Source organism: Ptychodera flava, chromosome 3 (genome assembly GCF_041260155.1).
Source record: "Ptychodera flava strain L36383 chromosome 3, AS_Pfla_20210202, whole genome shotgun sequence".
NCBI classification, from domain to species: Eukaryota; Metazoa; Hemichordata; class Enteropneusta; family Ptychoderidae; genus Ptychodera; species Ptychodera flava.
In genome coordinates, this window is record NC_091930.1 from 19035326 (window position 1) to 19107414 (window position 72089).

Here is a 72089-nt window from a genome sequence, read left to right on the forward strand (position 1 = left end):
GTATCCAAGGCCCTTCTGTGCTACCTGTCCGCCTTTCTTTCCGGTGTAGGGGTCCAGACTCAGGCAGTATCCGGTACGGGGACAAGCAAGCATCCACACCTTGAAACCCCATTTGACTGGCTTGGCTGGCATATACTGGATCATGTAGCTATGGCCTTTGAATTTGACCATAGCCTCATCGATCGACAGCTCGCGAAATGGCACATAGCTGGCAGCAAAAGAAAAATGAACCAGGTCAAGGAGAGGTCGAACCTTGAACATGCGATCACGGTTGGGGTCACCGGCGGGCAGATCGAGTTCGTTGTTATTGATGTGAAAATACTGCGACAGCTTCTTGTACCGGTTCTTCGGCAGTACTTTTGCGATCCCCGGTACTTGCAATCTGTCATCAGTTGACCAGTAGTCGTTTACGTCTGGGAGGGTGTGGATTCCCATCAAAATATTCACGGCGATGAAAGCCCGCATTTCATCTACCTTCGTCTCATACCAGTACGGGTCGGCGCCATTGATGCGTTGACTCTGAGTTGCGTAGCGGTTGGTCTCATCGACAACCAGTTGAAGAAAAGAAGGCGGAATTAACAGAAAAAAATAATCTAACGGCTGAGCTCCGACACCTAAACGATGATTTGGACCAGATTCAGCGACCACAAAATTCGGAAGATCGAAATTTTCAAGATCGGCCGACCAAGGAATCTCACGCAAGTTATCAGGCGCTTCCGGTTGTAGCTCGCCGTCCTCAAACTCCAGTACTTGCCGTAGTGCCGCATCAATTTCTCCTACGTCGATGTCACTCGCCGTTTCTACGTCTGGGAAGCCTAAAAATTCCTCCTCATCGTCGTCTTCCATGAAAATTCTCATGACTTCGGCATTTGCCCGACCAGGATCCATGATTTTTCATAGACGGTAAACGCCACGGAAAGACGTAAACAAGAATTTAAAATTCAACTTGGCGACGCGTCCCAGGAAACGCAGATCGATTTTATTCAAAATCTTTTAATGGCAACCTGAATATTTATGAGCGGGAAAATATAGCCTCACATTTGCTTAGTACGTCACCAGAAACTGATGATACGTATCTCACGGAAAACCGTTACGTTTCCCGCATTTTCAAATCAACCCGGAAGTGTGGAATGTTCGGGCGCTTTCGGGCGCTTTGGCCGCACCCCCATAGGGCGTTTGAGGCGCTCTGGACTGCAAAGGGTTTATACGGTAAAAGAATTACATACAATGTAAGTCAAATTTTGATCAAAAATGACAAAAAAATTCCTTACAAATACAGATTTGCATATTTCATCACAATTTGAACAAATCTAAGTTGGGTTGTCCCTAGGGACCTGTATACCAAATAACAAAGCTATCTGACCAGCGGTTATGAAGAAGAAGATTTTTTACCAAAAACGCTTTTTTGGCATTAATTTGCCTATTTTCAACAATATCAAAAAATTAAAAAAAATGGTTTCTCAAAATCATATTTTTCATCTACACAACAAATATCAAATCAGTAAGTACTGCGGTTCTCAAGATATTTGAGTGGACGGACGCCTCACAAACGGACATACATACATACATACAGACTGACGACGGACGCCGGACGGATACCCATCCCAATAGCTTCTATAGACTATAGTCTATAGTAGCTAACAAGAAACAATAATAGCTGTGAGGCTCACCTAAGCTAGCTTTCTTTGTACATCATGTTAGCAAACTCAAATGACTAAAAATTTGGATATAAGTTCAGGAAACTTTCAAAGAAACTTCCTGACCAAAATATAACATCAACATGCAAGTTAGGTACAGGAAAGCAGTAACTCTCTGGATGTTCCTATTCAAATCAATGCACTTATTTGCACTAACGTCGAGGCATGTGATAATACACTTGAAGCAACATGACCAATGGCACTCTTTGAAATAAATCACAAAAAATAATCCTCAACTGATTGTGATAAGGTACAATACAAGCAGTACTATAAACAGTATAAGCTTTGCCATGACTGAATATTTTTCATCTCCTTGCAAGATTTACGGCAAAAACACTTGTTTCTCACTCAATAATGTTATTAATTACCCAGGAAATTTGCTTGGTGTTCTGCAATATGCCTGGACATTGTGCTGAATAAAACTTCACTTACAGAAGCATTGGCTTTGTGAGACCGCTCAGAGTGATGATGAAAACTGATACACATACAGACCGCCTGGATCAAACCATTTTATATTAGGAAATCTGAGTGGGAACAGAATTGGGAATAAAATTAACCCACCCTGACCAATAGTTATACAATAAGTTCAAGAAAAGGGGGAAAGTAAAATACAGCAAACACTACTGATCATGGCTTGGTTTTGTAAGATATATATTCTATTTCCTCTTTCTCTCCCTTTCAGATTTCCTGATATAAAAAGTTTAATCCCATGTGTAATGTGTGTATATAGGTTTTTGCCATCATGCTGAGAGCACTATCACAGAGCTCAAGCTCAATGTTTACACTGACATAAATGAAGTTTCAATCAGCAGAATGTCAAGGCACGTTAAAGAACACTCAAAGACTTTTATGGGTAATTAACAACATTGCTGAGCTGGAAATCTGTTCTTTCACAGTAATGGGGAAAATGCTACTCCGGTAAATGTACCTGTGATCCGATGACAAAATTATTATTTCAGATTATTGTATATTGAATGCACTCAACTTATGTTTGTGAAATGCTGATGCCAGAAGACTTTCATACTTACATCCTTCTGCAGAGTGACCCACGTTATGCTGATCAGCTATCACTTCTCTCAACTCTTCTTCTAAACTCTCCTGCTGTACCTCTCCTGTTCTGTCATCATCTTGAGTCACTGTGGTGTTCTGGCTTACCACTGGCACCTCCTCTTCATTTTCATCACGATCATCTATCACAACTGAAACCAGTGTAAACAGTACAGATATTGAACTAAAAGTAGGAAGGAATCTGTAAATAAGCCCTGAAGCATATGATAAACTGATGCAAGGCATCTTTTACAATAATGTATACAGCAAATATTCAGCGATGCAAATTTCTCCAAAATTCGACATTCTGTTGTTGAGATCACTCACAGGAACCTGCGTGTCAAATTTGAAGTAACAAGACAAGCAGTTTCAGAGAAGAGTTTTGACTGAAAATTGCAACCACATACAAATATGCAATTGTTGTCACATTTTGTACAAATCTGACTGAAGTCACATAGAAGCATGCATACCAAATTTCAAAGCCATTGGACAATGTTTTTTAGAGAAAAAGATTTTGACAAAATGGCAAAAATTGCCCCAAATATTAATATGAAGATTGTGCAACAATATCAATCAGTCTGACTCAGGTTCCCCGCATACTAATTTAAAGAGCAATGCAACTAGTGTTACCACATAAATAGATTTCTTTCTGAACTATTGACAGACAGACTGATAGACGAAGTTGGATAATCAACGTATGTGATAAGCTCTGCGCCACTGACATTGGAGCTGAAAATACATCTGAAATTAGGGGCAATAGATTTTGCACTATTTTTTTAAATTCAGAGTTCAGACTAGAATTCATTTGTCTATAATGGCTATGGTCATAACACATACAGGTTGTGTCAACAAATAGAATACTGGACACTTCAGTATGATATGGGGATTTTGATACCAAACTCTGGTTTATAGACAAGACCAAAATACTGAAAAAATAGTTAAATTACAGCTTATGTCCCTTTACTTGGATCTAAAAATTTTCAGGTCAGCAGGTAAAATCAGAGTAGAGACGTTGGGTATTGGAATCACAAAATATTTTTTTCATTTAATCAGCATATAATAAGTGACTAAATCAATTTGACCAGAATTTCCATGAATAAAGTGTAGGGACTTTAAAGAAGCGATTTCAAATTCAGGACTTTCAAGCATCATGGGAACCCTGCTAAACAATGTAACACTGCATGTGATAAGTTAAGTTCAAATTATCGCCGAAACACGAGTGACTGGCTAAGTCTTTGAACCAGTACAGCACAGGATATTACCTCTGAGTCATTTAATCAAGATGGCAACCTAATATTAGTGTCAAGGTTACTGAGTATTTGACATCACTTTTCATTTGAAAAAAGAAGTTTCTCATCCCCTGTTATTTACCCAGTGTATGCATTGTGACTTGGTATCACTCACATATCCATTGTACTGATATGCCACAAAAGAAACTTACCCTCTGTTTCTATTTCCTCAAGAGTTTTGCCTCTGAAGACATCAGTGTCTCCTCTTTCCAGTGACATCAATAGGCGACTTATTTTGCATACCTGCAGTGTTGCTTGGGGTAGCCTATAGTAGTTTCGATGCACATTAATATCGTGTCCAAGGAAACCTGCGAGAACATCAAGTTCATTATTACTCAGATTCATGAACTGTGAGACTGTCGCCACATGCTTTCTGAGGTTTATTGATGTCAGTCTTTCTGGATCTGATGCACCACAACTATGAGCATAAAGTCTGAGGCACTTATCTCCGCGCTGGCATTCTTTTGAGTTGTACTGTCGTGCAAAGACATACGGGTTCTCAGGATGCACACTGGCCTCCTCTCTCATATCACAGAGCAGATTTACAGAGTCTTTGAGTCTTGGAGGCAATAAAACTGGCACATTTCTTCCCCACTTTCCTGGAATTTCAATCCTTGTCAGTTGACAACATAGTGACTTTTCAAGAGGTGTGAGACTCTGATTTACTTCGTCATCTTCTCCAACGCTGTTCTTGTCTTTGTAGTCTTCATATGTTTTCAACTGCATTCTTGAAACTTCTCCTTCCCGACGTCGATTAAATAAAATGACTTGAGCCAATGTAGCTTTACACAGTGATGCCCATGATGTTTCAACTAATATCTTCTCTTTCAAATTCCTAACGGTGTTGTCCATTATGTCACTCAACCTATTGTTCAACTTCATGACATCTTTCGTTAATGCAGAAGTCTTGATTTGTTTGACCTTCTTGACTGAAGTGTGTGGACTGCACTGCCTGAGATTTGGTTTTCCCATTCAAGGTTATGAAGCTCAATGTACCTGTTAGCTTGTTCTTCATTTTCTTGGACTCTGTTTGTATAGATTGACTGACGGCAATCTGAGCACATGATTTCAAGTAGCTGCCTAGCTTCAAGGCAAGAGATGGGGTTGTGTAAGTTCCATTTTCTTCATCATACCCTGCAAGACACTGCACTGCCTGTACAACTGTACTGAACTTCGATGGGTTTATTACGTCTTGTAGGTGTACTATTGAATTATCTAATTCTCGTAACTTTATCAGCAAACGTCCAAGTGCTCTGATGCGCACTGATACTTGAAACTTTATATTTCTCAAGTGGGCATTACCATCATAGGCTCTTGTAGCACATTTCATTATCAAAGGGTCATTTCTTGCGACTTTGATTACATCATCTTGCATCATATGAGGCAACACATTTCTTTGATTATTTTGCTAGTACCATGTGCAACTGGCATTAGATATGATGCTGCTTTCTGGTATCTTCTTTCACTCCTTTCTGTGCTTTGGTCAGTTTTCCTTTCCGCCAACGGACACTTATTTACATGTTTCCCCATTACATTCTTTGAGAAAAATGCAAGGCAATGCAGACAGGGCAAGTAATCACCACCAGTTTTCGTAGTTTCACAACCTGGTCTTCTGTATGGGACTACATTTCCAATACCAGTTTTGGTTACTTGATAATTATGGTCATAGTTACCCCTGTTCTTCAGTTTCTTCAAAAGTTTTAATCTCTCTTTTGAACTCTTCTGAAAGCTGAATGCTTGAGCAACTGCTGCTTCTGCTTTATGTCTTCTTTCGAAATGTCGATACAAATGACCAATTTCTTTCTTACAGTACACACAAAAATGCTTCCTGTCGTATATCTTTTTGCCAGACACATAGGCTTTCGCTTGTTTCACACCAACGGTCCGCCTTCCTAATTGACGGAATTTTCTTGATACTTGAGCTTGAGTTGACTGAACTGTTTTCCTTGTATTGCTATGCCCACTTGTCGATGATGTGGTAGAACTCAGATTAGTATGTGGCTGGGTATCTGAATCAAGTGTCTCAGACTCTGATTGTGAAGGCTGATGGTCTGGATCAGCAATACTATCTTGGTCATGGTTGTTGTCAGTGTCAATAACACTGTATGGTTGAACAACTGCCACTGGAGTTGCTGGCTGGTCATAAGTCACACTATACTTCTCCACATTAGCACTTTCAATACTTTTAGAAACATCAGAGACAGAGTTTGGCATGTAAGCACTTTCAAAAATGTTTGGCACAGCCTGGCACGACTTCACAGTGCTATCAGAAGTGACAGATACAGGGTTCAACACTATAGTGTCTTCAGGAGGGCTGGATACAAGGTTTGACTTGACAAGGCTTTCAGAACCACAGGATAGATGGTTAGGCATGACAGTACCTTCAGGAACATTGGATACAGGACGTGACTTGACAAAGCTTTCAGGAATACTGGGTGCAAGGTTTGGCATAACATTGCCATCAGGAATGCTGGATTCAAGGTTTGACTTGACAAGGCTTTCAGACCCACCAGATACAGGGTTTGGCTTGACAGTACCTTCAGGAACGTTGGATACAGGGTGTGACTTGACAAAGCTTTCAGGAATGTTTGATTCAGGACCAGACTTGACACTAATTTTTTAGGAATGCTGAATACAGAATTTGATGCAAGGCTCTTTTCATGGGTGCCAACTCCAGGTTCTGACTTAGCACTGCTTTCTGCACGACTGAGTAGGTGGTCTGATATGACACTGCTTTTAGGCTGCAGAGATACAGGGTTTGATTGAATTGGTATCATACCGGTAGTAATGTCAGTAACTCTTTTGGCAGAAACCCTTGGAATAACAGCAGGCATGCACTGCTTCATTTTCATAGTTGGATGTGGCGCATCACTTGTAAGGCCTGTATCTATTCTGATAGGTGTAGATGACATATTAGCTGCCAAGGAGTCCATGCCACCTTGTCTGCCCAGAGAGACTTCAGAACTCTGCAGAAAGAATGAATTAGGGACCGTGGATAATTAAAACACGTGCACTGGAAACGCAACTTCTGTGTTAAGGGGGGGAGGGGGTTTGGCTGTATTTCGATTACAGTGCGCAAAAATCGCACTAAAAGTTTTCATGTCGCAACATCTCGCTACACGTTTTTATGTATCATAAAATATCGCGCTATATTGTTTGGCATGTACCAGGCCAGGCCAGTACGGCACTGGCCCTACACCAGCATTCCTTTGACATACATGTCAATCAGTGCACGAGTAAAATAACATAACAATCATTTTGGATACACTGTTTCAATTCATTGTATTGGTAGCATCATTATTGAGTTGGCGCTGAACAGAGATTGGTTTTAGAGGAGTTATTGGGGGCGGGTGTATACGTGATTTCATAGCGACGTAATTACCAATTGTTGGTATGCAGATACAGAATGAGGCTTGGTTGGATTTTCGCACTTCCAAACTTTCGTTTAGGGGAGGGGGGGGGGGGGGTTTGAGGCCAAACGCACTCAGTTTCGTTTACCGTGCGCGTGTTTTAATTATCCACGGCCCCTTATGAGGTCAGCTTACGAAATTATAATGTTCACATGCCCTGACTGAAGGGGATGGATTATTTTCAATCTTCCTAGTATTAGTAACTACTTGAAATGAATTGAAATTTCCAGATGTCAACTTAACTCTTTTCCTGCCAGACAGTGTCAATTCCCCATCAGCCAAGTTAGTAAAAATACCGCAATTATACAGTGTCGCTCAAATTTGATCAGAATTGGTACATACCAGAGATCAACAATAAGTGTTGTTTCTATCTGTTCAGTGCAGGAAAATTATACGTTGATGTTATGACAATTTCTGCACAGTACAACCAGAAAAAACAACAAAAAATATTTAAACCAGAAAAACAAGAATGACAAAAGTAAATAAGGTCTGAAACTTTAGGTACTGAAGGTCAACTTAGCAACATGCATAGCAGAGAATCTTTCAACCATGCCAGGATGTACAAAAATAGACATCCATGGTTTCAGCAGATCTGTTAATATGTCACAGTTCATAAACAATGACAGGAAATGACCAATTAGCTGTTTCAGTTACTGCTACCACTCCCAAAGATAATAGGTACCCAGCATACAAATAGGTTAAAAGTCAAAATCCTCTTCTTCAGATGTGTGGGCTGATTCAGTTACTGCAACCACCCTGCACATTTGCAGGATTTCCCTTTTTCTTACCTCATTTGCACATTTTTGACACTGACGTGTTCATTTGAACAAATTCACATCTCAACCCCTGCATCTACCTGTACACCAAATACTGAGATGGTAGCTTGGTGGTATGGGAGCCTTTGTGTGTGACGGACATACATCCGAACATACATACCCACATACATACATACATACAGACATATAGACACCACCGACTCATCATATAAGCTCTTTTTGGTATTTATATATAAAACCAAATATGAGCTAAAAAGCGGTATTGAGCCAAACATGACGTATTTTCGATCACCCACTTGGCTTGGTCTGTTATACCATCTTTTGTCCAAAAAATCAAGTTTACAGTATTTATGATTTCAACAGCTTTCAAATGTACAGTATTGTGTTGAAATACACCATAAGAAATATGTTGTGTTTCATTAATTTTAACTATCTTGACCTGGTGGTGAAATATGGACTTGGCAGGCAAACGGTTAATGTATAATGGCAGCTTCTTAAATATAAATATAATGCCAATTTATGGTACAAAGCCAATGGGAAATTGGCTGGGGGGCTTTCCTTATTGTTTTCTACTGTTTGGAAATAGGGCAAGAATAAACTGTAAAGTAGTGCTATTCAACAGAAGTATCAAATGATAGGCTGTTTGTTTGACAGAGACTAGAAATGGCACTATATATCAGGCCTGCAAATCCAAACAACTTAAAAACTGCCAGTGAAGTTGAAGAGTAAAAGTAACAGCTCTAAAAGGCTGTTTTGGCATATTTGAAACTTTTTGGATAAGTGTCAGGGGTTTTTTTGCACATTTTTTACTATTGTGGTCAGTTTAGTTTGACATATGCAATGACTCACAGTAGTAATAGACACAACAGGTTTTGTGACAGTGGCTTTTTTGATTAAACATATTTCAATTTTTATGACATTCATCACCTAATATGAATTCAAAGAGATTCATTTTCATTATCAAATTCCACTTTTTCACAAAAAAGATCATGTTAACCCTTTTAATGCTGTAATTTTTTCCACCAAAATTTTACTGCAACATTTTACTGATTTTCTTGATATTTTCTGTAATTTTTTTTATAATTTTTGGACTAAATGGACATATTTCATTGGCTACAGTTTTTTATCAAATTTTACGAAACACCTGGGAAAAATTTAATGGGCTATATTTTATAAAAGCGATAAAAACTGACCTTGGCGCTCAAAGGGTTAATATAGGATGAGTCTTGCCTCAAAAAAATTATTTTGAAAATGCTGTCCATCTTCAAATGATTCAGTTAGTTTTAAAATGATATACATAATATATTTAATGCATTGTGAATCACTTTCTCAAGTTAAAGGAGAAGTTCACCAAGGCTGATTTTCACATATGTGCCAGCTTTGGGGTCAGTTATTCAAGAAATGCCACTTTTGCCATTTATAACTTGTGGTTTTTAACAACACCTGCCACAAATAGTAGCGTAAGTTGCACTCTACGGTTTCACCAATTCATGGATTTTGATTCATTGGAAAAAGTGTCAAGCTTAGTGCTTTCATCATGTGATATGGCAGAGACCATTTTCCGATGGACATTGTTCATCATTCACATACACGCCAGATTGTACGTATATTTGTGCATGAATGAAGAACAATGGCATACCCATGGTCCCTGACGTATCATATGATGAAAGCACCAAGCTTGGTGCTTTTTTCCCAGGAATCAATATCCATGAAGTTGACGAAGCCCTAGAATGCAACTTCTGCCACTACGGTATTTGCAGAGTTAATTCTAGGACAAACCATTGCGCAATTTGCGCAATGAAATCTCAAATGGCCCTCATTTCAGCATTTGATGGGCCACTGAGGGTGCAACATTTTCTGAATGGTTCGGTCACACAGAGTTCACCCGCTCCCTATACATTTGCTCAGTGAAGTTGGGCTCCCGTAAAGTTATCACCTCAGTCATAGAGTGACATGTACCCTGGCCCATTGTCCTTTGTAATTTCAATACCCAACGCAGCATATAAGGTGGTGCATAGGAAGCTGGGTGAAAGGACAGCTGTATGGGCAATGGTGCATTGGAGCCGTGTTCATGTGCCATGGCCGATGAATATAAACAACAGTGTAGCTGCCACATAATAACGAAAGGCTAGTTGCCACTCAAATTTTTAACGCCAGTAGTTGATGAACCCCTGATTTTGACAAAGATGGTGGGGCAGGCCCTTTAAATTGAAGCACCTGTGACGTCTACCATCCATGCAAACGTTGAACACTGCAAGAAAAGTATCCATGCAGGTCCAGATGATCATTTAGAACAGCAACATTTTTGGTCGGACAAATCTTATTTCCATAGTAGCCAGCTCTATGCATGGAACAACACCACTTTGTAAAACCCTTTGGTCAGAAACTTGTTCATAATTTGCTTATACATACAAGTTATGTTTAAAAGTTGATGTATCGATCACTTTACATATTAAAATATTTTGTGTTTAGATTACAAGGGTTATTCTCTTGTGCTGTATCAGTGTATTAGTAATTGTCAATGCATGCAAACTGAGGGCCTCTCTCAAAGAAATCCTACCGATACGTTAAGCTATGATCGTCACCACAGCCAAAATCACAGTCCTCAGCAATTTGTACAGTTGTTCAAGTCCGGCATATATATCAATAATTCAGTTATGTAACCGACTGAATAAAAAAAAAATAGGTTAGTTTGCTGTTGTTGCCATTGTTGGGACTAGCTGTTGCGTACGTACGGGAGAAAACATTGCAGTGGGGTTTCGTTGCAAGGGGCGCAATCGCAATCTCTTTTCTTCTCCTTTTCTTGACTTGATAGACTATAGAATTTTCTGCAGAAATTCAAGGGTTTTACATGTGTGGTGATGATGGCCCCAATTTTCTAAAATGGCCCCCTTGGGACAGGAGTTGGGGTCCACAGCTAGTGACCCCTGTTTATGTCATTGTTTGTTCACTCTCTCACAAATACGCACAACGTGGTGTGAATGTGAATGATGAACAATGCCATATTCATCAGAAAATGGTCTCTCATGTCTGCCATATCACGTGCCCATAAATCAAAATCAGAAAAGTTGATGAAGCCCTAGAATGCAACTTCCGGTATTATTTCTTGGCCGTTTTTGTTAAAAATATGCGAGTTATGAACAGCAAAAGTGGTGTATATTGAATAACTGGCCCAAAAGCTAACACATAATGTAAAAATCAGCTTTGATGAACTTCTCCACTAAAAGGGAGGAAAGTGCTCGATTTAAATAATTTAATATTGTTCCATCAAGTACATTGATTAAACTTTTTATAGACACAGGTATCATTTGTACAACTTTCAAGATGATTATTGGCCATACCATACAGAATAGACATAAATACACGAACCGCATAGAGGTCAAGAACGGAGTATCAAATTGGATACTATCAGCAAGTTCACTATCTGTTTATTATTGTTGAACAAATTTGATGATTTTCAACCTGAGCTAGCAAAGGAGGATGAAATTCGGGCCCAACTAATGCAGAGATTAAAACAAGTGCAGGAAGTGAGGAGACGTGTGGAAGCTGCCAGAATTTTGGCTCTTAGCAAAACACAAAAGAAAGGCGTCAGACGGGCATGCATGACTCATGATGGATCATTAACCAGTGTGGTGACCCTGTTAATGGCCTGTAGGCACACAATGTGTATTAAATGTGTAAGAAAACTGATTATGAACAGATACCAGATTCGATCTGTAGACTTGGCCGAAAGGAAAATTGTTCTAATTGTCAAAATTGGTAAGCATATATCTAATAGCTTGGGGGTGGGGGTGGGGTAGGTACCCAGCAATACAGTGGAGAAGTTCACCAAGGCTGATTTTACATACTGGAGGTCATCTTCTATAGCAATGGCACTAGCAGATCCTACATACATTTGAAAATGTCAATAAAAAAAATCAGCCAGAGAAGGCTTGACAAATAGAAAAGGTGGGAGAGTGGGGAAATAATAATGTACGAAGGATCTCGTAAAAAAATAATGCTACCTCATCAGTCTCTACCTCGTCAATCTTCCAGACCCCCCTCATAATCAAATGTTCCACCCCTTCCTATCAACCATGTTAGAGCTACAATGGGCCAGATGGCAAGAAACCTAAACCTTGGGGATTTCCCCACAGGTCGGTGCTATTATTCGAAGTTACACAGCACTTAGCACGCAAGTTAGTTACTGATAGTGAAATGCCTTCCACTCTGGTGGGGTGTGATTATGGCATCTGGAATTATCCTGGATCCAAATTTCTCATCAGTTCTTGTGTTTTACATGAAAAAGTTGCAAACATTGGTCTGCAATGAATTAATTAACCTGAAGCTTTCATCCATGGATCAGATTTTACTGCCAATTGATACCAAACATGACAAAATTATGTCCACAGCCTTCAAAACTGTCTAACAACATATCCAGGGTCGGCATAGGTCATTTAAGGTCACAGACTGAGAAAAAGTCAAGTTTGGGGTTTCCTGACACTTCGAAGATCTGTGGCTGGAGGATACTCCCTACGCTACCCTCCTCTTACAAGTTGGTCTTTCATATGCAGTGGACAGATGAAAGAAATTTAGTCATGCCTACAGCCGTTTCTGGTTGCTAAAATGTCACATTTATGCCATTCATGGCCTTCATGACCACAAGCCCACAAGTGCAGGGTGAGCAGATAAGTTTTTGAGTCCCTAGCCCATTATGGGCTAGTATCCCTCAAATAATCACTAGCCATCGAGCACTTTTGTGGAGTGACTGCGACTCACCCAGCCTCAGTATATGAAGGTCATGGTTTCACTATGTGCTGTCCAAGTGCATAACGTGAGAAAAAATTGCCATTGACATAAAATTTTTGCCTAAATTAACAAAAGTGATGAACCAAAAATATAAGATACCGATAATCTCTTTACAGTGCAATGCATGCATGGGAGGGGTACATGACTATCGGGAAGATGTACAAATTCATTACGCTTGATAACATTACCTTTTGATGAAAGAAAGCAACAAAGAATACCAAAACGATGTTCTCTATTTCATTTGATGCCGATTGATTTTGCTACTCGTCTAATTTTGCTAACCAATCGACTAGTTAGGCACCAAAAGTACTTGCCTGGCGGTAAAAATGCTATATACATGAGCTTGGAATAGTTATTGGAGCTACCAAAAGCTCCAATGGCAAGTGGATTCGCTGCACGAGGTTAAAGGGTGATACCAACAAAGAAGAGAACGTCCTCTCAAGAAACTTTCTAGGGCCTGCCCTTACTGTATGTTCAGTACAATTCTAAGTTCTTCCTAAGACTTTCTCACCGCCTTGTGATACAAAGAACTTCAAATTCACGATCGTTGCTTGGAAGGGCTATTGTTTCACTGTGCATAGCATACTTCAGGTAATTACAATGTTTTGTCTGCCTGTTGTTGACATTACCAGGTACAGCCAACTAAGTTGTTTGTGCAAAAAGGTGTTTGTGTGAAGTTTTCAGAGGGCGGGCAAATTTCAAAACTAATCAGTGGGCGGGGAGGAAATTTTGACAGTGGGTACCAGAAAATACGTAGAGGGAGGGAAAAGCCGTGGTTGATGATAGAACTTGACGGGAGTTAGTGTCTAACTCATGGGGGAGCAATGTTCCAAGGTACACTGCTAACTGCTGGCACGGTTTTGTGTTGATCTGGGTTGCCTAGTGGGCATCCAGTTGGAAAGGGGGAGTTTCGATAGTGGGAAGAGGGCAGTGGGGAGCTTGAACTGTTGTGGAGGGGAGCGGAGTGGGCAGACCATAGATACTGGAGGGCAGTAGGCATCGAAATTCAGTGGGAAGGCACATTTTCCGTGTGTGCCAGTGGGGAGGCAGTTATGAACAGCTCTACTTTCCCCTCCAAATTTTAGGTCAAGGTCAAAAATAAGTAAAATTGGTATATCAGCCTTCAAAACCTATTTTGTGATGATTTTGCGAAAATTCATTAAGTTTACCAGTTGGTGGTACCTGCATTACAGGAAATAGGCGGAGTCATGTGATATGTACTTCGTTGGCTGCATGGGTGTAACATAGACCTCAAAACTGCCGATAAATTTTGGCGAAATCTGATTGGTGGCAACAAAATTCTGTTGCCCGACAGGAATCTTACAGACTGCGTCCAATCGTAAGAGGAGGGAGCGTAAAGAGTGCCCCCGCAACACTTTCAGCAGAAGATTTATCTAATAACATCCCTCAGGATTTTTATAACAGATTAAAAAGCTATCAGACAAGTAGGTTTTGAGAACAAGTTTTCTTGACCAAATTGGACAAAATTGTCATAAAAATACAAATTTACATATTTCAGGATAATTTCATATTGGATATGAGTCATATAGTGTTAATTATGGCCAACTAAGATGTGTCATAATGACTAAAGAAGATAACTTTGTAGGGACAAAACAAAATGACATTGCGTCCAATGTCGCAATGCCGCAGGCTGGATGAAACACTCAAGTTCATCTGCCAACCTAAATTTGCAAATTTTTATTTCACCATACACAACAGCACAAAATAGACAGGCACTGACAGCATACTATGCATAAGCTGCTAAGTAAGTGTGAAATCAGATGAGCAGTTTCTATCACGAGAAAACGATCAAACAGCCACAAATAGTACACTATTAGTATATACTGCCTTTAGTGTCATCTTTAACTATCCGTTGTTAGCATACGTACCAGCTACATTATCTAACACCGTAGGTGAAGTGGTTTCTTAAATCTGCAGTTGACTTCTGAAATATCAGATACTGCTTAAATGAAGTTCAGAAAGTCATTACTAGCCAACTGGCTACAAGAATGTTGAGTGTTAATGTGGACAGTACAGATGAAAACTGTAAACAAGGTCTAACTGTGCCAATTATAACAGATTCAATAAGACTTCCATTTCAATTTTTCTTTTACTGCCATATCATTAAAATGATGTGTTATTCATACCTCGATTACTATACACACGCAATGAAAGCAAAAGCAATGTATATCCTTACAAGTTACTGTACAAAGGCCACAAAAGCAGAAACAATATCTTCTTACCGGTAACTCAGGGTTTCCGAAAGAGTTCTTTTTCATTATGTCACACTACCACTTCTACTGGGTTCATCACTCATGTTTTCGACACAGGCAGAAGTTGATCACTGGCTTGACAAGCATCTTTATGTACCTGGAAATTAACATGATCTAGATGTTACTGATAAGAGTTATATATTTCTTGAAGAAAAGACATTAATGACAAAATGAGGCCATCTGATGACAATAAGAATAGGTGCCTGGGATTGGAGCCAATTCTCAGCAAATAAGCAGTGACTGTGTCAAGGTCAGTCACATTCCAGTGAGTACAGGATAGTCACATGCCAGAAAAAGACACTAAGGGAAGTATATACTAATCAGGCAAAGATTAGATATGAAGTGTAGAGTCAATATACTGTGTTTTGGAAAGACCTAGTAATATGAAAATATAAATTATCCCGAAGATAAAAACAGAACACTAAATGTCTGGTTCTTAACAACATATTTAGAGAGACATTCTGCGAGTGAGGCGATAAAACTGCAATAAATTGCTTGCACCCTGTAGTATTGATGGCAACCTTGCTCAAGTATAAAAACATATTAGGACTTCACATTTCTTATTGCAGAAATTCTTTCAATTTGTAAAAACGATCTGTTATTTAACATGACATATTGCTCATTGTTTCATTCTATTATTTATAGTCAGATTTCAATCAGATCAATACGTATCTGAAGCACGGTCTACGAAATACTCTGTAGTGATTTCAGAGATACATCACTAAATCAAGACAGATCATTAAATATGAAAATGAGTAGATAAATAACATGACACTCGTGGTACCATAACACTGTGAAGATTGCCATCTGTAGAAAGTTTCATAAAATTTGATGCAGTATAGGTTATCATATCAATATCTCCATGGGAAACAATGGTCTGAAAACTTGAAACCTTTGATTACTTAATCAAAATTCAAGCATTACTATATGTATGTCGTCACTGATAAGAGAGACTTTGCCAGGACAACTATGGTGAATGTGTCAAAGGTTTTTTACAGGTAGTGACTGCAGATCAAAGGAAAAAGACATTAAGGTGTAGCCTTGCCAATTTTAACGATTATTTTGAATATTTACAAAAAAATGGAAACGTCTCAAGACAATTTACTACTCCACTGTGAAATGTCTGATGAGAGCAACCTTTAGAACTGATATCAGAGTATACAGTTTACAGCAATGAGATTAATAGAATCTCACACCCCCAAGGACCTGGGATCAGATTTCTCACACGAGTTGGGGATATTTTGTCTCACACGAGCCGCAGGCGAGTGTGAGACAAAATATCCCCAACGAGTGTGAGAAATCTGATCCCAGGTCCTTGGTGTGTGAGATTCTTTTTCTCACATGACCACAAAATGCGTTAAATTCATATTGGACACGTACAATATTATCAAAAATCGTGACAACTCTGTTGTCTGCCACTGTACTTTGACCTGCTTACTTTGTAGTTCTAGTCCATGTGTTACTCGTCGTGCCATTGGATAACATTTTGCGCGTGGAACGAAACAGACTGTTTATCATCCAATCAGAGCTCGTGTAATATTTACTGCAGAGTGTGGGACGGTTTCTGAGAGTGTGGGATCGACTCTTCCCACACTGTCGATCCCGCACTCCCAGCGGCCAGGAATGTGAGAAAAGAACTTTCTCAGTCTGTCTTTTGTTGCTGGACCCTCAACGAGTAGTTTGACAATTTCAGGCATAAATAAAGTGGAACAGTACCTTTCTCCAAGGTAAATCTAATCCTCTTCCATACACTATTTCTTCATTCAAGTCTATATCTCTCTGTGCAAAAAGGCACAGATGAACAGCATCAGATTCATCACACACTTTCTTCATCACAGAGTTTGGTTTGATGTCTCCATCATTAACGTATCGAGCCACATTCTCTATTTTCGTTGCATCGATTCTAAACATGACAAGAGGAACATGCATGTCAATTACAAAACATGTAGCTGGAATGAAGTATCTACAAAAAGATTTACTTGACCATAATTCCTCCAAAAAATTAGGGTAAGCTAGTTGTTAACATTTTTACATTTTTTGGTAAAAAACTGGTAAATTTTAGAACTTCACAGATAATAATTGAAAATACACAATCATACATCAGCAATTACTGGACTAAGTGGGTAACTAATCTGATTCTTTTTGTGCACCTTGCAATGGCCCATATACTGCACTACAATTCAGTAGTGTAGCAGCATTTCATGCTGACTTAGCAACGTGTACAGTTTTAAAGGGAGGCAAAACACGGCAAATTTTATCCAAACTTTTTGCATTTAAAATGTCAGGCTAAACCTCCCTCCATGTTTCCCCTTTAACTTGGCAATTTGAACATCATGGCTGAAGTTCAAACATCCTGCACATATGGACATTTCAGCATAACCAAACTCTACCGGTACTTAAATCATAGTTTTTACTTTGCAAACAGTGGTTGAGCATCAATGGATCCAAAGCAATAGGCTTTGATTGCCTCCTAAATACAAAGAAGTGTATGAACTTTATACATTTTCAGAACTGTAGTTGAAGAAGGTAAAAGTTGGGCATTCACAGGATATGAACTTTATATGCTCTCTCTTTTTAGTAGATTGTTGAAATGACGTAATTTCTAATCGTCTCTAGAAAAAGGAAATCTTTGGGCCTCATTTGTGTTATACACTGGTGGAGATGCATACCAATTGCTGTAAAAGCATTAATTTTTCCTGGGATTAATTTTCCTATTTTGGTGTTTGGGGCACATTCACTGGTTTTATTTTTATTTGATGATTTGACAGTGAAAACAATGAGTTCTAATTGTAATTTAATATTTTCACAGTGATTTAATTTACCGGATTTCATCAATCAGTGAAAACAGCAAAATAAAAGCCCAGCGAAACATAAATGCTACTACGCTATATACCATTGTGTAACACACTTGTAGAGATATACATGAATATTAATTAGTGTGCCCTTGAACATAAACAGTGTTATACATTAGGAGAGATGTATGCAGAGTGCACCTATGTTATACACTAGTAGATATGCCCTTGTACACGTGTAGAGATGTATGCGTAGTGTACCCTTGTGTTATACTCTACTAGATATATATGCATAGAGTGCCATTGTGTTATACACTGGTAGAGTGTACCCTTGAGTTATACACTAGTTAGTACATATACATGCAAAGTGTGCCCTGTGTATTAAGTGGCATTCTCACTGCAATGTCTTTGATGGCCCCAATCTCCACACAGAGATTGAAGCGCAGTGGGGCAGCAGCGCGGCGTGGATAATTCGAACCAGCCAAGCTAGAGGGTCTCCGAGTCGTTGACCGCGCGCCCTTACCAATCTCTGCTGCAGGCAAATTTAAATATTCCAAACTCGGACTTCTTTCAGTCCTGCGCGCGCCCAACTGGCAAAATAAACGTGGCAGAAATAGTAAACGGATAGGAGCAATCCAGCTAGAGATCGCACTTTCCGCACACTGGTAAAAATAATACATTAATACACTAATAAAATAATACATTATCTGCTAAAACTTTGGCAATCGCGTCTGCAAAGCTGACAGCTGTTGGGACATACATTTTGAATCATCAATTTACATCCTGTAACCTAGAGCAAGGTCTATGTTTTGCAAGTGTTCACGGAATCGAGGATCGATATTGAAACTAGTGTACTATTCATTTAACTAATTTTTTTTGTTCCAAGTATTATATATAAAAAAGACAGAAAATGTATATCACGGAAAACGCGCAATACCCAAAAAGTTGGTGAAACCCGTCGCCTATGGCAGAGATTAGTGTGGCTACTGCTGAGACTCCCTAGCTAGGTTATAATTTTCCACGCCGCTATAATCTCTGTCCGGAGATTGCGATTGCCCAGCACCGCCCATGATCTTAAAATAATGTGACAACAGTTCCAAACGCCTCTGGGCCAGTGTTAATTTTGGATGGAGTCAAGGGGTGGACCTAAGTCTGAAGTCAGACTTAACTTCCATGTTCGCAATGTGAATGCATGGAAAATTAGCAACATCAAAAAACGCCCAAATCCGGTGACTTTTGGGCATATTTTGAAGCCTTTGTTCAGTTGTCATTGAGTTTACATGACAGACGTGTCCTACACAGCCGGACGAGGTATATAATTGTACCACAGAGGAAGTAGAGCTTTTGCTTGCCATATGGCAAAAAGAGAAATTGATGAACAGCACTTCCAGACTGGGAGACAATGCAGTTTCTTGAACAGAAACAGAAAGACTTGCCCCATGACGCCTGGCTTTGCTCAGCAGTGGAGTCACTGGTTGGCCAAAAAACGACTCTGTGGGCCAAGGTGTTCACCCACGATCTACGCAACAGCCAACCATTAGCATGACAGTCTGCTGATGTTAGTTCTTCAGTTTATTATATATGTTTTGATACTGATATACCCTTAGACTTGGAGCAAGTAGCAGACAAAGCAGCAGCCAAGCCCTGGGATACTCCCATAAAAAGGGTGTACGGGCATGTGACCCCCAAATGGGTCACTTTTTCAAAAAAAATCCCTAAACAAATTTGTAATTCTTTTGTTTTGTATTTCATTTTACGCCAATGTCACGTATGAGTACCCAGCTAAACAAATTTAATAAACACTATGGATCAATTTTTCTTCCTTAAAACCTTAAACATGGGTTTATAACAAAACAAAGCTAGGTGCTGTTCTTTAGGGAAACCTTCAAATGCAACAGAAATAAGAAAATGTCAAGAAATTGTTGAGCAAAATCCCTAAACAAGAAGTCATATTTTTGGAATATTCATGATAGATATTTTCAAATTGGGTGGCACATATCCATATGAAAATATAAAGAGTACACCCCTCACCCACACCAAGGCAATGTTACCGAAAAATTAAAACCATGAAGGCAAAATTCAAAGATAAAGTCAACCACCATATCAGAAGCAGTCTGGGAAGGAAGACCATGTCATTCTGTGATGAACTTTGTGAAATCCTGGGCAATCAACCAGCCATAAATCCATAAAGCCATTTTCATTCTGTGATGCCTAACATAACCGTAGCAGGCATTTAGGTCACTGTCAGTTTATAAAACAAGGTATTTGCAAAGCCTCAACACAGACCCTGCAATGTCCAAGAAACTCACAGCGAGAACAAGACTATACACTGGTAGAGAGTGTATATCCTTGTGTTATAAACTACCGGTAGTAGAGATGTATGCAGTGTGCCCTTGTGTTATCCACAAGTATAGTAGATTTGCATATACAGTGTGTGATAGTTTTATACACCACCAGTAGTAGAGATGTATGCATAGTGTGCCCATGTGTTATACACTGGTAGAGAGTGTATACTCTTACGTTATACACCAGTACAGATGTATGATAGTGTGCCCTTAAAATAAACAAGTAGATATTTATGCATAGTGTGCCCATGTGTTACAACTAGTAGAGATGTATGTATAGTGTGCCCTTGGTTGTACACTGGTACAGAGTGTATACTCTTGTGTTTAATACACTAGTAGAGATGTATGCATAGTGTGCTCTTGTCAGGGAAAGACACTAATGGTTGCCCGATCGCTTGGGCAAGTGAACCGCTGATACCACTTGCCCAACGGGACAAGTGAAAAAAATAATTACCTAGAAATCAAATCTACGAAAGTGATTTTCTGTATGGGAACACAGACTTAAACAACAAATAATAATCATTTTATTTCATTGTGAGCATAAACATAAGGTTTTTCATAAAATTGCATGATAATACTGTACGCTGATTTTGAAAGCTGTTTAGCTGGTTGAGTGTACGCCCGCAATTTCCCTCACTGGACAAGGTTACGGTGTCACACAGTATGTCTGAATGATCAAAAAAAGGAGACACCCATGAGTTTTTTATGTCTTGTATGAGTGTTTATAACACTACAAAAATAGAGTCAAGTAACGAAAATCAGCAACACAAAAGGGACATTTTTAAGAAAACGTAGTCGTCAATATTCATTTCAGTGAGTGGTATTGCAGAAAAACTGAAATGAAAGTCATGAGAAAGTTTTGGTGTCAACGGGTCCAGTCTTTGACAATGAACACCGACTTATTTCTCAGGTCAATCAGCCAAAAGTTACTTGTCTGTGGCAACCAACCTCTCTGTTTGTGAATTTTCCTGTTCTAAAATGACTGTCAAGAAGCAATTGGAGCGAATTTGACAGCTTTCAAAATACACCGCAAACACAGACACCTTAAGTTGTTGGTTTAAGCTCCACTGAGTCTGCACATGATCATTAAAAAGACCACCTAGGTCATTAGGAAAACATGTGAGATTAGTTTCGTGCAATGGTAATCAAACTTTACAGTGGTGAGGGATGATATAAACACAGTAAAAACATGACAAAGAACTTCTTTGTCATGGTGTGCTTGACTGAGATTTTCATACTACATCATGAAGTTTCATGATAGTTTTGAAATAATAAAGTGTGAAATGAAAAATCAATGTTTTTCGCGTTTTTCAAACCACGTAAATTTTACTTGGCAAGTGGTTTTTCAATTCAGGCAAGTGAATTTAACCCCCACTTGCTTCAGACAAGTGGATAAAAAATAGTGTCTTTCCCTGCTTGTGTTACAAACTAGTAGAGATGTATGCATAGTGTGCCCTTGTGTTATACACTGGTAGAGTGTGTATACTCTTGCGTTATACACCAGTAGAGATGTACGCATAGTGTGCCCTTAAAATAAACAAGTAGATATTTATGCATAGTGTGCCCATGTGTTACAACTAGTAGAGATGTATGCATAGTGTGCCCATGTGTTATACACTGGTAGAGAGTGTATACTCTTACGTTATACCCAGTACAGATGTATGCATAGTGTGCCCTTAAAATAAACAAGTAGATATTTATGCATAGTGTGCCCATGTGTTACAACTAGTAGAGATGTATGCATAGTGTGCCCGTGTGTTACAACTAGTAGAGATCAATGTCCCTCCACAAAACGGTCAAGAAGCGCCACTACTTTCTTTTGTTATAGTCCAGGTTCAACAGTCTGTTGATTTACTGATGGGGATAATCCCTGATTATTATGCGCGTGGCGAAAGGTGTTAACAGTTACGTGTATAAAATAATCGTAAGCAGAAGCTTAATTCTCCCAAAATGCATTCTGATTATTGTATGCGCATGCGTCTAAAAGGTCAAAGCTTATTTACATCTGCGTCTTCTGAAAGAAATCACGTGGAGTGACGCAGCGTGAGTGACATTATGTACAAGTTCGGAGACGATTTCGTCAATTTTGACGACTCCATGTTGATTGGAACATTTGGAAGATGAAAATCCATGACAGAGAGTTGGGCGCCCAGGCATGGGGAGGTTGTGTCATCAAAACATATCGACACTTGTAGGGTTTCTAGGTTCTATAAATTTGGCGGTCTGAGAATTCGAAAGGTCGACAAATCAAAACATTGTGTTTGGCAGTAACATGCGTTTATAGGAAAGAACAGAGTCCGTAATGAACATGACTGCCTACTTTTGAGAAGACTGAACGATCAATAGGGACGCACTTGACACCTCTGAACGATCGATAAAGGAGAAAAAAAAGGGGGAAAAAAACATTGCACTATTACCATAACGCCAACTCTCAATGGGTCGACGCACGGCCGACAGGAGCACCTTGCAAAAACAAGGTCATCGTGAGAGTTCCTTGATTTTGTGCATTGAATTTTGTTGAGAACGATTAAAATTTCAAATCGAACTCTCAAAGTTTGGAACTGAGGAATTATCATGTTAAATCGATATCAAAAGAGAGTTAAGGAGGACATTTCAGGATTTTCCTATGTAATGCAGATACGACTCGTCGATCCCAAGCGACGCCATTTGTTTTCAGTTGAAAATACAAACGCGGCAAACAAGACAAGTTTTCTTGTCCAATTAGGTTTCAAAATAAGAACACAACACAATTCCCAATTTTTTCGAAGTCTTTGCCTTGTTAGGAGGGTGCATGACTTACTTTTTGATGAAAGGTGAAAAAACAAACGGGAGAGTAAAATTCACAGTGTTTCCGAAATGCATGGCATCGGTCAAGATCACCTCATGGCTGAACTCAGCCGTAAAATACTATCCAAGATTTCTCGATAGTGACCAAGATCTTTAAGAAACTGTTTTACTTATCTTCTCACGTAGATAGAAAAGTCTTCAAATACATGCGAAATAGTGCAGAAAGATGAAAATAAAGTAGATTGATTGACTGAATATCATAGGATACCGGAGCGGGACCGTATCACAAGACGCTGCTGAAACAGACGCTTACATGTCTATGACGTTATTCGCTTCCTCCGTCCACCGCAACGTGGACTGTTGCAACTGTGTAGGTGATTAGCACCTTTGAACAAAAGCGCTTCTTGACCGTTTTGTGGAGGGATCGTGTAGAGATGTATGCATAGTGTGCCCTTGTGTTATACACTGGTAGAGAGTGTAACTCTTGCGTTATACACCAGTAGAGATGTATACGCATAGTGTGCCCTTAAAATAAACAAGTAGATATTTACGCATAGTGTGCCCATGTGTTACAACTAGTAGAGATGTATGCATAGTGTGCCCTTGTCTTATCAACAAGTAGATTTGCACATACATGTATAGTGTGCAATTGTGTAACTTATACACAGCACTGGTGGAGATGATGCATGCATACATGCAGAGCATACCTCAGCATACCAGGAAAATACAAATGTTATATGAATCATACTATATTACAAAAGAAACTTAAAGCAAAACTGGATGCAAAAGGAATGCAGCTTGCATAAACATGATGGTTATCTTACTTGAATATAACAGGTTAAAAGCTAGACAGAAAGCTACCTAGAAAATGCACTGATGAAGGAATATTTCTGATGCATTTTCATGTTTCATGAACAATGCATATCTACTGAATTCTGTTTCAACAATTTAAGCAAATTTTGGTTGTAGTATACACACAAAGTTGATTGAACCTTTCGCCAATGGAGATTGGTAGTCCACGCGACCCACTGCAGTCCATGAGATTCAAAATTATGGGTTTAACAAACCTTAGGAAACTGCATACTTAAAGGCCAGGGACTTGATCACTGGGATTAAGTTTGTTTTAGTCTATAAGAGGATTATGGAGTGTCAGAGCCTTTTGTTTTCCATTGAAATTGTAATCTAATAAGTAGATTCCCTGTGAGAAAATCTGATGCCGGCACAGGCCTTTAATTTCAAAGATGTCTAACTAATCGATTCAAAAAAGGGGAAACTAATCACAAACAACTATGACTGGCAGTGAAAAACAATCCACATTCCTATCTGATGAAATAAACTTCCATGAGTTAGAAAAATTAACAAAAAAAGAAATCTATACTTACACCATACATTTTCCTTTATCTTTAAAGAAATACATGTAAGATATGGCTCCTGTTTGATCATATAGAGTTTCCCGTTCAGTTGCTTCCGTTTGAGATAGTCTTTCTCCGGAATACCACATAAGATAGTCCCCCTTTTTAAACTTCTTTGCTGCAAATACACCTTTCCCTGAAGGATAATGTCATACAGTGTATGTACAGAGACTAGTATAAATCTTGCAACAATAGGTAAAGTCACTCAGAAATTAGGAGACAAGTAATGCTTCATTATTGATCCATATAACACAATACAAGTAAATGTATTGGTAAAAGCACAACATTTGCATGACAAACACAGCACAATGATCAGAGTACCAACAAGATAACATTTGGAATTACACTTGCTTGACAAGACATTCCCATTTAAATTACTTTGAGTATAACTTTATCCTTGAGGGATTATTACCTTCAAGAATTGTCAAATTCCATTCAGCAATTTTGTGGGTACTAATTATGATAAAAAAAAATGTGTACAAAGAAACAGAGACAGAAAAGAAGTATAAAATCTGCAACTCCTTGCTTTCTAATGCACCAGATGCTAAAAACGCCTCTACCGTACATGTCCTAGTATACATACCAAATATGATTTTATTTTTGAGAACTTTAAAATCAGGGATCATGCCACCTGATGATCTGTAAAAAGTTATTGCATTGAGGACATTGGAGAATATACCATTTCTGAAAATATTTTTAAATTTGTTTTTTTGTTTCTACACAATGAAGTGTGAAAATCAGAAGTATGGGTTTTTCATTACATTATCAACTTTTGATTAACTTATGGCAAGATATCTCTTGTTCTATCAAATTCATCAGCAATCTGAGAATGGTTTCAAAACAATTCATAGTCTCCGTCATCTGGCAAAAGAATCACCACCACCTGTTCATCCAATGCTGAGTTGTACTCTTTTGAAGTTGAATGCAAATTCTGTCCATATGATACATACTTTTGCTTTGATTTGAATTGGATACATCATTCTTGAGTTATTGTTGCAATGCAAAGATAGATATACACTGTGAGACAGACATCAGTATGACACAAGCTCCCATGTGTGAACACTAACTTAAACCTGTCAAATATGTCACTTTGTAAGGAAGGCGAACTTACAAAAATATTCTATGGATATTTAAAAGGTCTTATATTATAATATCTTAGTGAGGAAAATTCCATGTAGACAATGATCTCTATCTCACCTTTCACACTGTCAATAAATCTAATTTCAAAACGGTCATCCTGTGGGATGTCTTTGCCTTCTGTGACACATTTCCTAGCTTCAGCCTCAGGTGATACTGCAGTGGATGGAGAGTTTCTCCTCTTCCTTGTCTGAAAAGCAAGTTGGCATATGCTTGCAAGCTTGAACTCATATCAGTGAAACAATTACCACTACTTATTTTTTTATCCACTTGAAAAACTATGACAGCTCCAACTTAAGGTACATATAGTGGTAACTGTTGAGAATTTTGCATGTTTACAGATCAACATGCCTTAAAGTTAGGAAAAATCAAATTTACAAATCAAAAAGTTACAGCAACTAGATCATTATTTCCTGCACTTCCATTCGGTAAACAATTCTTTCATGCAAAGTTAGGAAGGCATGGTTTTCATTTTTTAATCTTTAAACCCGTTAACAAAATTTATTTCAAGCACTGTGTATTACTCAATCACTGCCATCATACACATCCAATATGGCCGCACAATTGTCAACAAATTGAAAGTACCTTTGCAAACTATGAAAACATGAGTTTGATGAGCTTCTTGAGAAGTTTTTTCAAGGTTTACACCCAATTTTTAAAAATCCTGATTCCAATAAGGTAGCAAGATTGATCACATCTTCATTAGTCACCATCAAATACATTTGCAAGTAACCAATACGCAAAATTTTGAGTTTATTTACCATGTGGAAGAAATTAAGATTTCACTAAATTCAAAATGGCTACTTATTCTTGCAACTGATCGAACTGCCATTTGCGCTAGATTTTAGAAAAATTGGTTTGATGTGCATATACTGGGTACACAATGTACACATCAACTTATTTGTTTTTTAGACAGTAAGTTTGAAAGGAGTTTAAGAAACACAATATGGTCACAAGGTCCCACGATCAGCGCAATTGCATTTCAACACAGTTAGGGGCTTGTGGTCAGTTAGTCACATACAAATTGAGTTGATTTACCTCATAAAAAAATTAATTTTAAGATTTGTTACTAAATCTTATATGGTTACAATTGGTCATGGGACTAATTTGAATATCAAGGGTTAGGTGCACAAGGGGCCATGGATAATTAAAACACACACGCATGGTAAAGGAAACTTCTCTGTTTAGGGGGAGGGGGTTTTTCTGTATTTTGATTACAGTGTGCAAAAATCGCACTAGAAGTTTTAGTATTGCAACATCTCTCTACACGTTTTTATGTATTGCAAAATATCGCTATATTGTTTGGCATGTACCAGGCGCTACACCATATATCCTTTTGACATACATGTGAATCAGCTAGTGCATGAGTAAAATAATGTTACAATCACTTTGGATACACAATTTCATTTCATTCGATTGGTTTTGTCATTGTTGAGCTGGCACTGAACAGAGATTATGTTGGGCGGTTGGTAGCGTATGCATGATATAGCAACGTAATTACAGACCGTTGGTATGCAGATAGAGAATGAGGCTTGGTTGGATTTTCACACTTCCAAACTTTCATTTAGGGGAGGTGGGGAGGAGGTTGAGGCCAAATGCAATTACAGCGTTCTCACCGGGCCGCGATTCCGCGACATTCTCGCGTATTTTCTGTTTGTCGCGGATTTCTTGGGCGTGCGCGCCAATAGTGGCGCGCCTTTGAAATTATAAACTTTTGTGGTGCCAGCCGTACGGCCGGCCGGCCATATCATACAGCCAATACTTTTCACCATGGACGTAAATGATTGACGCGAGTATTCACTTCCTGGTTGAAACCGAGGCAATCTGGAGGCAATACCCGTCAGAGGGCGTACTTAAGCCACAGTCACTTGTGATTCGATACATGATGGCCGATGTGTGGATTCATTATTACGTATACCACACAGCGGCCGTCGTGTATTGAACCACACGAGACTGTGGTAGTCTGACGCACTTGACGTGTTCGCCTTGCATGCATATCGGTACATGTCCACGGAATTCGCGGAAGCTGGAGGCGTCATGAGCACGATAAATTTTTCATAGGCTACGACAACAATAATCCGAACTACGAAAACACAAGAATGTAAAGCTTGTATATGCCTAAGGAATTACATGAACATTTTTCGAAAACAACGAACTCGAAGCTGGTAGCATTATACTGTGAGTTCCGCATGGCAACCAAGGTCTTGACGGGAACGACGTTATAGTGTTTGTGCCGTTGAGATTCAGTGAATTTTTGTTCTCGAAAAATAACGCAACTTTGTCTGAGATAATTTTTAGGTCTTTGCTATGTTTGGAATCATGTATAAACTTCGCGGGAGATCCGTGTTGTGTGATGTTATCAGGCATTTGCTCCGTTCCTCGCCCACGCGACCTAGTACCCACGACTGGAAATGATCGACAACTGGCCCACTGCCGATTGATAATATTATTCCAAAAGTAGTTCCGAGGTTTAAATGTGGAATAGTTGGAGGAAAGTTCTCTTATTATGCAAAAAATTATCAATTCTTGGCTTGCGCATGTGATAAGTATATTATTCCAGGCGAACTTATACGTGAGAACATGGACGTCTTTTTTCCATGCTTCAATCAATTGACAAAATTTGTAGCCTTGGCTGGCGACCAAAATTTCACGTCAAAAGTTTATGATTGTTTACAAACATCATAGGGATATGTTTCCTGACCTAAATAAATGCTGACGTGGCCTGTTCCTTCTGCTGGTTGTGAAAAGGGATTAGTGCGAAAAAAAGTAACTAATGACAGGAATCAACTGGGAGCTGAACGGCTGGACACTCTAGCAACTACTGTTATTGTAGAGGACCCCGAAATGGACTTTCACACTGGAAAGAACGAAAGTCCCATAGACTTTTCATTAAAAGGCACTGATATTCAATATCAGTTGATATGTTCACCGAATGTTTACAAAAAAGTTGTTAAGTTGAATGAGTTGTTGAGTCCTTTATTTTTTCCATGCACAGAATAAGGTTCGTATTTGCAGTTTGACTTTTTTAACATATTTATATATTGTCTCACAAAAATCATCCATTGTCCCGCTTTTTTTGGTCATCGGGACAAAATGTCCCACAAATTTTTTTTCTGGTGAGAACACTGCAATTAGTTTCATTTACCGTGCTCATGTTTTAATTATCCATGGCCCCTACATGTAACTATGATTGCCAATCACTGTGCATTGTTTCAGAAGAATTGGTGCAATGGCTACAGAGTTCTAGAAAGGCTAAAAAATAGGTGAAGTGAGAATAAAAATCCAGTACAGTCATTGTTTATGCCAGGTCAAGTGACTACCTTCACTTAAAATTCAAGGGTTGTCCCTTGCCCAAAACACTATGCTACATTTGAGAATTACAGTATGTCAAGTGATTTTTGAGTTTTAAGTCCACAAAAAAGAGGGATGGAAGGAAAAACTTGAATATACACATGTACAAGAGGAGCGAGCCTAAAACTGTTGGCTTGGATGCCTAAATAAGCAATGACATCTCATGTGTAGAGCATAATACTTGGCCATATACACATTTTGAACTAAAGAGGGTGCATCGAAAGACCCAAGAGCTGCCACTATGTAAACCATAATTTGCTCTCCTTTTGTATGGCTATTCTTTGAATTCTACACTTACTAAATAGAGAATACACTTTGAAAGAGTGTAGTACATACTCATTTCTCTCAGCATACAATTAACATTTTCTCCATAATGTTACATTTCCTGCCATGATCAACAACTGGCTTTACAACAGAGAAAATAAAGATTTAAACTACAAAATCATGAATATGGAGTGTCATTGTTCTTGAAAGATTATGATGAGGAGGTGATCCACATCCATCAGTTTTACACTTTTTCAGGTATGTGACCATTTTATGAGAACAGCAGCTGTATATCTTGTCAAAACTTTTTACCCAGTCCAAATCAGTGAGCAATAATGCTTCCAACCATGTCCTTCAGTAAGCACGTTTACATGAACTAACTTTTATTTGAGATAAAATTACCAAAATAATGCAAAAATTGCACTTCTTGAGGCTTTAAGCTGGCTTAAAATACCTAACACAGACATACATGATTGGTGAATATGAATCTGACTAAAAAATTGTCACAGTTTTTGTGAAGAAATACTTTGGATTAATCTTGATTGATGGTACATATTGCGAGCAGAGTGTGCTTACCCATTCCAGACATGTGGTACCACCACCACTAACTAGCGTCAGCAACTTTTTGTTCTTTGTTTGTTTTTGTATTGTTTCTTGAACCTTGTGATTTGCTTGCCATGTATGACGATGCTTGCTGGAATTGATATGATGTAATATTAACCTGCCTGTGAGTTTTTGTACTAAGAAAATAAAGGCCTTCCTCAAATACTGAATTACCCCTATGCAAGGAACTCTATGAGGAATCAAAGATCCATGTGTGTATTACTTTTGCCTGTATATGTATAGACAAAACTGGACAGACCAGGTACTTACCTCTGTATACAACAACCCTTTCCCTACTGGATCTGTCTGCTTACGAGGCATTTTCCTCGTGTACCTGAAACATACGTGAATGGAAATTAACTAACACAAGATTGTCATGATTCAACAAGCCACAAAAAACAATCAATATCAAATGTGATCTGGAAATATCATTTCAAATAGTACAGTTCCCCAAGTTTACTATAATTTCCGAAAGATTTAACTGCCTATAACACCAGCTGGCTGTATCTTTGCCCCTGGTGTTTCCTGTCCAGTCTAGTAGATTTGGTTTTACTATTAGGTTATCAGTCTGCACCATAACTCTTTCTTTCCATTACCATTGCATTATGGGTAATCTAGGCCAAAAAAAATGCCATTCTCTAAGAGATTCATCAAACAGTTAAAAAACCCATCTCAAACAACTTAGCATTTTAAACACTACTTAGCAATGCTCTATGATCTTTCTAACAATGATGTTGTGGCCCTAACATGAAGAGTACTATCAAAGTCACACTGGACAAAATTGCAAATTTTTATTGCTATGACTCCTCCTTTGAACTCTAACCCTAAATGTAAAACAATGCTATTTTTTGTAAATACAGAACTTCTAAACTGTGTACTTTTCTATCCAAATAATGAAATGTCAAAATATGTCTTCACTAACCATCACTAGCTTTAATTTTGATTTGATCAGCAACAATGCAAAGGTAGTAGAATGGCCGGAGTCTTCAAGGATTTTAAGGATTTTGAGACAAAACACTGACCAGTGGATCAGTGTACCGGTAGCTTGAAACCAGGAAGTAGAATTCTTTGAATAGCATTTTATGATTGAAACAAGGCCATCTGTTGCCACGTTCACACGGATTTACTGGCGTGTCAACAGCAGGATCTGTTAAAACACTATTTCCGGGATGGAGTAATAGTTTTGCAAGCTTGTACTTTTTTGTCCAATACCAACATAATTACGTGTATCATCAACAGTGTGTCACACGGTTACCGTAATCATCATCTAACACAATTTGAATGAACTTTGTGAAGGTACATTAGTGGTTTATAGACACTGTAAATGCATGAGCCTTTTCTGTTCAGACTGTACACAATGAAATATCATCAGAACAAATCGGTGTCAAATCCTTCCTGTCACCATGGCCACCACATGTGCACATCTAGACTTAATATTTTCGTCGACCTCATGAATCCCTTGGCTGCATGCGGTACAGAGCTGACATGTCCGCAACTTGGGTTCATCATTCAAATTGACAGCAGCTTTATTTCAATGTAAAACAGTGGCAACTTTGAAAATGCAATAATCTAAAGCCAATGACTGAATTCTTTCGTATGATTTCAGTAATTTTCAGAAAACAGCAATGACTGCTCGACAAGCTCGCATTTTGGACCGTCCCCAACTAACACATAGCAAACATAAAGTTGAGAAACATGTGGACCAAATCTGGCGATGTTCGTTAAATTCTTATATTAATTCTATCCACAACCACATAATACTACGCGTTGCCATTTTCATAGACTTGCATCGTTAAATTATTCTCAAATGGAGAGCTACCTTTCTCCCCCTCCCCCCCCCCCCCCGATTTCCTTTTCACACTAAAATCAAACAAAGACTCTGCTTGCCCAAAAGATCGGTTAACTGTTGCCGGTTGTATACCAGATACTTTCTGGCAAATGATACTGTCATACACAGAAGACGTCGCTTTGAACACATGATAGAGGGACAGTGCTGTAAATAACCTATCAGATAAGTGTTTCAGTGTCATTGAGAATGGTTTGACCTTTGGCAGAGTTCATTTACCCACATAAAGTGTCATGCTTTGTGTTGAAGTGACAATTTTATATTTCATTGATGCTCGCTCAAAATTTTCGCTCAATTCCACAAAGAGGTGAGACAAAGGGGCTGAGTGAAGCCGACGACGTGACTTTAGAATTGGCCTATGATATTCTTACTTAGGTAAGGGGGACAGTTCAGAGGGACACAGACTCATAAATAGTTGGGAAAACGTGCCATTTTCCCTTACGATGCAACCCGGGAACTTCGATGTCCCATTAATTTCTTTGATCTGAAAAGTGATTTTACCATATTGAACGACCCTGCATTATACACTCTGAAATCAGTGAAGGGGGTTATACTTGGAAGAGTGTAGTACTGAGGCGAAAGACTCGCTGAGAGGTCACAGATTTACTGCAATGCCGTTATGCAACAGAACATGATAGAAACATGGAGGTAGTAGGAGAAGTGATCGGACGTGCATATTTCGTATGTCGCCAGTCGATGGCTGTTCTGTTCAGTCTGTTCAGCTGTCTGAGCCCCCAGTATATACATTGAGTGAATCAATGGCCAGCTTTAGCGCGAACACTGGACTGACTGTCCTCAAATTTCAAATGGTCGCACATAAGGGACCGCGGTTTCCAACTTCCAAGACCATGGAGGTAGCAATGCCAAGACTAAATTTGGAATCGAACTTACAGCTTAGCGACCTCCATGTAAAACAACTTCCAGAAAATCATGGAAATATCCATTCCAAGCTGTCGTCGTGTGGGTGGTGTTGCCCAACTCATTTGCGAAACGCACAAAGGGGGCGAGGCATTGCCCCGGGCCCCGGGCATTGCCCAGGGCCCAAGACTCTCCAGCTTCTACGAGCTCATTTAGTGACTTTAGACTCAATATTAATGCGCGCTACGGCCAGCGCCAGGCGAGTGGGGCTTGAGAAAGTAAAAAAGTAGTCCAAAGCTAACGCTGCTATTGATTGGAAGGTGGTTTACTATTTTTAAAGAAATTTTGTTTCATATAAATGGACACGAGGACTTAATAAAATATTATTGCTCTTGGTTCGTCCATTGCTGAGCTGCTCAGGCGGCTCGACCGCGGACCATCCGAGAACTTGCGGTTTTTTACATCATTTTTGCACCCGGGCCACAAACGCTGTGAAAACTGGTAATATTAAATTTCGGATTTTCAACCACCAAACCAAAATTCAAAGTTTCAACATATATGAATGACAAACGTTCTAGTTCTGCCGCCCCCCCCCCCCAACACACAAATTTTTGTACCATATTCTCTCTTCCTACTGACGTCACGCTACTCTCAAATGCGCAAGCATATGCTTGTGGGCCGTATCACACTCCGACGTCTTCGACAGTCGCTCGTGTAGAAATCGGATCGGTGGCATGTCGTGTTGGGCCATGGGGTATGGCGCGTAATGCATGCAAAGGGCAAAACCATTCTAGATGAGGTATTGAGAATGGGCATTTACAACACTTTCCCGTAACTGCGACATAAGGTTTTTCCCGCTAATTCCGGAGTATTTTTCTCTCCGTTACAAATTAGATGTGATAAGGTTAAAAAAAAAGTTCTCTCGAGAAACGGAACCGGTAGATATATATGGTTGAGGGCAAAAAATTCTGATTATTTTCGGAAATGAGAAAAAAAACGAGATTTAAAAAATTCTCCTTTGGAATTTGTTACCCTAATTCATGGATTTGTTTCGTGGCAATGACTAGGATAGATAAGGTTACCAGAAATACATTATGTTTTTCACTCAGTGTGACAGTTTTGGGACGACCTCAGTTTTCGGACACTCCCTCAATGACATGCTGTTCGTTGTACTCACTTCGCTCCGTCCTGATAGCATTTACAAGTCATGTGACGGCATATTAATTCAGGTGACGCTGCTGTCCCGTTTCTTATTCGGTAGAAGCTATTTCGGGCGCTACAAACTTGGCGAAGTTACCACACCGTACGATACAAGGTGTCGAACGCAACACAAATAGACAGCCAATGTCTGATATCTAAGCGCCTAACACGTCGAAATATAGTTGCGTCGTCCATGGATTAAACGTAACTAATTTATCACATATTTTTACAAGCAGTTTTCTAAACACATCGAAATTGAAAATCGGGGTTTTGAAGCTTCAAAATATCAATATTCAGCCCCAACAATCACATTTCAAATACGACGTCCGATTATACTGTGATAGCAGTCCGATCACTACGCACTCAACATGGGGTCAAAACTTTGACAACTTTTGCCCTCTAAATACCATTCCTTCGTGTTAACAGTTTGGGGATAAACACATGATAATAAGATTTCGTGGTGCTCGTCATTTATGAAACGGCTTTGGACGTTCACCACCCTATCCGAAAACTGTCACACCGGGTGTATTTCTACTTTATGGGTATAATTGTCAACAGTTATAACGTTCCCGTTGTTGTATTTCAGTCAATATTTTAATGTGTCAACAGGCATATAGCAAGATAATATTACGGCATTTAAAAAAGCATAATTGGCACCGTATGAGAGACGTTATACGCCCATCTGTGGACACTAATCGTTGCATGCTGAGCAGGAACTTTTGATTTGTGTGACGACAGGTAAAATGTTCTTTGTGGTGCTTGTTCCGGTGCGGTGCACGGTGGGTGTTTCAATTTCTTGTCTTTCAGTTCAGTGTTCTGTTCTCTGTCCTTCAGTCTGAGTTGCCGCAATCTCACAATTTGATGATGGTGGTGCTGTTGCTAGGATGATCGCCTCAGAGGCGGCGCAAATAAAAAAGGCTTTTCTATTTTCATGTCGGAGCTGAAATTTACGGTCGGTGGGGAGATGAGAAACACAAAAATAAAAAATGTCGCCCTTTATGGACCAGCCTGTACAGCAAAGCGTAAATATGAATTAATGGTGCACTTTCTCATAAAATATTGTAATTCTTCTATGCCAAGTCAGTAGAGATCTTGAGCATTTCTATATCACCAACACGAACTCACAACTTGCCAAGATGGGAGATTGTCTGGCTTACCAACATCGCGGAAGTACAAATAAGTTGCGAACGCAAGGAGAATTTTGCTGCTCAGCATGTATCATTCTGCGTGTTCTTGTGTTATTATTACGCTGTGAGTCATTATGCATCGTGATCACTGCGGGACGGGACATTGTTTCTTATTCGGCAAAGTTTAACAGTTAGCGCGGATCTTGGTTGAGTACAGGTCATGACGGCTCTCATCGAAACTACAGTACCGACTACCGTTATGAATATTCATGACCTATAAATCGCGTCCATATACTCGCGTGTATGATTCACGCATTATTCATTTAGTTCACAAATGAAATAAATAAAAACGTTATTAAGTTGGATTCCTTCATTTCCGTCATTTGTATTCGAAGACGATATTTGACATTGCCTTGTGCCTGTTTTGGCGCGATTACGGACGATGGTCGCAAGCGTATAAGCAACATTGAACAGCTAAAAATGTATAAATTTCTATTCAACAGAATATCGATTGAATGATTTTGCGATACTGCACACACAGTGGGGACGGCTTTTTGATTTCCCTTCATTCCGGTTTTTTCTCTTTCAGTTCACGATATATTTTATAAATCTCATTTGCCTAAATTGACATCAAGTGCAATGCATGGTGAAATCCAATGTCATGTTCTTGGTTACAGAAATACGCCGATGTTTATGGTGCATGTACGCCTATTGCCATCATAATATATTGCTTCAACTAAATGCCACGAACACAGGACAAATTCAGATACAACATCCCAGGGTATATGCTTATATAGTCTAATTTAAATATGTATTATACTATTAAAACGATGGGATTTTTGTATATCACTCATCAGAGCAATATACCATATTTGTTCGTCATTGCTGCTGAATCATGGATTTTAACAGGCGAGAAATGTGCAACCTGCCAAACGCATATTGAAAGCCATTGTTTTCTGGTATATGAGCTGAGTTGGAGTCAACATCGTAAAATGAACAGACATCTGAAAAACTAAGCTGGTTTCATTTTTTTATTTCTCGTCAATTCCTTTCAACATTTTAGTTTCTACGAATCATGAAAGCTAACAATGCATAAAATGTTCTCGTTTTAATTGAAGACATTGCGACCTGGCAACTGTCGAAAGCAATGGCAGTTTTTAGTGCCACTTGCATACTGATAAAGACATCGAGATTTTTTCAATATATTCCCATCTTTGTCAAGTTATAAATTACACATGCCTTTAGGCCTATATGATTAATGGATGAATGTTTGGCTTTTGAACGTCGTAAACTTGAGATTTTCATCAAAACAGAAACAAAACACTTACGGTATAGTGCGCACTTGGCGGGACATGAAATACAAAATGGCAGGTCGGCTCGCGGGCACTCGACTCTGTTGTTCTGAATATTGATGGTCTGAATAAACTAAACTTATAAGAAAATAATAACTTTGATGATAACAGATAACTATGTAAGAATATTATAACAGAATGCCGTTCAGATTGCGAGATTTTGGTACAATGCGCGATACCCGACTCCGAACTTCGGGGTTATTGCAGCAACTTGAATGTATTTGTTGTCTTACTTGGGTATTTTCATCACTAATGCAGAAAACGGACGTCTGAGAGATCGAACGTCGGAAATTCTGCGCCCGAGACCGAGCATTGTTATAAGTTGGGATTCCGTACAGGCACACAGTATCCTACGATAAATACGCATTACGTCCATATCGACATTGCATTTATTCGCATGCAACACGAACGATACTTGTCAAAAATACCTGCTGCACTCACACAGAAAATGGGTCAAGAGTTCAAATCAAAAGAGAAAAGTAACAATTTTTTCGTAAATTTACATAAGAACATGGCTTTTTTGGCATACTAAAAAATAGATTTGTCTCATTCTGTACCGCATACCGTCGCGACATTCAGTGGTGGCATGCAGTGAAGTTACAGGATCTATATTTGATGGATAATTTGAACCGTGAACGTTAATTGTACCAGAAAACAAGCAGTTTTAAAATAATCCAGACTTGCGATGACTGCAACTGTTGATGAACAGTTGTGCAGATTCTGAGTGTGTTGGCCGATGCAGTCATAGCAACGTACCATCGTCATTCTCCTCCGCACTTCGAATACGCGCTTCACATACGCGGTGGTAAGAACTCTGCCTTGCATGCATGCCGCGGTGCAGAATGACCGGGTGTGAGAGAAAGAATAATCAATTGGGTGAACAAGAAGAATGCGACTGTTTCTATTTCCTTTTGTATAAATGATACTTCACGTCTGTCGAGGCTATTATTTTTTTAATCACGATGTAATTGTAAGTTCTCCAACGGCAACAGAAACTAAAATACGAAATCATATTTAAACGCTTATCCCTTTTCCTGCCCGACAGTAATAACTGTATCACTTCCCCACCAGCCAAGTCAGTAAAAAGCGGTATTGAGCCAAAACATGACGTATCTTCACCCACTTGGCTTGGTATGTTATAGCATCTTTTGTCCAAAAAAAATCAATTTTACAGTATTATGTTTTCAACAGCCTTCAAATGTACACTATTATGTTAAAATACATCATATGGGATACGTTGTGTTTCATTAATTTTAACCATTTTGACCTGGTGGTGAAATATGGACTTGGCAGGAAAAGGGATTTATACACCATCATCATTTAAGAACAACAGAATGCCCGTGGTCGCCCTGGCTTGGTCCCGCAATGTGATGCTAAAGAGCATTTACCACAACGTCAACGAAAGGGGGTACATTGCTCCTCCAAACGCCACAAGTACCGCGCTGCGATATCACAGCCAACTTCATAGTAGCTGTGGAAACATTTTCACTCCGGGGGGGGGGGGGTTGTTAAAATTATTTCCTTTGATATGCTAATGAGCGAAGGACAAAGGGTGACCTCTTTATGTTCCGACAAGTCTATATATGGGAGGCTTCTGTAGGAACTAGTTTTCTGGCTGTCGATCATTTTACAATGTAATAAATACATATTTTAAAAAGTTTTACATGTCACTGTAGACGTCGGACTTCAAAACTGATTGAAAACTAGCCGTATTCAATACTTGCCGCTGGTCGGTGTTCTCCAATTCAAGAGAGTCATGGTACAATAGACGAAAAATCGTACCAGTTTGCACCATTCTCATTCCCGATGATCTGTATTTTATGATCTATTCTTTCGTAAAATAATGAGAGTTTGACCTGATTACTGTGTCAAGTTGCGAAAGAAAGACCATGCTGCATATGGTTGTATAGTAATTAGTAGAATCCACATCATCTGACTCAACATATTTTTTATCATAGGGACACCTTCCTCATCCAGATGAGAATTATGAAAAAATGAGTCACTGCTACATGTTTCTTCAAGTCCCAAGTCATATATTTGGCTTTGTTAATCGGGCAAATAAAAACATTCTGTACACTGGCCGGGATGTTCTGTTTTGAGCATCGCCATTCACATAGCTGTACGAGTATATGTTATATCGTGTCTTGTAGAGTATCAAATAGGCAATGACTGCCACCAAAGAGTATTATTGAAAATAAAATGTCGGAGACTATGCGAAGACTTGAAACACTTTTTTTTTCGCCATAAAGGAAAAAATCAATATTACCTGTAACCTATCTTCAAAGGTGCATCTATTATGAAAAATCCTTGGAAATGTATGTATATTTTACTTGCGTTTATGGAACTTTACATTGAAACATCACGGGAATTCCTTAAAATTTCCTCCCTGTTTATTGTGTTATTCCTATTTGTTAAATTTGTTTAATTTACGCTATAATATCTTCAAGATAATGAACCTCACACATCTCAATATTTCGGCTATCCGCATAGACGAGTTGTACTCAAATAAAAACGGAGGACCAACGGCCCAAATCAAATCCACATTGAAAAACCGAAATAATTTCTACATTTGGAGAACCACTGAGTCATGAGAAATCGGTGTCTTTAAAAACGTTCAGTACTACCGGTAAACCAAATTTACAAAAAACACTTAAAGTAACTTCTGATAAAGTCCGCTGCTGGAATGAATTTTTTTGAATACTCCTTTCCTTAGAAAATAAGCTGAAACATGTAAAGAACCAGAGATTCGTTCAGTTCACAAAAGGAGTGAGGAAATGAGCAATAAGCAGAGTTCAGGCAGGTATAGATCATTTTACTGAATCACACTCACTTCATTCAAAGTCTGGTTGACCTAAATTGGGTCTTCGTTATTTACTCATTTTCCCTAGTATAATATATTGTGAGACAACCCACATCCGCATCTGTCTGTGGCGGGGCTGACCTTTTGGTGACCCGCAGCCGACCCCGCCACAGTCTGGACAGCTGCGTTTCCACAGCTAACTTGATAGAGGCTAAAACCATTTCTGTCGCTACTTGCAATATTCCAATGCAAAGGTCAAAACGGCCAATACGGGCTACAATTATAACATCTATGATCTAGGTTTATTCTTACGCTAGCATATGAGATCAAAACATATAATTCCAGGAGTGTTATCTTTTGCCTCCGTCAAAAATACTCGAACTTTACGCCAAAGTGTGGTACTTTTTAGGGCGACTTTCCAACCGACCTATTCGGAACTTTCTCCCTTATTTCGACTCAACTAGTCAGGTAAATAAATTCAATTATATACTTACCTGCACTTGTGAGAAGTTGATCCTGATTTCTGCACATTCAATCCCCAATCAAGACTTCGCCGACATACATTTTCAGCTGCACTGAGGATGTTGCATGCAAATTAGCTAGACAAAAGACCCTGAAGTGTGCGCGCCCCGAATGTTTCAACTTTGGTGGAGATCTTGTAACTTTGTAGTCAAAATTCAAAAGACTGCGTCATAAGCGAAGCTTCGCAGCCAATCAGATGCAATACACTCCAAAATATGCAAGAAACAATCGCATGCTGGCGCTCAATCGAGTGTATTTCCTCTGGCGAAAAAAGTGAGGCAAAATACACAGCGTGTGTATGTAACTCGTGTAAGTCAGCAATAATGGCCCCGGCTGAAAACGAGAGCATAGCCTATTTTTGAGTCGAGGATGCTGTAGATGCGAGAAAACTTTGTGGACCCGAGTGTATGGCCCACCATGAAAAAATGGCCCGTCAGCATGTAAGTGTATCGGACGGTGGGTTCACTTTTAACCGCGATTCAAGAACATACATACATACATACATACATACATACATACATACATACATACATACATACATACATACATACATACATACACACACATACATACATACATACATACATACATACATACATACATACATACATACATACATACATACATACATACATACATACATACATACATACATACATACATACATACATACATATTGTAAATCATTAACACAAAATTCATTTCTAAACACACGCACATGTTCTCATAGAGTATGGTCTCCAACTGACTGTCACGTACACATGATTCAAATAGACAAACATTTACACGCACATGTATCTAAAAGATTACATCGTATGCGTTTTAACAGTGACATTTCTCAAACAACAGTCAAACCAACACACAAGTAAATTCACACACACGAGTGAGTTTAGGTTCATGATGCAGCGCAGTAAACTTTCAACTGGACGACGTCGCACAAATAAGATGACCCAGGCATATCCCCAATACTCAGTACATGTACATATTATTATGGCAGAAGGTGACCCCGGCCTATCCAAAAACATGTACACGCTGTGGAGATGACCCTGGCCTAACCATAATACAAATACACGTGCACACTATGGAAGATTACTAAGTCCTATTCTCATTACCAATACATGTGCACACTATGGACGATGACCCAGGCCTCTTCCTCAATACAAATACATGTACAAACTATAAAAAATGAACCAGCATATCCTCAATACAAATACAGGTCCCCACTATGGTATATAACCAAGGCCTATCCTTAATACAAATACTTGTACATAATATGGAAGATGACCCAAGCCATTAATACAGGTACAGACTATGTCAATGCATACGTGTACATCCAAACGTGTTGTAATTACATGTATATGTGCATAGTTAACCCTGAAAGACGTGTTTTCATGTGTAAACTAATTAATTTACATTCGGCGCCTCATACTGGTATGTACAATGCGTATAAAGGAGAGATGGGATTATTACTGAGAATGATTATTGGACAATGTAATTATAAACCAAACCTACTGCAATTTGTCGAACTTCCTGTCAACTTTTAAGTTTAAGCATTTTGAAAACAGTCTTAATTTTCAAATTTATAATCTCGGCACGAACCTGGAAAAATTTAACTGAAAATAACACTTCATTTACATCAAATTTAAGACGGTAAGAAATTAAATTAAATTGATAAATTTTCAGTCAACTTTGATAAAGTATTTTTGCGGTTTTGAAGAAATAAAGTCACGTGTGCTCTTATTTGAAATAAGCTCACTGATACGTCATACTTTGCTGTACATATTTAAGAACATTGTGATAATACACATGTTCATGGATAGTTCATAAAGTTCACCCTTAAATACCTTATTAGCTCTCTATATGGGTAGGCATATAAATTTCCGGTGTAAAAAATCATCTAGTTAGCATTAAGCTGAAATTGAAGTGTAAATAGAAAAAAAAAGGATATAAGTTTTAGCATAAATGCAAGATCGCTCATGATTATTTGTGTATTAATATATTTTCTTGCTATTTTTTTGGAAATGCATGTATTAAAGACGTCTTTATTAGTTGTGAAATTGAATAACAGATTTTGAAACATATTTCTGTATATTAGTGGCTAGAAACGTATTAGCTTTGCATAAATTATTTTCTAGCGCCCATTCACATAAATTCCTCTTTGGAAAAGTGAAGAAATTCTTCATATGAGTTGTATTTTTGAAACAGCATTGATTGATTGATTGATTTATGTTTTGATTTATATGTTTATTTATCCACTATACTTTTCCTGGTATATATTTTTGCGAGTTAAACAAAAACACAAAGTATATATATGATGAGGTCTTTTCACCTGGTTGAATAACAGCCTTTATAACTTACAACCATATATTGCGATGTAATTACAGTTTTTGTAATCATGGAAATGAATGACTGAATAAATAAATAAAGAACAATAAAAATGTTATTGTTTTCTGGTCAAGAATAAATTGAAAGTTTTCCAATTAAAGTCTAATTATTAACTCAAATAAGAAAACAAAAATAAGAAAACATAAGAAAGCATCTGATTAACACGATTATGAACTCGATTATGTCCAATTTTACAAACCATATTTACGGCATTTATATTATTGTTCATACGCTTGAACTATATAAAAACTGCATCTATTTCTTAAATTTTACAAGACATGCTTTGTCGAAAGAGGGCGCAGTTGTTATACAACGCATGCTACCTATGCTATGCTTATACATCGTACGGGCTTTACAAGGGTCAGACCGATTTCTATGACGATAAAATCAGGTGATCGCACTTTGGTTTCGTTATGATTGAATAGCTGCCTTTGTAAACGTAAAAGAGCAAAGTGTTTATTTAGTGAAAGAATGCAAAACGATGGTTAATCATTAATTTTATGCCAATTTTTGCACATCGTCACACCACCATTCTGCCGCAATCAGTCGAGCAGGGGAAATGGTCCACTGTATTCTCCCTGGATCGGTTTTGTTAAGATCAAGGTAGTGTTTGAAGCCTTTCAAGCGCTGAATAGTGAACTTAGTTGTTTTTCTGCTGTCAAAGTCGCAAAACCGGGCGCCACCATTAACATGAACGTGCCGTTTGCATTTAAGATTTTGTCGATTGCCGCTACACTTACAGTAAAATTACATGAAGGTAAGTATTAATCTTTCTGATTCTTTAATTCAAAGTCGATACAAATTCTCCTCTCGATTCAACACTGATCCGCAGCTCAATGGACCGAAACCAGGTCGGCTACAAAGCTGAGCATAGTGTAATGGCTATTATTTACCAGTACTTCACCTTCGATCTGCTGATCTGAGTATGTGTCCTGTTTATTAATGGCGTTACGTGTGATGTGCCAATCTTAAGTACTACCGAAGTAAATGCTTTGAGCGATACAAATTCTACATTCAATAAATCCTTGATACATTGAGTACCAATCATATCCTAGCGTCAGCTTGTGATTACTGAACATAGAATAGCTGTCAATGTTGGCTGGTTCTCTTCTGTAGTTACAGAGACCATACACTTTATTGTCACTTTTGAATAAAGGTCAATAATCAGGTTCAGAATTGTGAGCTATGTAAATCAAACGATAAGTAAGTAATTGTTCTGTTGTTTAATGGTCTTTGCCATTGATATAAACCTTGGCTATAAATACGTCATTACTAGTGAGAGAAACTAATGATAAAAAGATAACTGTATGTAAATGACCACTGCACAGATTGTATGTAGGAGGTGTTTTACAAACACAAGCAATAGACAGGAGAAGGGACAACACCCGGCGGGACGTAACATATAAGAGGTAAACGGTGTTATCTTTGAAGACTAATGGGCCTCTACTCTGTTCTGTATCCCGTCGCTCTCTTGCTAGCTATTTCCCAAAGGGAGACGGCAAGCAGTAATACTGCCTTGTCTAGGGGCAAATTGAACAAACAAACTCAAACACTCTGCTATTTTGTGATGTTAGTTTGCTTCTGTTAGCATGTTTTGTTGAATAAATGAAGTAAGACAACGTAAAGTAGTCTAGTGGTTTTTAAATAATATATATTTATTTAATATGGATTGTAATGTAATACTCAATGCTTGATTTAAGCTTGGTTCAAGTCGTTGACGTATGAAATAAAGTCATTTTAGGATCAACGCGTTGATTTACTTAGTACACTATAGGCCTGCGTTGGCAAGGGTGGACAGGTGGTATCCCAGACAGAGAGGATGTCAAAATCGCCATACACAAAACACAGACGCCTGTAAATGCGGCAATGGTTATTTAATAATGTTTGAAAAATAAATGTCAACTTTCTTCCAATTGCCTACACAGTTTCCAACTGCTTGCGCTTAGTTTGTGTGTAGAGTGAAGCACAGGGAGGGGGGCGCTAGGAATAAAGGTTAGGTGACCAAATTTTCGTATTGTAGCATGCTCCATTCCCACGATTTCGGTTAGCTATTCTCAATTCCTGGCCCCCAATGTGCTTTACCCGTCACATTTAAGGGCTTGTTTTAATTACTTCATGTCGTCGAGGCGACATTTACGCCTCATTTGAGTTACATTAACACCCATTCGACACTCTTACATGAATACGTTCTCATGTACAAACTGATCGTATTGGCTCCCTTTCAATGCTGCAGTTGGCAAAGCGACACACTATTTCGTAGAGAAGTCAGTATACATGCTAATGCAAATAACAATGGAATTTGCGGTTAAAATATCGCTGTATGTTTTCATATGCGTGGCGACGTCCACAGACCGAAAATCACACATGTACATCAGTTCAAAATCTGTTATTGATTGGTTTAATTTTTTCGAGACATCTGTTTCCTTTATCTTCGCGACCATGCGTCCGAACAGATTGGGGGCACTGCTGTGTTGTGAAAGTTGATGGATCGAAGTTTGGAAAGTCAAAATACAGTCGAGGTCAACACCGTGAAGGATATTGAGTGTTCGCATCATTTGTTGCGACTCTTCCACTTGCTTTTAATTTATGTTCACCAACGTGATGCGAAGACTTCAATTTCTTTTGATTCGTCGATATATTTTTCATCCACTATTATTTCGACAAAATTGTACAGGTGGTATGCCATAAAGTGATTACGTCAAAGTACGCATGAAAATAAGGTCAGCGTTTACGTTCTACATAGGATTATATCAACGACAATACATTCGTGTTTTGTCAGTTAAAGAAATGAGTCAAACAGTTTAATGCAAGTAAAGGGCAAGCTCTTGATGATGCCACAGCCTATTTTAAACCGCGTTCACACAATTTTGCCAGTTGGAACTGTTTGGTATGGTAAGATATATAAATACATGTAACGGAAGTAATTTCGGATCCGCCGAGGCAGACGATGTAAAAAAATCAGAAGGTGCTGTCATTGGGATTTTCGCAATATTTTTCATCTTGGCCCATTCTTATTACATGGTTCAGCAAGTTGCAGTTTGCTTGGTATCCATCCATTATATTTACCACCAAAAATAATCTTATTAGTGTTTTAATTTTTGATGTGAAAATGAAATTTATTTTGTGCTAAGTTTGTGCCGGGCCTAGGCAATATTCATAACCCAGCAAACTCAACGACGATTGTTACCTGTGCTATATATGATCAATTATCATGTTCAGTACTTGGAATAGTGGATAGTTAAATAGTTAATGCAACAGAGCAGTTATTATGCCGACCACGGTTCTGTTCCTGACTGTAGTTGACTTTTTTAGAGTCGTATGATACGTTAAACCCTTGAGTAGAGACAAAGTTAACGATATTTCCTTCAGCATTTTTACATGCCTTGTAGTTCTTGCCATTCCATTAATTTTTTTATTTCTTTCGTGCGCTCATATGACCAGATAATTACTTTCCCAATGCATAGGGTCTGTCGAAGGTGTGCCACTGAACTGCTTCTCCTAAGAAACTTTACTGTGCAATATGTCACACAAACGGAGGCTCTACTTCATTATAACAGACAGATATGGAATACATTGCTTAGATACACCGGGTAAAAAGTGCACTATACCAGCCTTCAAAGTTTCACACTTTTATTCCTCAATCATCCCGCAAACTCGTATTATGGGCGCTCCTATAACTTGTTTGTACATTGCCCTTTTATTGACCCTTTAATGAATGCGTTAAAATATATTACAATTACTGAAAACTCTCGGCAGTAAAATGGTCGTCTTATATAATTCCTAGGTTCTCCCATAGCCCTGTGTCGCAGTGTTGGTTTATGCCAACTTTTGGGATTTTAATTTCGAAGAGTCGAAACATTTGCAGTTGGTTATCCTTTAGCGTATTAAATTCAATTAATGAAGTGGAGTGCCTTAATTAAGACATTATCAATTCATTCATAAAGAAATAATCTGATTTTGATATCATCAGTTCATCAGGAAATACTTCAAAACAATAATCATAGCGTAGTGCATCTTTTTCACCTTCATAATGGAGACACATAGTGTTACTCAAAATGGTAAGCTCGCCCAGTTCCGTTTCCCATTTAATTGACGACTAGTTTACCATCCTGTTTAAGATTATGGCATATCTTCATTACTCATGATGATTTTTTGAGTAATTATCTTTGTCGTTTTGTGTTTTGTTTTGTTTTGTTTTGTTTTTGGGGTGGGTGAAGAAACAACAAAGTGGTATACTGTATACCGGAATGTAGAGAACGCCCGAGATGAAGATTTAAAGCCCTACAATAACCCATGCTAAGATTCGTATGTGGAATTCTCCCTGACGTAACATGTCATATTTAGTCGAAATGTCCATTTATGTTCTCGTAAAATACGTATGTTATTGTTACAGAGCGTAACGAGCCACATTGTTTCAAAATACGTGGCATTGGTCCAAGAAACGAAGTAATCGTCGGGAGAACAATTGCAATAGGTTGCAGCATAGGATCAAGCTTACCACCTTTTGCCAAACTGGTCTGGATGAGAGATAATTAGAATGTAAAGGAATTCCACGGCAATCAGTTATCTTACACATTGCAAGTAAGGAAGGAAGACCAAGGTGTTACTTTTCTCTGTCAACTTCAACATAGAAGTATCCGCGGCGACACTCAGTTTGTTTGCTCAGATAGAATAACATTGGACGTACAGTGTAAGTGAAATGTATTGAGAACATTATCGACATTCAAGTCACCTCTCTCTCACTCACTCAATCACTCACTCACTCACTCACTCCTCTCTCTCTCTCTCTCTCTCTCTCTCTCTCTCTCTCTCTCTCTCTCTCTCTCTCTCTCTCTCTCTCTCTCTCTCTTTCTATATATATATATATATATATATATATATATATATATATAATATGTATAATAGTATAATATAATATATATATATAATATATATATAATATATATATCTTTATCATACATGCTATGCCTGTATTGCCATTTTTCTATTGTTCAGACGGTACTGATATGAACCCGTATTTTAACTAGTGAAAATACGAATTATATTTTCACTGTAACCGAACTACTTACAGCGACGCGTACGCGTGACCTTCGCTGGTATGAATGACCTTCGTTGGTATATGTTCCTATCAAACAGCTGAGCGAATAAGACAAATGACAATCAGAAACGTCATTATGATTATGGTCAAAATTCTGTTGTTTGCAGTCACTTCATGGGCATTGCAACTAGGCACAAGTACAGTTGTACCAAAAACATACAAACAAACGTATTGAAAATTTGTATCATTTGCCGACACCTGTCATCGTTCACGGCCGGTCCCGTGGCGGTGCAGTGTTTTCCGTCGTCTACGCTGCTGAAGATATCGGTTGACAGTGCATCATGATAGAACCGCTTTACGACAAGTTTCCTGTTGATGAGCTTAAGTATCTGGTCGGTGAATTACATCGTTTACAGCCGTAAATGAGCCACAAAAATCCAACCGGGCTGAAAATACTCGCGACAGACAAGGTTGAAGGTGCAGATAATATTTCCGATTTGTAGTGTCAGTGAGATTCACAGGTCATGATCGTGTCTGGTGGCACCAATGCGGTGCGGTTTCAGATACAATGTAAGATCTAGGGAAAGTCAAACTTTCGCTTGGGTTGTAAAGGAAGTTTAGTTCTATTTAGGCAAGCCAGGAACGAAAATATACGAGCAGACGACGGATATACCTTTGAAATGTTTTATTCGTCACGAATGAGTTACGACACTACAGCTTAAACAGTGTACTCACTTCATGTTTTCCCTAATCCGCTTACTAAGAAGATAAATTCGGCATATTTGACGTCTGGGGACATGTATAATTCTTCGAGATAAAGTGACTGGTACGGGTATTAGGCCTATATCCATTGTGCATTCATAGATGTCGCAGAGCTGCTTGCTCCATGCTCTCAGCTAGCTGTTCATACTCGATCGAGTTTGAAATCGAACGCTGGCGTGGCACGAGTATTTTGACCCGATTTTGGCGGCCTCATAACTTTCACGCAGGGATGAGATTATGTATCAAAATACGAAAACACACCCATTTTACGAACTCCCGCCTATGTTTTACATCCACTGTCATTTTAAATTAAAAATAAATCTTCTTCAAATTGTGAAAACCTGTGTCGACATCGTAATATTTAAATTGTTCGCTTTAAAAGTGCTCCATAAACCCTCCTTTGAAGTGGAATGGCCCAATAGCGGAATAATATCAAGAAGTGATACGGTTGTCATCACTCCTTAGCAACCAACTTTTTGTAAGTACAGCCGGAGGAAAGAAGGTCGATTTCAAGTTGATTTCGTCGCTAATTTCGGAGCGTCTGTGGGAAAACAGTCATAACCAAAACATGCATGTATGATAAAGGGGTTATTACCCCTAATATATATATAATATAGCCTCTTACGTAATTATGAGGGGCGTTCACTGTTGGCACTATGCTTCGCTCATGGTACGTATTGCCGTTAGAGCACTCTGATGAGTCCATAGATAGATAGATAGATATTTATTATAGTGACTAGTGACATTACACCAAGCCTCAACGGGCTTATTAGTCACTTTTAGAAAGTGGTACAATTTCATATGAGGGACTGTGCCCAAATACATGAGAGAAGAAAACATTACAAAGATTACTTGTCTTATATTATTATAGTGGGAAAAAGGTCAATGACAAAGCTTAATTCTTATCGTTTTTCGTATAATATGGATTGTCTTTTCCCATAAGCCCTGGCGATAAATTTCGCCGTGCTTCGACTAATGTTTTTAATTAAGTGTTCCAGTTTCTGTGTATCAGTAAGATCTTGGAAGCCATCGATATGATTTCTAGCAATACCAAATAAATTCTCACGATATCCATTGTATAAAGAACAATGTATGAGAAAATGAATTTCATCTTCAACAGCATTTTGTTCACAAAACATACACTTTCTGTCCTGTAAAGCTTCCCCTCTGAATCTTCCTGTTTCTACCCGTAATGGTAAAATTCCAAATCTAATTGAGCCAAGAAAGAACGTGTACTACGATCCAAGTTACATGACAAATATGACTCCCTTCCATAAAGTGATTTGAATTGTCTGTAGGTACGTAATTTTGGTATATTACTTATATTGTTTGACCACGAGTCTGCTGCTTCAACATGGAGTTTCTCTTTTAAAGTACGAATATCACAAAGACCTCCATTGTCTAGAACATCAATGTCTACAGAATCAAAAATTTCATTCATTTCGAAACTCCAATTATTTACACATAACGAGTTGTCCCACATGAAAACACGCTTACATAATCTATTGTCATCCATTTTTACAAATCTATTCCAAAGTCTAGCCATATTTACGTAATGCCTAGTTTTCGAAGAAACCCAACCAGTGTCTCCAATTACAGCTGCAGTTGGTGCAAATCTATGTACACCGAGAAAAAATCGCAGTGCTCTGATTTGTACTTTGTTACAATATTTGTCATTGTTAAAGCCCCAAACACTTGAGCAGTAATCCATTATCGGAACCACACAACTATCAAAGAGTTTTGTAAATGTTTGGAATCCCATGTTTTTTATGACTTTAAATTTCGAACAAATGTAACCAAGAGCTCTATTAGCAGATTCTGATAACGACTCTGACATTGCTTTGAAATCAAGAAACTCATTAAAGATAACACCAAGATATTTACAGTTGTCAATATAATCTAGCTGTGCTCCGGAAAGATGAAATTTGAAAACACTTCTCTCGGCCAATCTTTTCCGAAAGTGCACAACATGAGTTTTCTTGATGTTTATCAAAAGTCTCCACTTTTTACACCACTCAGTAATGAAATCTAACATATGTTGCATATTTTCTTCATTATCTGAAATGATTGCAATGTCATCGGCGTATAGTAGGATTGACACATTATCGTCACCTATCTGTGTGCCTTTTTTAAGATCTTTTAAACCCTTCGCCATATCATTAATAAACAATGCAAATAATGTTGGCGATAAGTTGTCACCTTGTCTGACTCCGGTTTCTGTATTAAACCAGCCAGAGAAAGAATTGTTCACTTTCACTCTTGCTAAAGTATTTGAGTACATTGCAGAAATCGAGTTGTACATCTTTCCGTCAACATTGTTGATTAAGAGTTTGTAAAGAAGTAACTTTCTGTCTACAAAATCGAATGCTTTTTGTATGTCTATGAAAGTTACAAAAGTCGGGAGATTATTATTCAGTCTATTTCTGATAATTGAAGTCAAAGTAAAGACATGATCTTCACAAGATCTGTCCTTGCGGAAACCATTCTGTTCATCCACTAACATATTGTTATTATCAAGGAAAGAAATCAACCTATTATTTAGTACGGCACTATATATTTTTGAGATAACCGATAATAAGCTTATACCCCTATAATTGAGTGGAACTCTAGTGTCACTTGTTTACATTTCAAAATAGGTAAAATAATACTCTTTCTCCATACACTAGGTATCATACCGGAGTCAAAGCACAATTGAAAAAGATGTACTAATACTTCAATGACATTGTCTTGTCTTAATACCTCATATGGTATTTTGTCAATACCAGTAGCTTTTTTGTTTTTACCTTTCAGAACAACGTTTTTCACTTCCAAAAAAGTAAAATTCCTGTTAATCTCTTGGTTTTCTTCAAACATGGGGTCTGATAAATTATTTTCCAGGACAGTCTTATGATGTACAACAGTCCTATAAAAGTGATCATCAAATTGACCTTGGTCATTTCTGTTTCCATTGTATAAAGAAGAAAAATCCTGTTGCCAGGTGTTCAAGACCAACTTGGAATCAGAAATAATATCATTCATCTCATTGTACACTTCCATTGGAATATTTTTTCTGTTCTTCTTACCAGGACCAATGCACCTCACTTGATCCCAAAATTTTCTTGGATTATCTGTACAAATACTCTCAATTTCTAACTGAAAACCTTTCATAAAGTTTCGTTCATGGAAACGTAAACGTTTGTCAAATAAATGCTGGGCATTTTTAAAGTGTGTTCTTAATAAATGATAACCCATATCAGATTTGTTACATTTCAAAAACTCTCTCTCTTTCCTTCTCATATCCTGCCATAGGGACCTTAACTCGTCATTCCAAAAGGGCTTGTTAGACTTAAATCGCTTTCTGGTTTGTTTTGTACAATCGAAGTACGGAATAGATTCGTTCATATTAGTAACTATGCAATCACAGAGACTAGCATACATAGCATCAATATTGGTTTGGCTTTCAGCATTATTTTCTATCTGATCTATCAAAATCAAAAGCGCTCTTTAGTAGTCTCCGATTGCATAAAATCAATAGGAATAGAGTCTAACCTGTACTTTCTATACAGAGATTCGCCTTCAGTTCGATTAGTAGGCTCAATCGTACAAACATTTATAGCTGGCCTGGCCAAGAACTTAAAACCCAGTAAAGAATGGTCTGGTATTTTACAGCGCTCATGAAGATAGTGAAGTAAATTATGTTTCTCTGCAAAATCTGACATTTTCTGGACTTCAAACTCTGTGCAGAGACTTACTGAATCATGTGGAATAGCAATATAATCAACTACAGCTTTGCCGCGAGCAGACACTGAGGTGAAATCATTATGCTCATTGAATATCGACCGTTCATTACATGCAACTTGGCGTCATTCAGAAATTCTACAAAAGAGTGACCATGTTGATTAACATATCTGTCTATCACCTGTCTAGTTGGAATATTCTCATCGACCCCGTTTATTGTGTCATGTAAAGCGCCAATACGTGCATTGAAGTCTCCACATATTATTACAGAGTCAACATCATCTAGAACGTACAACTTATTCAATAAGTGACCAAAAAGGCCTGTGGCGTCTCTTCCCCAAGGTGAATTTTCTGGAGGCAAATAGCATGTGAAAACACAAATGTAAAATCTGATACTCTATGTATAAATTTCAAGCCAAGAATTCCATCATAATCACAACTCACGACAGAGATAAAAAATTCATGTTCAAGCGTGTTATTAATGAGAAAACCGACACCCCCAAAAGTTCTTGGAGAATTGACATGAGTTTGTCTTCTGTTATTCCCGAACCAACGATAGCCATCAACTTGTATGGTGTTATTAGCTGATAATGAGTTTCATTTACACTGAAGATGTCAGGCTTGTACGCTTTAACAATAGCAGACCTAAGACCAGAGTTCGCATCAGTCCACCCACTGACATTCAGATGGGCTATTTTCAAATATGAATTCGAAACGGGAATCCGTTGGGCTTGGGTTAATACCTAGTCACGGCTATCTTCATGACCAAAATTTTCGGCTGTTTGCGAGGATTCTCTCGGGGACTTTCTTACAATGCGACCGCTGCCCGTTATGCGGAAATCACCTCCATTTGGTAGCTCATTCAATAGAGTGCGTGCGTTCAGCTCTAGCATACGGTCTGTATGGGACTTACTGGCTCGCATGAAAACTTTTTGTAGTCATCCGTATTTCTCAGCATTTGTTTAGATCTTAGAACTTGTATCTTCTGCTCTACATTTTCTACTGCAAACTTAATCAGTCCCGTGTTCCTTGGCGTCGTGAACGTAAACGTATCGCTTTTACAATCTTTGCGTGTTTTGCGGGTTCACTAAGCTTATCAATGATGTCTGATATTTTGAGCAGTAAGTTTTCTTCTTCCGTTTCAGGAATATTTGACGCAATTATACACAGCTCATCATTATTCAGAGGGTTGGTACTTACAGATGGAATATCATCTCGGTTCAGTACCCTTGTCTCCAACACAGAAATTTTGGCATCTAGCCTACCTATTTCCAGCACAAATTCATCCCTTAGGTTTTTCATCTGTTTCTCCATTGACTCCGTCAGTTCATTTCGGAGTTTGTCAACTTTGCTTTCAAGACCACGTTGGCCAGCCTCCAGCTTACGTAATAGCTGAAGAATCTCATTGTTCTCACCTTCCACGTTGCCCATTTCACTTGAACTTTTGCGTGGACGTTTTCCACCTTTTTCTCTGCTTTCATTTACCGCCATCCGTCCATAAACCAACCAATCCTTGTCCAAAGTAGCTTATCTTATAGCATTGAAGTTCCATAGACCATAGGGTGTTGTTTTGACGTAAAATTCTGGGATTTTTGAAGAGTCGATGTAATGAATATGTTGCTACTGGGAAACAGCGCCCTCCAATCCCATAATATTTTCAATCATCATCAATGTGTAACCGTACTCTCTGTGCCCAAGTTCAGAGGTTGCCATAAAGCTCTTATGGTGATAACCGGGAGGGCACATTGTATACATTTTGTGTATATATATATATATATATATATATTATATATATATATATATATATATATAAGAGAGAGAGAGAGAGAGAGAGAGAGAGAGAGAGAGAGAGAGAGAGAGAGAGAGAGAGAGAGAGAGAGAGAGAGCTGTTTTGAAATTGCCTTTTTACTACAGCAGAGTTACTCGTATGTAAAACCTTCACTCGTGAGATACCTTTGCCTTGTGGACATGTACATTTGTTTTCAAATTGAGACCACCAATTTTGATATTGCTCCACCCACACTTTCTTTATTATGGGGTACAATATATTGATACTTGCCCGACTAATTCTTTCTGCAACCTTTTGTCCTGTATACTTAATTTTTGAGTATGCATTATGTGGAAATCTGAAGGTTTTCTTGAAAGTCAATCGCCAGGACCTTGACAAAGGCGGAAAGGGAGCACAAAGACTACTTTTGAAATTTGCAATCGGCATTGCAAGTTGAATGAAATACTTAGCTGAACTAGAAGTACACTAGAAATTTCACTTAGTCCTTTTATTCTCCCTCTTTAGATAAATCCCCGAATCTGACGTTTTCGTCTTGCGTCACCAGCTTGCACTGCCCCTACATTTCCGCCTTGAATTTTACCTAACTTTTCGTGGTAAGGTTTTAAAAGCCCCCTTCTGGTTATCATGGCAAAACGGGATTTAGTTTAACTCATTTATACGTTTGTCATTCTTAAAAGCCGAGCTGAACTATTTCTGAGATCCTTGAACAAAAGTATAAACGTGACGTTATTAAATTCATTGATGGTCGTTCGTTTTTGTCTTCTTCATAAACAGATCGTACATAGATATCTTGCGTCACATCACATTTTGGTTTATGAAGGGGGCGTTTGTACGATATCCAACTTTAGCTATGCCAGCGATGTGATTGATGCGGATATGTTCTTTAACTTGAACCAGGTAAGTACTCATGATGTCGTCTCTTGTTAACAGCGTTAATACTGACGGCCATTCTCAAAACGTAATGTTACTACTGTTTAATAAGAGATCTCAAATGCACAGCTCTATATTGTTGAAAACCAAGTATTCCTATGCATACTTTGTAAATAAAAAGTTGTCGTTACTTGCCATGCGTAGCAATACGTCATACTTGTGCCTAGATCATATAGATTTTATTTCTTAAATATAAACATTTCGTTTGACAGGGCAAACTTCCCTACAAGTGGATGGCAGTTGAATCACTGGTCAATAAAGAGTTCACGTCAATGACTGATGTTTGGTATTTTGGAGTTGTCAATATCAAACTGAATGTTGGTGTACGATCATAAAAAGCAAACCGGATTGACACAAGTGATCACATCTTTTGGGGTCATCTTGCTGGAAGCTAAATATTTTGCACGATTGTTTAATATTTGTTTCTTGATTACGGCGACAAACTTAGACTGTAAACTGTTGTAAAACTCGGTTAAAGATTACTTTGTTGATTGTTTTATTATTTACGTTTGTCCGTAATATTGTTACTTCGCGCTCAAACCTCAACTTAGCATTCAAACTATAGTTTAACATCCGTATTGCTTACAGGATCAGCCGTTACGGAATCTCTCGCAAGCGTCTGTGCTTGCCTTGCTAAACAAAGGTCATCGATTGGTGAGGCCTAAGCACTGCATACAAGAAGTGTAAGTAAAAAAGAATAACACGAAATTCTTTTAAAGTGCCATTACTTTTATTTGCATGCTTCCGATAAGATAAACAGTTGTATGAAAACTTTACGTTCAATAATTCATTTTAACGCACATTCGAAACGATGCTGTCCTGTTGGAAGTGGAGCGCCGCCTCTCGACCAACTTTTGTAGTAATCCATACACAACTACTAACATGTTCGGCAAGGTATGTTGACCGTATTTCCGCAAAAAATGTTGTAAAATCCGTCAAAAGGACATTTGCTTGATTATTTTGATATTTATGTTTGGTTATAATATTGTTACTTCCAATTTCAAACTGAAATAAGCTGACCTTTTATTGATCTTTTTTTCGTAAAATGAATTTACTTGCCTCACAGACATATAGACTAAAATGAACTTTTACATTTTCAGGTCAATACTCCCGCTGCTATCGATAGTGAATCTACATCAGATGAAGTTATTAAACCGGTTTGAAGATTCAAATGTTAAAAATAGTTCTTTCGTCAATCGTACGCAAGACTTGGTTATCTTCTAAAATTGTAGTTTTCGGGAACTACGCAGGATTGCATATAAACGAATATCATGAATTTCAACTCAGGCATATATATATTACGTAATGTCCGTTGTGCGGAAAAGGTCACATGATCGTTCATGGATATTTTGTCACTCTAAATAAGTTTGGATTTTTTCGTAAGCTTTCAACATTCGTGATTCACAGACTTAGTGTGATTTTGCAGAGTGAACTTTGTACAATTGTCGTCAACCAAATCGGTCAAGTAGTCTCACCTAAAGTGTATCAAGGAGTATGTTATCGCTTCCTGGCGATTTACGACTCTAACAGTGCAGCGAAGGTGTGTTATAACTAAACACAACTACAATTGCTGTTTTTAGGGAATTATGTTATCTCAACGTGAGCTACTATATTGCCGATTACGAATAAATAAGTTAATATCGCCATATTTGTTGCATTTTAAACGGATTTTAAGTTCATTTTCTTAATTTGCTTGGCACTATCTTCATTTCCGCTTTGTTTTCCACCCTATTTAAATATGTAGACACAAACGTTTACATACGAGCAAGGACAGTTTACCAGAGTTTGGCTCTACGTTAAGTGATTTATGTATCCCAAAATGATAACCCTTTTCTGCGTCGGTCGATTATATAACAGGATATCAAATACAGACAGGAAAGAATGTAAAATATTCATTATTTTCCTTTTTTCTTTGTCACATGCATGGCTTCAGACTTAAAAAGCCTGTAGTCTGTATGTCAGGGAAACATATTCCAAAAATGTATTGAAGTATACATATACAAATCAATATGGAGTATTTATGCATTGCAACGACAACCAAGTGTACAGCAGTCAGTCTCTCACTCACTCACTAACTCACTCACTCTCATGATCCGATATACACAGGCTAAATGAGATATCAAAGAACGAGTTCACTTACCCTATAACTAGTTTTATTTGAGAACCAAAGAATACATAACTTTATGAAATCAAATTTGAAATATTTTATACACACATATCCCACCGATTATGTTTCAAAACATTGAAAATAAAATGTTCATGTTTACATCATATCTCTTGTTTCAAACAATATTTTAGTATTTTTTTATAATTTGCTGTGGGTGAAAATGTATAAAACTATGCAAGGCGTATTATTCTTTTTGCCTCATCTTGTAAATTATTTCAAATCTAGATAATAATATAAATATTAATCTATTTTTATTTTGCTATGCAGAAAAGCACTGATAAGTGGTGACCATCAATTGTCCTAGTTTCCTTGCCATGATTGAAGTGAATGAAGAATTAAAAACGAAATTAAAAATTTTGGCTTTACAATGAAAGGTCGAATGTGAATCGACATCCGAACAGTTCGATGTACATTAGCAAGTGTCATTACACGGTAAAGTATACTACAGCCAGTGATTACACATGCATGACAGTTACAAAGGTTGGGTCAAAGACTCGTCATAATTTACAATAAAATGATAGCTTTTACGGAAAATAGTTACAGGAAAAGCTTTTGTATACACGTAAACTGGTAAATTGACATCATTCAAACAATGTAGGTTACCAAAATTACAATGTCATTACTTTTATAGTATATGCACTTTTGTTGTTGTTTTTTTTATTTCTGTACAACCCTCATCACATTGTATAATTCTAAATATTTAATACTCTGTCGATTAAACGTGTCAGAGTAAAATGAAAGATAGGTTGCTTATCTAGCAACCAAACCAACCTTATTTACTACATCTGGTGTCTTTCTCCTAAAATTAAATATTAAAAGTAATAAGTGATTTATCATTGCCCACATCATTCTTAATCTTTTGTAATGCATTTGGATGATAATGAAAACTCGTTCGAAATGTCAGAGTATAAATCCATCACACGTAGCCCCATGGGCATTGTGGAAATACATAGCAATTTAATGTTTCCATAATATCACACAACACTGAAAGTCTATTTGTGTCTGTCTGTCTGTCTGTCTGTCTGTCTGTCTGTCTGTCTGTCTGTCTGTCTATCTGTCTGTGCCTGTCTGTCTGTCTGTCTGTCTGTCTGTCTGTCTGTCTGTCTGTCTGTCTGTCTATCTGGATGTGGCTGTCTACACGCCTATTTGTCTGTTCGTCTGTTTGCCTGTAATGTGCCTGAATTGTTTTTACGCATGTATGTATGTATGTATGTATGTATGTATGTATGTATGTATGTATGTATGTATGCATGTATGTATGTATGTATGTATGTATGTATGTATGTATGTATGTATGTATGTATTGATCTATAAAATATATCATACAACACTATATCCTTCATCCTTCATTGAGTTGTAGGCGTAGTAAAGTGTCATATCTCATGCATTGATAATTGACAATAACCGATGCTAATGGAGTACTTCAATTAGATGACTCTGCAGCATACCGAGGTAATATACATAACTCAATGATATTTAGGTAACCTTTGTCGTAATTAAAAAATTCAAATTGTCGCGAATGTTGTCAGGTGATTACAAAGGCACACTGTGGAGGTCAAGTTAGATGCTGGTGATACCTGGACATGAGATAGAAACGAGAAAAAATGATTTCATAATAGCAGTGTTCCTTTGTTTGACGGAACTATTACCTTATGAATTTTCGGAATGTGAATTTTGATATAAAATTACGAACTTTACCAAAGTGTGATGATCATAAAATGTCTCTGTTAACATTGTTATCCAGATGCTATTTTCATGTTTTTAGATGCTGTAGATAAGAAATCGTCCCAAAATTTTGAGTCTAAAGTGTTCTTCGTTTGTAATATAATGTTCGATAATGTCAATTCAATTAATTTCACGCATATTTTAGTACAATATATTAAAACACTTTTATAGAAACTATGTTTTAGTTCACGATTTCAGACTATGAAATAAATATTTGATAACACGAAAAGCATCATACAGAAGCATGCTAGGTACTCATTTTAAGTCTGAACAACATTCTACTTAAAGCCAGGCGCGAAATGGACCGAGATCAGGGTTAATGCCAAGTTTGGGTGGCGTTTTAGGGCATAGTCCTGCATAATGAGTCTGTTGGTAACGGTTGCGATTGTTCGCATTATCAGCCTAATCTGTTTTATCTCAAAGCGCGCTGGGACTAATATAAGTACAGCCTTTGCGATATGCGAAAGAAAAAAGTAAGAAGCAAAAATATCAATTCCATCAAACGGGAGCTTGCTTAGTTGATTTACTGAAGTTTTGGGGGTCATCAACATTCGAGAATGATTCGGCTACTGACTGCCATATGTACATACGGAAATGGCGCCCTACGTAATGGAAATAATCATCAAGAAGGTAATAAACATATACAAATTGAAATAACCCGAAATTGGCAATTTCGTACATTTAAATAACGAATTATCGATGGAAGTTGACTTAAATGTATTCATTTGAACATGGACTGAGAAACACAGTCAGGAAAATGGTAGGAAATAGGTGAACGACGCGACGTCACGACCGATCGCTAAAATCAAATGATAAAGTAAGTTCACTAAATCACGGAAGGGTCGAAATTTCCATGAATCTCGTGTATCACGATATCTGTAAGCGTTCGCCGTCGGCTTCTCGGTTGCTTTGGGTGACCCCGACAACTCATCACGTGTTATGTTTATTTTCGGAGCACCTTTTGCGCGAAACGTTAGTAAACGTCCGACTGGAGTCAATCACGGACTTGGTTCATAGATATGTTCGTTATTAAAGAAATTAGAGTCCATCCTTTGTCGAAATCTTACGATGTAACATCGACTTAATAAGCCGATCTGGGACTCACGTATCCTCTTAGGCCAAAGCCTGTAGAAGATCCGGTGATGACGTTCACTTTCTCACCTTGAACTGATAGATACAGGGCTTCAACTGTTCAGACGTCTTACAAACTTTATTCAATTCTCACAACAGAAGTCCAAATGTTACTTGCACAACCGGTATGTCAAAACCTTACCAGCCCTCCAAACACGACATGTCATTTCCATTTGTGAGAACACGTGTACATATATATACATAAAACCACTCGGCCGTTTTCAGGGCCAGCATTTATATCAAAAGCGACTGTACCGTACTGCTACTTTCGGTCGTAGATTTTGAGGGGTGTTTAAAAAGTGGCTTACTTCGACTGACTGTAATTAAATTGATCATTGTGGCTACCACCATGCTTTGATGTTTAGTTGTTTTCCATATCATTGTCAATGCAAACTATGGACTTGCCTATTGTTTTGTAAAATAGAGTGTGCGCGCTTTTCGCAAGAATACATCGTACCGGTCTTGACTCCTCTTGCTAAGTCACGTCCGAAAAGGATTCACTTTCGCGATGTCTTTGCATCATAGACGCTTTGTAGTAAAATAGTTTATGACATCAACGAAGTTTTTATCCTATGTGCACGCCGATACACATGGTTTGTTTACATCGTAATTTTTCTCCTATGCACAGCAAATGTTTGACAAGTTAACACCTCTGCGCGTTACTGAATTATTGACAATTGTTTGAATCACGGAACGACTGTTTCCCAGGGGCCATGTTCTTTGTTACGAAAGCGATTTTACCCCTAATCATCGTAATTTTTTAAAGCTTTGTGAAATTTTGCGGATACCTGTATGACCAAGGTGTTTATGAAAAAGCCTAAGTTCATGGTATGCCAATATTTTTTGTTTTAAAATCGCTTTGGCTGATTTTCACGGAGCGGTCTACCTTGCTGTTGCCAGTCGCGACTCAAGCGCCATTATGAATCTTCATTGAGTTAGGGGACTTTTATACCTCGCAAAGGGTTTTAAGGTAGGCTATGCCTTCAAGTTGAAAGACTTGGACTTTTGCTAAAACTTTCCTCTGTGAAGCTTTCAAAAAGGCTCTTATAAAATGAATAAATAAAATCGGAGGTCACCGTGCAAAGTTAGGTACTAGAGACACAAATTATCAAAGTCAAACATTTACTGCCAATTGAAAAAATTGCCTGCCATCACAGTCTTTACTATGACGGAAAAAAAACATTTTCAACTTTCTAAAAAATCTAAGGTGATTTCTTTCTTCTTTCTTCAAAAGCATTAAAATGAGCCCCCACAAACAGCAGGTCAGAGATGAAGTGTTAAAACTCGAGAGTGCAAATATCTCTCCGCGGGGTGCATACTAAGTTGTTTGCAAGTGAAAATCAAACACAGACAACACATTCTTGCCAAGCGTTGAACGTTCAAACTACGTTTTGGTCTTTACCTTGCAGCCGTCACTGTTCCAGATCCCGGACACTTCATTCAGATAGCTACACATGATATGCTGGACACTCATTGAGAACTTGATGTTTTGTTCTAAGGTAGAACAAAAAACGCTTTTTGAAATATATATTCAATAATGCTTAGTTCATTCAACTGTTTTCTATAGTACAATTTAACACACAAAAACAATGTTCACAGTTAAATAAAGTTAAACATTTCAAAAGTCTTTTTAAGTGTCGGTTCTACTTCTCTTCGTTAATCGCAGGTTTACAGTCTCTTATCGGGAACATTTGGGAAAGCCTTTTCCTCGATCGATTTGTCTGAACAGTAAGCACTCGTGTACCGTATAATGTTTAAACTAAATGACTGACGAGATTGAATTTCTATCGAAATACATTTATATTACTGGCAACTGTTGCCAATGTGTCAGAACTGCTGCCAACGTGTTTATGATATTCTGAGATATGGAAATTTACATAATATAACGTTTACTTTTATACGTTTCCCGTCAGTCGATTTAACTTTCTAAACTGATGTAGAGCCGGGCGACTTCAAATGCAAATCTGAAAACTACATTTCAGTTCGATATAACATGTTGTACTGTTTGTATTTTTGTTACGTTAGAACGTTAAACTGTAACTTACTCTGTGGCACTGTAAAGGTCAGTTGATATCCTCCAGTCATTAAAAAGTAGTGCTCAGGGATAAATATACTTGAATGAACACCTTGAAAACGAACGTCTAAAGAAAACGAATATGCATGGTATTCCGTGGAATTCTCGCCAAGGTCATAAAGAATGTACACCATCGTATTCCCGTACAGTGGATCGGGGCTATTGAGCTCTATAATGACAGCATGGAACAGCCATGACATCTGCAATCAAGGAAAGATAAATTTTGTGTAATGTTCCATAACGATCAGGAACAAAGCATCTCTCTCTCTCTCTCTCTCTCTCTCTCTCTCTCTCTCTCTCTCTCTCTCTCTCTCTCTCTCTCTCTCTCTCTTTCTCATACATAAACATAAATAAACAGATATGTATTCGTCAGAAACATCAAAACATTCATAATATGTTCTATTGAACTCAAAAAATCATCGTTCGTGATTGTGCCGCAAAAGTAGTTCCTGAGAAGCTAGTCGAGCTTGTGGCCCCAGAACAAGGCTCTGCGGGAAATGCGTTGCATTTGCATAAGGCTGACAGCTAATGTTCAAATACGAAAAAATCAGTAAATATAAATATAAACCAGACAGGTTAAAGTAACGTGACATAACAGAATAAATAAACAGACCAAGTATAATGAAGATATTGCTTCAATTTTAATTTAAAGGTGGTTCTATTATCCTTTTTTTCAATGAGTTTTGTAGCCAATTCCAATGCTTGGTTGCAGCGTATTTGAGACTTTGTTGATTTATAGAGAAATTTACTTTAGGGATGTAGAAATTGCCGTTTCTGGCAAGCCGTGTTGGTAATTTTAGGGCAATCTTTCGTGGTAGTGATACTCATCATGAACAAAGCGAATGTTCTTTACGTAAAAATTAGTAAGCAAGTATTAAATTTACATTGCTTGTTTATGTGAAGAATGTTGAGTTTCTTGAAAAGGGGACAGTATGAGTACGGGAATCCAAAAATGTGATAAGGCGTACAAACATTTTTCTGTAAATTGAGAATTGGTTGGAGAAAAGTTGTGTGTGTGTTTTACCGTATTTCAATGCAATAGCAAATTCGAGGAAGAATCATTAAGTTGTAAAGTAGGATGAGAGTTGATTTGGGAACAAAATGAAGAATTTGGGAAATAACACCTACAAGAGGAGCGATTGATTTACTAACTTTATCAATATGTGTTTTCCAAGTCATGTGATGGTCTATAGATACTCCTAAGTAGTTGGTTGATAAAACGCCATGAATTGGGGATCCGTCAACACTCAACTTTCCAACAGTATTTACAAATTTCCAAGGTAAGTTCATTATCATATAATTTGCCTTATCTATGTGTACTTACATTAAATCTGGATCCAAAGTATGTGACGTCATCTTCTTCAAGATATACACCTTCAATCATCAAACCAGTCTCAGGTATGGAATTATCACTAGGTCTGGCAAAAGTAATGCTTATAGCTTCTTTAGCGTCTTTCACTTGATCGTTGGCATAACAGGTTTGCAATGAAACAATAAGTATTTATTGATCATGCAAATTCTCCAACTTGTATTACATAGAACATCCGCTCATGTATGGGTTATTCTCATTTAGTCTTTGCTTAGTCATTTAACGTTGAAATTTGAATAAAATGATGTACAATAACGTTTCAATGGTTTATTCGCTTGGCGTTTTGGTAGTCGATGTCGTACTGCAGTGTATTTATATTTTTTACCCATAATAATCGAATATTAACTCCGACGACTCACAAAAAAACTAAATGAGCGAAACAAAGAATTTGTCAGCGGGTGATATAGCAAGGTATACCATCAAATACTGTAACTACTGTTATAGAAAAGAACGCTTAATGACACGCCTTTATATATATATATATATATATATATATATATATATATATATATATATATATATATATATTTATATATGTGTGTGTGTGTGTGTGTGTGTGTGTGTGTGTGTGTGTATGTGTGTGTATGTGTATGTGTGTGTGTGTTATAAAGGCCTGTTTGTAAGCTTTCTTTCCGAAAACAGTGCCAAAAGACAAGTATTCACATCTCCAGGCAAAAGAAGCATACGGGAAGACACAAATTGACGAGATATCATATGTCAGAGAACAATAACGTACAAAAGTATTTCTAAAACGGAATTTTCACAAAATAGGGTATCAAACAAATAATAGAAAATACCGATTTTGAGTTTTAAATTACAAAGGTCTAACATTGGCAAACATTCAATATTTAGCAGCGTCCATCTCTGTTTTCCAAACAGACATCAACAAAAGCACCTTTGACGTTCACTGTAACAAAAGAGTAAAAAAATACCAAACTTACGGAAGCACCTATCCTTCGTGTCACTTACATCGGTATCGAAGAGAAATAATGATTTTAATAATATAGATAATATATGTATTTTCAACATCTCATATATAAAATTTGATATTTTCCCCTTCGAGGCAAATATCTGCACTTTGTATTTATGCACGAACATGTTTTTGGACAGACCAAGTTATGTAAATACATGAACATAGTAACAGGGATCTCATCAAAAGCTGCAGCATCGCTGTTAAAAGAAATGGTTATACACAAGAGGTTATTACTTGACAGTTTTACCTTCTAGCTCACCGCCTTCTCTGTCAGTAAAGGACAAACTCAAGATATCATTTGTGTAAGCCTTATTTCCAAGTTGAAACGATCTTCTGTTTAACCATTTCACCTGTTTACGATTGAAGAGAAAATGTGAATGGTCAGATTATTGCAAGATAATTCCCCACCTGCTAGACAAATATTTTGATTAAGCTCATGTACGAATTTTTAATACTATTAATGTCAGAGTATGACAAGCCTCTACTCGAACGAGTTTTGAAACTTTCCCTAAAACTTGTCAGTATGTTGTAAACAATTTTGATGAGATATAGCTGATTTCCGCGATGACGATGGGAATATAATTCTATGAACATGTGTACACAAAAGCATACTTGACGAAAGGGTTGTAAACTTGGTTGTATTTTCTTGTTTCAGAAAAGAGATTTTAACCACAGTTATACTCACGATCCTGTTAATGGTGACTTGAGATGGCCAGTCAGCGAATAGACTTTCTACTGGTGGCAGTCTAAATTCGTTTCCATCTCCAATCATTACTGTCACATTGGTGAGTTTTTCCGCCGCGTCGCTTTCAAAGTTTAAACGAATTGAAGGGGTATCAAATACCACGGAACCACTACCAGGGTCAATGTAGCGAATAATAAACTTTGATAGGCTCTCTGTTGTATTCAGCACAGATTGTGTCAGCAAATATCTGTCTTGATCACCATTATCAGTAACTAGTGACGCGTTCTGTAACATTCTTATTCCTGTATCAATCGACTCAAGTATATCTGAAGCGTGAACGAATATTTACTATTTAGTGTACGTTTAAAAAAAGAATACTGCAAGGAGAGAGAGAGAGAGAGAGAGAGAGAGAGAGAGAGAGAGAGAGAGAGGAGAGAGAGGAGAGAGGGGAGAGAGGAGAGAGAGAAGAGAGAGGGAGAGGAGAGGAGAGAGGAGAGAGAGACCCTGAAAAATAGAAAAGACAGAGAGAGAGAGAGAGAGATACTATGCCTCTCTCGCAACAGACTCATTTTTCACATGTTGAATACGAAACAAAATATACCGACAACAGTAACGCATCCTTTTTTAGCTCACGAGTGTGAACACGTGAGTTAATGTCGTAGAGATGTCTGTCTGTCTGTCTATCTGTCTGTCCGTCCGTGTGTGTTTGTATGTGAGTGTGTGTGTGCGTCTGTCTCTGTTTACGCGATAACTCCAGAATTTGGTAGACAGGTACTATATGCTAATGGCAAGAAATGATTTTGGTTGGTGTGGCTTGTATATTAATGAAGTTATGAAATGTCATTTTTTTAATATAATGGTTTCCTAAGGAGAGAATAACGATAGTGTCGACATATATCAAGAAACTCTGCAAAAATTTCACGACATTTTTCACTAATGATAATCTCAGAATTTTATGGTGATACTGTTAGTGTCATGTGAATTATCTGCTCATTTGCATATTTTATGAACTTTTTCAATTAGTGATATAATTTTATAAGTGATATCACATCACCAAATTTGAGGATATCTTCTACAAATATTGATCTGCTAGATATCTAAGTTTGCTGGGAAGCATGGAACAGTGTGAAGTTAATAAACAGTTCATTTGCATAGTTAATGGAATTTTATAATTAGTTACAGAACACTGAAATCACTGCACGAAATTTGATGAAAACTGCATCAGATACTTATCTGACAAATATCTGATTTTGTGCGAAGCATTTAGTATTATGAAGTTAATTGAGGGTTCATTTGCATTTTTAATGAACTTTGTAATACGTAATTTAATTCTGAAACTATAGTATCACATATGATGAAACGTGCATCAGATGTTGATCTGACAGATATCTAACTGTCCCATGGAGCATTGAGCAATGTCATGTTATTAAATGGCCTATTTGCATATTAAATAAAGTTTTGCAATTAGTGCTTTAACTCTGAAAGTACTGTGATAAAGTTGATGAAACCTGCTAACAGTAATGATCTGAGACAAATTTGATTGTTCTGTGAAGCAATTAGCACTGTCGGGGTTCGAAATAGCCGGATGTCATGCGTCAAAATACCACCAATTATCGCATTTCGACCACCAGATTTCATTTCAGGTGGTTCGTCGTGACTACCATGTTGCAATGGTTATAAAGATTGAGCTTCAAAATTGACACCTAAAAGTGGTAGATCAGAAAGGAAGAGTAAAGGTTTGAGAGTCCGTATAGCAGTCCCCGATGCGCATTCTACCTTAATTAATTCACACCATTTCAAGTATCTCTGCCAGATAATCTTTTACCTTACTATTTCACCATCATTGCTAGTCAACTTTAAAGCTCACTTGCGTACTTTAAGAATAAAAGTAATACATACCGAATATATCAGTACTTAGATATGAACAACACACTTTTCAATTTTTGATTCTTTTCAAAAACGAAATCTTCCATAAAAATGCTATATCTTCAATATTCTGTACACCATATCAAAACCTTAGTTGTTTTGGTCGACCACATCTTGCCAAGCTTGCATGTAAGAATAGTATTGTCATACATTTTTCGGGGAATCCAAAACCGAATGCATTGGCTTTTTTCGTCGACGACAATTATAATAGCAATGAACGAAATGCTTGAAAGAGCTCTACAATACGCCAAAACTAACAGTTATTGGGAATAAACAATATACAGTGTTGTTGCTAATCCCACCGACATACTCAGAGCATGATTGAAATCCAGCAAGGCAAAAACTTACTATTAAATTTTGTAAAGTCTTGCAAAAGTCAACTTCATTGCATACTGAAACTTGTTTGTTTTGTTTTGTTGTAATATCATACAGTGTTGAAAGATGGTGCACTCACCTTCAGCCATGGCCCGGCTTTCATATACCGAAATGTTGACATGCGTAAGCTTTGAGATCGCATCCGATAATTCACCAAGCCCTTCGATGACCTTTGACACAGACACATATACACACAATAGGTTAAAATGTCTATGTTAGTATATCTGTCTTCTCTGCGAAAACATGATATAGTAATAAAAAATTAATTATAAAGCCATGTTTTATCGTCTTACATGTCGTTTTCAAGATGGCATTTATGAACTCAAACCTACAATTATTCTTTTACATGGCTATCTCACGGGAAAATAAATATAACTCAGATATTATATAAGTACTAACCTTGGATACTGACAAGTTCTTGCTAGTTGTATTCAGATCATCAATTAACGGCTTTGAAGAAACTTCATTTAATTTTGGAATTAGACAAAAGAATAAAGTCGACAATTAATTATATGATGTAATCTTTTAAATACATTATCCCAAAAGTTTAAGTTCAATAGTGGTACTGTTAACATCGCGGTAAAATCAAGCATGTTGTATGCACCATCTTAGCTTTATGTGACTCTATTCATAGCTATATTTCAAAATAGAGTTCGCTTAATATTCTCTTAACTAAACAGCAACATTTATCATTCATCTACGCTTCTGCAACAACTTGAGAAGATTGAAGAAAACTTTGCTACTGACCGCACTAATTTGGTCATGAACAGGATTTATCTAAACGTTGTTCAGATATGCTAACAACTCAGAAATATGTAAAAATAAATGGAGCGGTTTGCAGTGATGATTTACGACATTATAATTTTTGACTTGTCACATTACAAAAGCAATATATCCTCCTTTGAGGTCCTTTCAGAGACTAGAATATCGCTCACAGACTTTTTCGTCCTGAACAAATCATATTGCTCCGAATCTATTAAAAACGTCTCCAGTATGTGGTGGTCGACCGAGATGCATGACAGTGATCAATAGCTTACTGATTGAATGAATGAATGAATGATGCTTTGTCAGCGCTTAAGTATATAATTAAATTATTGATTGCATTAGAGTTAGAAGTAGAATGAATGAAAAGATATATAGATAAGTTAACAGGGTTGTGTCCTATAGTATCATTGCTACTGACTTAAAATTAAAAAAAAAAACACAATTAAGCGAGAAAAAATAAACAAGAATGAGATTGTGAAGTAAGGCCCGTAGAAGGCCGATCGTTCGACGCACCTTTTACTATCACAGAAAACCAACAGTTGGCGATATTGCCGGAAGGATCCTCGCTTTCGTAAGACACTGTTGTGACACCAATGGTAAAGTTACTTCCAGGTTCATGGCTTCCAGTCATAGTGACGTTGCCAGAATTGTCAGTTGCGTTCGGGAATGACCAAGTTACAGGGACACTAGGCTTGTCTAAGAATGTTTTCGTCTCTACCGTCGATGGACATATAATGACAGGCTTCCGGGTGTCTGCAAAGATTGGGAAATCATTCAGTAAATATGAGGTACAAAAACATCACAGGAGTTGTATCATCAAATAGCTGAAAAGCACATACAGAAACAAAAAGGAATAATTATTAGCTCACGTGTGTGAACACGTGGGCTAATGTCATAGCGATGTTTGTCTGTCTGTCATAGTGTGTGTGTGTGTCTGTCTGTCTGTCTGACTGTTTACACGATAGCTCAAAAATGCTAGAACGGATTTAATCAGATTTGGTAGACAGGTACCACATGCTACTTGCAATATCTGATTAGATTTTGGTTAGTTTGACTTGCATATTAATTAAGTTATGCGATATCGTTTTTTTCGTACAATGGTTTCCCTATGGAGACGGTAATGACAGTGTAGACATATATCAAGAAATACGGAACCAAATTTCATGAAAGTTTTTACAGATGACAATCTCAGAACATTATCATGATACTGTGAGTGTCATGTCAATTGTCTGCTCATTTGCATATTTAATGAATTTTAGTTATCAGTGAGATAACTCTGAAATTCCTGCACCAAACCTGATGATACTAGCAACAAATATTGATCTGATATATATATATCTAATTATACTTAGAAGCATTGGGCAGTGTCAAGTTAACAAATAGGTCATTTGCATATTTTATGAAGTTTTCTAATAAGTCACACAACTCCGAAATAACCGCACCAAATATAATGAAACCTGCTGCAGATACTGATATAACAGATATCTAACTATATGGTGTAAAGCACTTAGTAGTGTGAAGTTAATTAAGGGTTCATTTGCATATTTAATGAACTTTGTAACTAGTGATATTACTCCAAAATTACAGTATTAAATTAGATGAAACTTGCTACAGATGTTGAGCTGATAAATGTCCAAGTGTACTTAGAAGCATTGAACAGTTTAAAGTTAATAAATAGCTCATTTGCATATTTTATGAAGTTTTATAATTAGTCATATAACTCCGAAATAACTGCATCAAATGTGATGAAAGCTGCTGCATATACTGATCCGACAGATATCTGTGTTGTAAAGCATGTAGTAGTGTAAAGTTAATTAAGGGTTCATTTGCATATTTAACAAACTTTATAATAAGGTATATAACTCTGAAATTACGGCACCAAATTTGAAGAAACGTGCTACAGATATTGATGTGATAAATATTTAATTGTGCTATGAAATATTGAACACTGTCAAGTTAATTTAGGGCTCAATTGCATATTTAATGAACTTTGTAATTAGTGATATTAGTCTCAAATTACGGCATTAAATTTAATTAAACGTGCTACAAACGTTGATCTGATAGATATCTAAATATCCAATGCAGCATTGAACAGTATCAACTTAATTAACAGCTCATTTGCATATGAAATAAAGTTTTGTAATTTGTGATTAAACTCTGAGAGTACTGTACGAAGTTGATTAAACCTGCTACATATAGTGATATAACAGATATCTTATTGTCCTGTGAAGCGTACTACTAGTAATGAACCTGTCGTAAAACGCGTGAGCATATTCAGTTCACATATAGTTATCTTTTTAATTCCAAAAGACATCCCTTTTATCGTCAAACATACCTTTCACTGTAACAGAAAATTCACATGTAGCCGTATTGCCCATTGGATCCTCAGCTTTGTAAGCTATTTTTGTCACTCCTATGGCAAAGTTACTTCCAGGTTCGGGGCTTCCTGACACACGAACAGTTCCAGAATTATCAGACGCATTAGGAAGTATCCATGTTACAGGAATGGTATTCATGTCTGAGTCTAGGTCCGTTTCGATATCTGGTGGACAAACGAGGACAGGCCTCTCTGAATCTGAAATAATGAAGGATATGCGAAGCAAGAAACATATTTCACTAGTTATTTATGTGTAAATGGTATTAATGTACATATAAGATTCGAAAGGGCAGAAACATACGCATTTACTGACACACAGAACCGTACTCTCAGTGCCCAAGTTCAGAGGTTGCCATAAAGGCATTATGGGGATAACCAGGAGGGCACATTGTATACATTTTGTATATATATATATATATATATATATATATATATATATATATATATATATATATATATATATATATATATATATCTGTGTGTCAGTATGTGTATTTATACGCGAACAGCAGAAGTAAAATAGAGCAAAAAAACAGAGGAAAATTCAATAATAAGACAGCTGATTCAAGAAGAGGAAAGAATGATAAGCTTGCCAAGTGTTATTTAAACAGTGGGGTTATCTGGCAAAACATGTGGCATCCGAATCATATAAATTTGGAGTCGATACTCCACACACCATTTAATGATATATTCTGAACAAATGTGAAAGTGAAAAGACAGAACATTTTGAAATATGCTGAATGAAGTATGCTTGTCGTTCGGGAGCTAGTTTCCTCAAAAATTCAGCGAAAGAAAAATGATCTTCAATAGAAAACGGGTTGCTAATTACCCTCAGAGACAACAAACCTCTCTCAGCAGCTACATGTATACTGACATTTGTAAGAACAACTTGTATGTAAAACATACTTCTGACATTCAACATTTTCTGATTAAGGATATTTCTGAGTGCTACTTCTAGTATAATGTGGAAAATAAGGTCGTTTGTAGCTCACGTGTTCACTAGTGGGCTAATGTCATAGCGATGTCTGTTTGTCTTTCCGTGTGTGTGTGTTAGTGTGTGTGTCTGTCTGTCTGTGATTTTACACGATAACTCAAAAACACCTGAACAGATGCAAGTAAGTTTTGGTACACACGTACCACATGCTACATGCAAGAAGTAATTAGATTTTGATTAGTGTGGCTTGCATATAAATGAAGTTATGCAATATTGTTTTTTTCCGTGCAATGGTTTCCCTATGGAGACGGTAATGACAGTGCAGACATATATCAAGAAATACTGCAAAAAATTCCATGAAACGTTTCACAGATGACAATCTAAGAACATTATGATGATACTGTGAGTGTCATGTCAATTATCTTCTCATTTGCATATTAAATGAACTTTTGTTATTAGTGAGATAACTCTGAAATTCCTGCACCAAACTTGATGATACGTGCAACAAATATTGATCTGATATATATCTAATTACACTGAGAAGTATTTGGCAATGTCAAGGTAATAAATAGCTCATTTGCATATTTTATGAAGTTTTTTAGTTAGTCATATAATCCGATATTTTGATGCAGATACTGATCTGACTGATATCTAATTATGGTGTAAAGCACTTAGTAGTGTCAGGTTAATTCAGGATTCATTTGTATATTCAATGAACTTTGTAATTAGGTATATCAATCTGAAATTACGGCACCCAATTCAGTGAAAACTGGTACAGATATTGATCTGATAAATACCTAATTGTACTGACAAGCATTTGGCAGTGTCAAGTTAACAAATAGGTCATTTGCATATTTATGAAGTTTTGTAATTAGTCATATAGCTCCAAAACAACTGCACAAAATGTGATGAAATCTGCTGCAGATACTGATATGACAGATATCTAATTGTGGTGTAGAGCATTTAGTTATGTGGAGGTTCATTTGCATTTTAATGAACTTTGTAATAAGTGATATTACTCCAAAATTATAGCATTACATTTGATGAAACTTGCTACAGATATTGATTTGATAAATATTTAATTGTACTGAGAAGCATTGGGCGTGTCAAGTTAATAATTAGCTCATTTACATATTCAATAACGGTTTGTAATTAGTGATTTAACTCTGAGAGTACTGTGCGAAAGTTGATCAAACCTGCTACATATAATGTTATCACAGATATCTGATTGTTCTTATTACCACCTCACAGGAGTGTCGATTATATTGTTATGAATTTGGTTTATTGACAG

The 72089-nt window shown here is 37.6% G+C and overlaps 6 protein-coding genes and 1 long non-coding RNA gene across 7 annotated transcripts in view; 1 reads left to right on the forward strand and 6 right to left on the reverse strand.

Moving 5' to 3' along the window:
- LOC139128031 (piggyBac transposable element-derived protein 4-like) overlaps window positions 1-888 on the reverse strand; it is a 2219-nt gene extending 1331 nt beyond the window's left edge. The window contains exon 1 of the mRNA XM_070693901.1: window positions 25-888. Coding sequence (XP_070550002.1) covers window positions 25-888 — 864 coding nt within the window. The remainder of the gene's footprint in view (window positions 1-24) is intronic.
- A 1304-nt stretch (window positions 889-2192) lies between these two features.
- LOC139129693 (uncharacterized) lies at window positions 2193-15331 on the reverse strand. Its single transcript, XM_070695370.1, has 4 exons — window positions 15251-15331; window positions 4186-6999; window positions 2726-2896; window positions 2193-2221 (listed from the first exon to the last, which is right to left on the reverse strand). The coding sequence occupies exons 2-4, from the start codon at window positions 5003-5005 to the stop codon at window positions 2208-2210; spliced, it is 1005 nt and encodes a 334-aa protein (XP_070551471.1). The 5' UTR covers window positions 5006-6999; window positions 15251-15331; the 3' UTR covers window positions 2193-2207.
- On the reverse strand, window positions 15321-32873 carry LOC139129694 (N-lysine methyltransferase KMT5A-like). The gene is made up of 6 exons (XM_070695371.1): window positions 32709-32873; window positions 30242-30305; window positions 25814-25943; window positions 24587-24752; window positions 16997-17183; window positions 15321-15377 (listed from the first exon to the last, which is right to left on the reverse strand). The coding sequence occupies exons 1-6, from the start codon at window positions 32846-32848 to the stop codon at window positions 15321-15323; spliced, it is 744 nt and encodes a 247-aa protein (XP_070551472.1). The 5' UTR covers window positions 32849-32873.
- A 9733-nt stretch (window positions 32874-42606) lies between these two features.
- On the forward strand, window positions 42607-56532 carry LOC139125175 (uncharacterized). The gene is made up of 5 exons (XR_011550154.1): window positions 42607-42818; window positions 46455-46751; window positions 54142-54264; window positions 54886-54980; window positions 55398-56532. It is a non-coding gene; the product is annotated as an uncharacterized lncRNA (long non-coding RNA).
- A 969-nt stretch (window positions 56533-57501) lies between these two features.
- LOC139125183 (polycystin-1-like protein 3) lies at window positions 57502-63158 on the reverse strand. Its single transcript, XM_070691289.1, has 4 exons — window positions 62719-63158; window positions 61366-61594; window positions 60723-60814; window positions 57502-58041 (listed from the first exon to the last, which is right to left on the reverse strand). Exons 1-4 carry the CDS (start codon window positions 62776-62778, stop codon window positions 57970-57972), a joined length of 453 nt encoding a protein of 150 aa, XP_070547390.1. The 5' UTR covers window positions 62779-63158; the 3' UTR covers window positions 57502-57969.
- Window positions 63159-63825: 667 nt separating this feature from the next.
- LOC139125191 (uncharacterized) lies at window positions 63826-66881 on the reverse strand. The gene is made up of 3 exons (XM_070691297.1): window positions 66802-66881; window positions 64422-64747; window positions 63826-64086 (listed from the first exon to the last, which is right to left on the reverse strand). Exons 1-3 carry the CDS (start codon window positions 66809-66811, stop codon window positions 63967-63969), a joined length of 456 nt encoding a protein of 151 aa, XP_070547398.1. The 5' UTR covers window positions 66812-66881; the 3' UTR covers window positions 63826-63966.
- A 51-nt stretch (window positions 66882-66932) lies between these two features.
- Window positions 66933-72089, reverse strand: part of LOC139128043 (hyalin-like) — a 79348-nt gene continuing 74191 nt past the window's right edge. Inside the window, exons 9-11 of the mRNA XM_070693908.1 lie at window positions 69823-70062; window positions 68001-68240; window positions 66933-66955 (exon numbers count right to left, since the gene is read on the reverse strand). Coding sequence (XP_070550009.1) covers window positions 66933-66955; window positions 68001-68240; window positions 69823-70062 — 503 coding nt within the window. The remainder of the gene's footprint in view (window positions 66956-68000; window positions 68241-69822; window positions 70063-72089) is intronic.

What these genes read in the sequence shown, in the direction of transcription:
- LOC139125183 (XM_070691289.1), bottom strand. Translation starts at nt 62,778, where the DNA reads ATGATTGAAGGTGTATATCTTGAAGAAGATGACGTCACATACTTTGGA. An exon ending in ACTTTGGATCCAGATTTAAT is followed by an intron (nt 61,595 to 62,718) that starts GTAAGTACACAT and finishes CCTTGATTGCAG; the next exon opens with ATGTCATGGCTGTTCCATGC. An exon ending in GGAACAGTGACGGCTGCAAG is followed by an intron (nt 58,042 to 60,722) that starts GTAAAGACCAAA and finishes TCTCATGTCCAG; the next exon opens with GTATCACCAGCATCTAACTT.
- LOC139129693 (XM_070695370.1), bottom strand. Translation starts at nt 5,005, where the DNA reads ATGGGAAAACCAAATCTCAGGCAGTGCAGTCCACACACTTCAGTCAAG. An exon ending in TGAGGAAATAGAAACAGAGG is followed by an intron (nt 2,897 to 4,185) that starts GTAAGTTTCTTT and finishes CACTGGTTTCAG; the next exon opens with TTGTGATAGATGATCGTGAT.
- LOC139129694 (XM_070695371.1), bottom strand. Translation starts at nt 32,848, where the DNA reads ATGCCCGGGGCCCGGGGCAATGCCTCGCCCCCTTTGTGCGTTTCGCAA. An exon ending in AAGGGTTGTTGTATACAGAG is followed by an intron (nt 25,944 to 30,241) that starts GTAAGTACCTGG and finishes CTTGCTTTTCAG; the next exon opens with ACAAGGAAGAGGAGAAACTC. An exon ending in TAGATTTACCTTGGAGAAAG is followed by an intron (nt 15,378 to 16,996) that starts GTACTGTTCCAC and finishes GTTAATTTCCAG; the next exon opens with GTACATAAAGATGCTTGTCA.
- LOC139125191 (XM_070691297.1), bottom strand. An exon ending in AAGTCACCATTAACAGGATC is followed by an intron (nt 64,087 to 64,421) that starts GTGAGTATAACT and finishes AATCGTAAACAG; the next exon opens with GTGAAATGGTTAAACAGAAG.